The sequence below is a fragment of the Phascolarctos cinereus genome, unplaced genomic scaffold, assembly GCF_003287225.1.
Source record: "Phascolarctos cinereus isolate Bilbo 61053 unplaced genomic scaffold, phaCin_HiC Scaffold_7;HRSCAF=346, whole genome shotgun sequence".
In the NCBI taxonomy this organism is placed as follows: Eukaryota; Metazoa; Chordata; class Mammalia; order Diprotodontia; family Phascolarctidae; genus Phascolarctos; species Phascolarctos cinereus.
In genome coordinates, this window is record NW_027556180.1 from 131,254,571 (window position 1) to 131,326,659 (window position 72,089).

Genomic DNA, 72,089 nt, shown 5'->3' on the forward strand with positions numbered 1-72,089 from the left:
TCTGGAAACCAGGAAACAACAGACATGATTAGACTGGGCCACCCCAGCACAGCAAGCAAGCTGCCAGCACTTGAGGCCCAGCACACAAAGCCAGTGACCAGGCCCTTGGCCTCCAGCAGAAGAAGCTTGGTACTGTGCCCCCTATGTCCCAGCAGGGGAGTTTAACTTTAAAAGCCACAAAATAGGCAAAAAAAAAAAAAATGAACAAGAAGCAAAAATGAACCTTGACCATAGAAAATTACTGTGGTGACAGGGAAGATCAAAACACAAACTTAGAAGAAGGCAACATTGTAAACATAACTTCATCCAAAATCTCAAAGGGGAATAAGAATTGGTCTCAAGCCCACAATGCCTCTTGGAAGAGCTCAAAAAGGATTTTAAAAGTTAAATAAGAGAGTTAGAAGAAAAATTGGGAAAATAAATGAGAGGTATGCAAGACAGAGTCAACAGCTTGGAAAAGGAAGGACAAAAATTGAATGAAGTAAACAATTCTTAAAAAATACAATTGGCCAAATGGAAAAAAAATCCATGGGGGGTGGGGAAACTCCTTAAGAAGAAGAATTAGCCAAATGGAAGAGAAGGTACAAAAGCTAACTGAAGAAAATAATCCCTTAACAATTAGAAGTAGACAAGTGGAAGCTAATGACTCTATGAGACAACAAAAACCAGTTAAATAAAATGAAAAGAATGAAAAAGAAGAAAATATAAAATACCCCACTGGAAAAAGAAGTGATCTAAACAAAGGGTTATAATAGTAGGAGAGATAATTTAAGAATAATTGCAATACCTGAAAGCCATGATCAAAAAAAGAGCCTAGACAGCATCTTTCAAGAAATTACCAAGGAAAACTACCAAAATATCATAGAACCAGAAGGTAAAATAGCCATTAAAAGAATCCACTTCCGAAAGAGATCCAAAAATGAAAACTCCAAGGAATACTGTAGCCAAATTCCAGAATTATCAAGTCAAGGAGAAAGTACTACAAGCTGCTGGAAAGAAACAATTTAAAAATCATGGAGGCACAGTCAAGATTACACAGGACTTAGCAGCTTCTGTATTAAAGGATCAAGACTTGGAATATGATTTTCTGGAAGGCAAAGGAGTTTGGATTACAACTGAAACTCAACTACCCAGCAAAACTGAGCATAATATTTAAGGGGAAATGATGGACATTCAATGAAATTGTTAACTTTCAGTCATTCCTCATGAAAAGAACAGAGCTGAAGAGAAAATTCCATCTTCAAATGCATGACTCCAGAGAAGTATAAAAAAAGTAAACATGACAGAAAACCAAAACAAATCATAATATTCAATAAAGTTAAACTGTTTACATCCCTACATGGGAAGATGATTCTTGTAACTTTTGACCACTGTATCTTTACTAGGGCAATTAGAAGGGAAATAACATAGACAACGGGTGTGGGTATAAGTTGAAATTGATGTAATGATATAAAAAATATGTAAGGGTCTAAAAAAGAAAAGGATCGTACTGGGAGAAGAGAAAAGGGAGAATCAGAATAGGGTAAACTGCATTAAATGAAATGGTGTGAAAGATCTGTTACAGTAGAGGGAAAGAAGGGGGAAGGGGCGAAAATTGTTTGAACCTCTCATCAGATTTGGCTCAAAGAGGGAACTAACATATACATTGAGTTGGGTATAGAAATCTATCTTACCCCATAGGGAAGTAGGAGGAGAAAGGAGAAAGGAAAGGGAAAAGGGTGGATAGAAGGGAGGGCAGACTGAAGGAGGTGGTGGTCAGAAGCAAAACATTGGTGAGGAGGAAAAGGGTGAAAAGAGACAGAAAAGTATAAATGGGGGGGGAAATAGGATAGAGAGAAAGACAAAGTTAGTAATTATAACTGTGAAAGGGAATAGGATGAACTCTCCCATAAAACTGAAGTAGATAGTAGAGTGGATGAAAAACCATAATCCTACAACACATTTTTTACAACTAACACATTTGAAACAGAGAGATACACATAGAGTAAAGGTAAAAGGCAGGAGCATATATTATGCTTCAGCTGAATTAAGCAAAAACAAAAATAAAAATAAAAAACAGAGATAGAAATTCTGTCTCAGACAAAGCAAAAACAAAAAGAGATCTAATTAAACAAGCAAATAAATAAATAAAACTACATCTTGCTAAAAGGTACTATTGACAAGGAAGTGATATCAACACTAAACATATATTCACCAAGTGGTATAGCATCCAAATTCTTAGAGAAGTTAAATGAATTACAGGAAAAAAGAACAAAATTATACTAGTGGGAGATCTCAATCTCCCCCTCTCAAAACTAGATAAATCTAAACAAAAAAAGTTTTAAAAAAAGAAGTTAAGGAGGTGAATAGAATTTTAGAAAGTTAGATATGATAGACCTCTGGAGAAAACTAAATGGAGACAGAAAGGAATATACCTTTTTCTCAGTGGTACATGTCACCTACACAAAAACTAACCTTGTATAAGGGCATAAAAACTCACAATCCAATGCAGAAAGGCAGAAATATTAAAATTCATCATTTTCAGATCATGATGCAATATTATGTGTAATAAAGGTCATGGAAATATACACTAAAAATTGATTGGAAACTAAATAATTTAATCCCCCAAAATGAGTGAGTCAAACAACAAATCATAGAAACAATCAATACTTTCATCAAAGAGAAGGACAAGAAAGAGACAGAATACCAAAACTTATGTAAAAGCTGCCAAAGCAGTTCTTGGAGGAAATTTTATATTTCTAAATGCTGACATGAATAAAATGGAAAAAGAGGACATCATTGAATTGGACATGCAACTAAAAAAGCTAGGAAAAGAACAAATTAAAACTCCCCAATTAAATACCAAATTAGAAATTCTGAAAATTAAAGGAGAGATTAATAAAATTGAAATTAAGAACACTATCAAACAGATAAATAAATTTAAGGGCTGTTTTATGAAAAAAAAACAATAAAATAGATGTACCTATGGTTAATTTGATTAAACAAAAGAAAGAAGAAAACCCAATTACCAGTATCAAAAATGAAAAGAGTGAATTCACCACTAACGAAGAGAAAATTAAAACAATATTTAGGAGTTATTTTGCCCAACTCTATGGCAATAAACTTGACAATCTAAGTGAAATGGATGAATATTTACAAAAATATGAATTGTTCAGATTAACAGAAGAGGAAATAAAATACTTGACCCCACATCAGAAAAAGAAATTGAACTAGCCACAAATGAACTCCTTAAGGAAAAAAAAAGTCTCCAGGGCCAGATGGATTTAAAAGAATTTTACCAAATATTTCAAGAATAATTAATTTCAAGAATAATTAGAAACTATTTAGAAAAAACAAGCAAAGGAAGAGTCCTTCCAAATTCTTTTTACGATGTGATTATGGTGCTGATACCTAAACCAGGAAGAGTCAAAACAGCAAAAGAAAATTATAGATCAATTTCCCTAATGAATATTGATACAAAATTTTTAAATAAAATATTAGCAAAGAAAATACAGCAACTTATCATGAGAATAATACACTATGACCAGATGGGATTGATACCAGGAATTCAGGGCTGGTTCAATATTAGGAAAACTATCAGCATAATTGCCTTTTCAATAACAAAATTAACAGAAATCATATGAATTATCTCAATAGATGCAGAAAAAGTTTTTGACTAAAAATAGCATCCATTCCTACTAAAAACACTAGATAGAGAATCAAGTTAAAAAACTACTTGAAACAATAAATGCCTTTAGCAAAACTGCAGGATATAAAATAAACCCACATAAATCATTGGCATTTCTGTATATTACTAACAAAGCCCAACAGCAAGAGATAGAAAGAGAAATCCCATTTAAACGTACTGTAGACATTATAAAATATTTAGGAGTCTACCTGCCAAAACAAACCCAGGAACTATATGCACACAATTACAAAACACTTTTCACACAAATAAAGTCAGATCTAAATAACTGGGAAAAAAAGTTGCTCTTGAGTAGGCCAAGATAAGATAATAAAAATGACAATTCTAACTAAATGAATTTACTTATTCAGTGCCATGCCAATCAAACTACCAAAAATTATTTTATAAAGCTAGAAAAATAATAACAAAATATCATCTAGAAGAACAAAAGGTCCAGAATGTCAAGGGAAGTAATGAAAAGAAATGCTAGGGAAGGTGGCCTAGCCATGCCAGTTCTTAAATTGTATTATAAAGCAGCAATCATCAAAACTACTTGGTACTGGCTAAGAAATAGAATGGTAGATCAATGGAATAGGTTAGGTACACAAGACACAGTAGGCAACAACTACAGTAAACTATTATTTGATAAACCCAAAAATCCCAGCTTCTGGGATGAGAACTCACTATTTGACAAAAACTGGTGGGAAAAAATGGAAAATAGTATGGCAGAAACTAGGCATACACCAACACCTTACACTGTCTACCAAAATAAAATCAAAATGAGTACACAATTTAGATATAAAGGCTGATACTATAAGCAAACTGGGAGAGCAAGGATTAGTTTACCTGTCAGATATATGCAGAACAGAAGAATTTATGACCAAACAAGATGTAAAGAACATTACAAAATGCAAAATGGATCATTTTGATGACATTGAATTGAAAAGTTTTCGTGCAAATCCAATGCAACCAAGATTAGGAGGGAAGCAGAAAACTGGGAAAAAATTTGTATAGCCAGTATCCCTGATAAAGAACTCATTTCTAAAATATATGGAGAACTGAATCAAATTTATAAGAATACAAGTCAATCCCCAAGTGATAAATGATCAAAGGATATGAGCAGGCACTTTTCAGATGATGAAATTAAGGCTATTTATAGTCATATGAAAAAATACTCTAAGTCACTACTGATCAGAGAAATAAAAATTAAAACAAGTCTGAGGTGCCACATCATGCCTGTCTGATTAGTGATTCTACAGAAAAGGAAAATGTTAAATGTTGGAGAAGATGCAGGAAAATTGGAACACCAGTGCATTGTTGGTGGAGTTGTGAACTGATCCAACCATTCTGGAGAACAATTTGGTACTATGGCCAAAGGACCATAAAACTGTGCATACCCTTTGTTCCAGCAATACCACTACTAGATTTGTATATCAAAGAGGTCACAAAAAAGGTGAAAGAGGTCACATGTACAAAAATATTTATAGCAGCTCTTTTTGTGGTGGCAAATAATTGGAAATTGAGAGGATGCCCATCAACTGGGGAATGGCTAAGCAAATAGTTTTGGTACATGAATGTGATGGAATACTATTGTGCTATAAGAAAGAATGAGCAATCAGATTTCAGAAAAAAAAAATTTGAAGACTTAAATGAACTGATGCTGAGTGAAGTGAGCACAATCAGAACATTGTACACAGTAGCAGCACCATTGTGCAATGATCAATTTTGATAGACTTAGCCCTTCTCAGCAATACAGAGATCTAAGACACTTCCAAAAGACGCATGATAGAAAATGCTATCCACATCCAGAGAAAGAACTATAGAGTCTGAGTGCAGATTGAAGCATACTGCTTTCTTTTTCTTTCTCACAGTTTTCCCCTTTTTTCTGATTCTTTTTTTACAACATGTGGAAATAATGTGGAACTATGTTGAGTATGATTGTACATGTATAGCTTATATCAGATTGCTTGCCCTCTTGGTGAGAATAGGAGGGAGAAAAAATTTGGAACTCAAAATCTTATAAAAGCAAATGTTGACAATGATCATTATATACAACTAGAAAAAATAAAATACTATAAGTGGGGAAAAACAAAAAAAATTAAAACTTAAAAATCTATTTATCTAAAAAAAGAAACAGACATCATATATTCAGAATGTGTGGTGGAGGTGGTGGTGGTCATGCTGGCAGTGGGGTTTTTGTGTGTGTTATTGAGTTTGTTTGTTTATTTGTTTGTTTTAAATAGTGTATTACATGGCTATGGTTGTCCTCAGACCCAGAAGGAAATCAGAAAGTTCTTCTAATCACTGGAATTTTTCATCAGGTAGGAACTCAAGTTGAACAACAGAGATTTTATTAATATATGCTACTATAGATTCCTTCAAAGAAACATTAATTGTATGTAGATTAAAAAAAACACATTTAGACACAACCTGAGCTAGCAGTGTTCAAGTGAGAAGGGCAAGTAGAAAGTTGCAGTGGCTTCTTTTGAAGGCATTGGCCTCATGAAAAAGTTCTTGTCATTCTTCTCTCCAAGTAGGTAGGTTCAAAGAAAGAGTTTTGATCTCAAACTAAGGGGTAGAATAGAGGTAGTGACTCAGGGAAAGTCAAACTAAGCGGGACACCTCAGTGAACCATCTGGGAAAGAGTGGGTATACCTATAGAACGGTGGGAGTCAAGAGAAAGAGAAAGTGACTGGTTTTCCTCTTCAGCCAAACACCTCCATATCACCACCGTGAAAGCTGGATACAGGCAAGGAAAACAAGGCAAAGAGAAATTGAATTGCTTCCTCAAATGGTCTGTCTCTCTTAAGACAGAGACTTTATATCTAAGACATAAATATAGCAATAAGGAAGCATTGAAAAACATTTGTGTTATTGTAAATCGCATAATTTCATGAAGTTAACATGTAATTGATATTTGCTCTCATTTACTAAAAGACATTACTAAAGCACTTAAATATGTGCTATGCAAAAAGCATCACTTAAACAGGTAATGTTTGATGAAGATGAGCATGGCCGTGATTTTGGGGAAGGAAAGTACAATAACAATATAAACTTGGTAGCTTTTTTCTTGAGGGAGGGCTGGCAGGTACCAATTTCTCCACCCCATCTTCTCCCAGGTTCAAATTCAGAAGCAAAGGGGCCTGCTCATTTAAAAACAAAAACAAAAATAACAAACAACTCCAGAAATGAATAGAATCACGCCTTTTGATGCTAGAGACTGTATATGAGAATATGAGAAATATTCCACTATTATATTTCTTATAATATTTATTGACTCTGCTCCTCCCTTGAAATCAGATAATCTTTGAGGTGGAAATTATCTGGTTCAATCGTTTTAATTTGTAGATAAGGAGAAACTGAAGGCCAGAGAAATTAAATGATTCACATGAGTCGCACAGCTAGGTAATACCCAAACCTGTACTCTATTACTCTAGGGATTTTTCCACTACTATGTTCATCATTTCTATGTAAAGAGGATAAATGTGTTCAAAGAAAGTGTCAATTCACTGAATAAGCACACATTCATTAAATACCTACTAAGAGTAAGGCAAGAGGCAGCATAGTTTAGATATTAAAATGCTGATTTGGAATCATGAAGGTCAGGTTTCAAGACCTGACTCAGAATTGAACAACTAAGTTAATGAGGGAGTTTCTATGCTTAGGTGTTATATTACTGGGTCAGCCAACCAAGAACGTCCATGTATCATGACTGGCCTGGGACTATCCCCTAAATGGAGGTCCAACAAGGAATGACCTAATGAAAGAAAGAAAGGTATGGGGAATGCAGAATCTGGTTCATCTGCTATCAGATCTGGTAAGTTCATCATTAACTTTTCCTTAACTATACATCTTTGTTACAAGGGAGTTTTCAATGAAATGTTCTTGGGGGAGGTATTAAGAAAAGACTCAAGTATAAAAAAGTGATGTAAGATGGCATATAGATAAATGATTGTGGGAGACACAAATAAAATACAGAAGGGAGAAGTGATTGCTTCCAGATGGGGAGGAAGAAAATCTTTACAGAGATAGTGTTATTACAGTTGAAAATAGGAACATTAAAATAGATGACAATGAAGGAAGGAATTCTAGGCATATGATCTTGTGTGAACAAAGGCAATAAAAAAGGAAAGTACTGGACATATTCATGGGAACAATGACAAATCAGTTAATCTTGATTGGAGCAAAGAATATTTGACATAGGATAGGGGTATGGTAGAAAGTTTTTGGGTAAGATTGAAGAGGATTATATTATAATATTAGCTGTAGGTGCATACCATAGGCCAGCAGGTGAGCTAGACAGAGTGGATGAGGAATTTCTGACCCAAATAATATAACTGGCCCAGAGGTAGGACATGGTTATGGTAGGCAACTTTAACCACCTGGCCCTTTACTTGGGATCTCTCGCTCTGATATAAATAAAGCAGAGAAGAAATTCTTGACTTGTATACCTGATAATTTAATCTTTTAGAAGGTGAAGGAAGTAACCAAGAGTCAGTTATCCTGCACCAATTTTTTTTTTACAAGGAAGAAATGGTTAATGAAATAAGAGTGACTGACATCTCAGGAGGAAACAATTATGCCTTCTTAGAAATTGTGAATGAATAAAGAGATGATTACCTGAAACACTTTGACATATATCACAGACTTTGGAAGGACAAATTTCAAACAATTTAGAGAAAGATCCTAGATAAGGAAAAGATCCTAGAACCTTTGACTTAAAAAAACAAAAGTTGGTTCATGGGGGAAGGAAAGTTTTCACTAATAAGTATCTGATTATGTAGTTGATTATAGTGAGGAAGAAAATGGGCAGTGGTGAGCATGTAGGAGACCAATGTAACTAAACATTTACTAATAGTATTAGAATACATATGGATGGGGAAAACAAGTGCAGGCACTGGAGGAAAATGCAGAAACACAGCAAATTACTGTATAGCAAATATCTTTGCCTCATTTTCTCTGAGTGAGGTTGGTTACATGACTCTCTCAGTGTTCTAGGGGTATAATTGAGGGATTGGGCATATCTTTCTTTAATGCTATTGGCTCAAACTCTCATTCCAGTGTGTTTCCCTCCAATTTAACCAATTAACGTTGGGTAACTTTTAAAGACATAATTATTTCAAACATATAGCAAAAGCAAAAATACAGATTATTTCCTCTAAATTTGTGGGGAGGTATAATTGCCTCATATCACTTTCATTTTAGGAAAGAGTAGGCTCTAATTTAATATATTTTCCACACAGCATTGGTTCCGCCAAGTTCAAATTCAAATGCAGCTTAGTTTCCTTCTCAGCTATTGATGATTTGAACATCAAAGATCATTCATGGCCTTGATTTTGAATCAAATGTCCACAAAACCCAGCACAGATTCCACTGCATGACTTCCTGGTTGCTCATTTTCGTGTCCTTTTGAAGTTCACAATATCATAACCTTCTCTAATATCAGATATGTAGAAGCAGGAACAAATACAAATGCAAACAAATAAAAGCCAGAGGCCTATAATTCTTAGCTGCATTTTGGTCTTGGATGGGAAGAGCCCAAGAAGAGCTCTGTCCTTGTTGCTTTCACTCTTTTCTGTCATCAAAGTGTAGATAGACAGGAAAAAGTGAGACTAAAACAAAAAAGACTGCTTCTGAATGATTAGTGTGTTTTCATGTTTGAACCAATTTCAGAACACCTGTACTTGGAAAATCTCACCGAGCCTCTTCTATTACATATCATCATGCTCCTCAGGAAGCAGGCTCTTCAGGATCTTTCATATGACGGATTACATCTACCAAGCATACTGATCTATGTTCACCAGTACCCCATTACACTTGTAAGAATATTATCAGAATGACTTCCAAAGTTCAGTAATGGCTGAAAATTTTAATGTGTGTTCAAGACAGTTAAAACCTACTTAAAAGCTACTTTAAAAGGAAAAGGAAAACAAGGATAATAATCCTAAGTATAAGAGACTAACAGAGAACTATGTGACTTCAAGGGTCTTTCAAAGAGATAAAACTAGGAAGGAGAAAATAGAAATTATTAACAGAAATGGGAAACCCAAGACAATTCAGTACCTGAGAAGAGAAACCATTTTACATGTTAGAAGTCATATTCTCCTGATTGGGACAAAATACATCCCATGATAGTGACTGAACTTCCATGTATAACTATAGAACTTGATATCTGAGGACATGTGAGAGGTAGTGCTGGATTAGATATGGACAAATACTTCCACAATATTTTAAAAAGGGGATGAAGATGAATACCTTCAAATAAAGAATAGTTAAATAGAACATATTAATCAATCAGTTTCTTTGCAAGGACTCAAAAATTGAAGAAGTGATGAGAAGGATCTAATGTTGATTGATTAAAAAAAACTGTCTTGCCAGATTCATTTCTTTTTTTTTTTTTAACTAATTGGCCAAGAGAAGGACACAGACATGTTATAACTGCATTTCAGATTGGCATTTGACAAAGTATTTGGTTGTACCCTTGTAGAATAATTATAATACCATTCAGTGAATTGATATTTGGTTGACTATGCCCCCAAAAAGGATAATTAATACATGTCAAATTGGAGGGAAGTCTTACTTATCTCTCCTTGGCTATGTGCTGCTCAAGACTTCTACCAACAAATTAAATGAAGGCATAGTTGTCATGGTTATCAATTTTGCAAATTACACGAAGCTCAGAGGAATAACTAACAAATTGGATGACAAAATCAGTATGCAAAGGAATCTTCACAGCCTGAAATGCTGGGCTGAAGATCTGATAATATTTAAGAATAAGCATAGTGATTAGATTTCTCATGCCACTGGTACCGGGAATTCAAAAAGTGAAGAAACATCATACATCCCCTAGATATACTCTAGGGCTAGTATAATCTCGTCAATTAACAGCATTAGAGAGATGCTTAAAAACCTTACATTTTAAGTGACTTGCCCAGGGTCACATAATCTCTAAGAATGAGAGGCCAAACTTGAGCCCAGGTTTTGCTGATTTCATGGCTAGCTTTCTAACCACTATGCCACATTCCCTCTCAAGATGCTATTTAAAAGATGTTCATTCAATGTCCTGGAATTTTATTAAAAAAAGAAATATCCAAGTACAGAATGAGAGGGTTGTGGTAGTTTTAAATTAGTTCATGAAAAATCATTATTCTTGTGGGAGGAACATTGATTTACTGAGATTTATTGTCTCTGATTGTCATTATCCACCCAGTTCCACTTACATAATTTTCAATTTTTTAGTCAGTACCAAATAGACTTGATAATTATAATCATATATATTTTGAAATCTGACATGTCAATCCTTACTTCATTCCTAATTTTTTCCTTGCCTTTATGATTTTCAACCTTTTGTTTCTTTAAATTAATATTATTTTCTAGTGCAATACAGTAATTCCTCTACAGATTCATTAGCATAGAACTAAATTTGTCAATTAATTTAAGTAGTGTAATGATTTTTATTATAGCGGTAAAACAACATGATGAGCAATGAATATTCCTCCTGTTATCTGTCTCCCTTTATTTCTATGAAAAATGTTTTGTAACTGAATTTATGTGTCTTTATCATTTCTTGGTAGATATTCCCAGATATTTTATTTACTTTTCAATTACTAAAATGTAATTTGTCTTATATCCTCTTGTGTTTTTTCATCAAAATGTTGATGACTTTTGTAGATATATTTTGTCATTGTACACTCATTTTACTGAAGTGTTATCTCAGCTGATTTTTTGTGGAGTCAGTTGTTTTATTCATTAAACTCTCATATTCCCTTTAAATAGAGATAATGTGTTCTCCTTTTTGATAATGTCAATATTTTATTCATCCATTGTCTAGAACTATGTCAAATACTATTTGAGCAAAGGGATATTCTTGTTTTTCTTCTGTATTTGTTGGGAAAGAGTCTAATGTTCCCTGTTTCAATTGAAGATAGTTTTTGGTTTTAGACAAGTACTTTTATCATATTAAAGTTCTTTTTTTCCCCTGTGCCTGCACTTTTGGGGGTTTTAGCATAAATTAATGGACTATGTTATCAAGATGTATATTGATATAATCATGCAGTTTAGATTTTTTATTAACATATAATTATATTAATTATTTTCTTAATATTAACTGTCCATTATAATATCAATTTGAGCACAGCGAAAAAATTTTGAATTCAATGCCATATTCTTTCTGGTAGAATTTTATTTTTTTTTAATCAATATGCATTACTGATATGCATCTATATTATTTTCTCTGCTTCTTTCATTATCTGATAAGGTGGGAAGACGGTATTTCTCTTACCAGTGAAGTTAGCAAAGTGCTTTCTTTATAAATTATTTTGAATATTTTTTGAATCATAGGTTTTAATTGCTTTCCAATAATTTGATAGAATTTATTTATCAATCTGTTTGGACCTGCCCCCACTTCCCTTTCTCCCACTGGAATTTCCTTTAATTTTTCCTCAATTTCACTTTTTGAGATGAATTTTTTAAAAAAATCTTTCTGTTTTGTGAATTTTGATATTTTGCAGGCAATCATAATTTCTTTTAAGATTTTTAATGAGTATATAACATTGAAAATTAGTTTCTGACATGTACATAGACATATATGGTAATTTCATTTTCTTTTCTGTTTATCTAGTTAACAAAAAATGTCTTGAAATTATCAATATTGCAATAGTGTACTTATAGCTGGAATGCACACCAGGAACCATCCCCTCCAAACCCCTCATTTCACAAATGATGAAACCAAGGTGCACAGAGATTAAAGGACTTGCCCAAAGTTGACTAAGGACTAAAAGTCAGAATCAATTGTTACTTTTATCATGTCTATAGCTCTTTATCATTCATTTTATTTCTTTGTCCTCCAATTTTCAAAGTTAATTTTGTGTTTATTTCAGGTTTGCTATTTTTCCCTATTCTTTTTATTTTAATTTCAGGTACAAAAAATTAATCTCTTTTTCAATTTCCTAATGTATAGGTTCATGGAGATAGCCATGCTTCTGACTACTGCTTTAGCTGTATCTCCCAAATTCTGGCATGTTGCCTCATTGTTGTCAATCTCATTCACGGATTTATTAATTGTTTCTACAATTTATACTTTGACTCATCTCATTGGTGATACCAATCTCTCTCTCTCTCTCTCTCTCTCTCTCTCTCTCTCTCTCACTCCCTTCCTTTCTTCTTCCCTCTTCACTCTGACCTTCTCTGTCTCTCTATCTTTCTCCTCTATACTAGTTATTATTATTTCCATTTTTATCCTTCCCTCTTTCTAATCCCCCTATATATTCACAGGCCAAATGTGCGCACACACACACACACACACACACACACACTCACTCACATTTACCTGTGACCCTCTTTTTTGCTGCCCAGATAACTATGTGGTTCAACACCTTACTTCAATTACCATTCTTTTGCACATCCCTTTTCTAACAAATGTTTATTTATTTTGTCCTCCCTATTTCTGTCTACTACTACTTTATTTTGAATCGAGATTCATTCTTTTCTTCTAGTGTTACACCTATTGATTTTCTTTCTCTCTGTGCTTTATGAAAAGGAGAGTTTCTAGAACACTAAAGTTAAGTTCTCTTTGTTATATATTTTGTGTGTGTATGTTCATATGTATATGGGTAGGGCCTTCACTTGCAATTCTAATTATCAGTTTATGAAAAATGCAGTGAAGTGTCATGTCTATATAATTACTTATAAGACCTGGTGCTCGCTCCTGCCACTATCATAACCACTCATATCTTTTAAGGTTATAATGACCTCCTTTAGGATCTATGCCCCCTTCATCACTATCATTTAGTTATGTATTTTCCCCAAAGACTGATTGATCCCACCTATTGGGAAGTACAACATTTGCTTGGAGAAGGTGTTCTAATGAAGCCCCTGACCTTTCCAAGAAACCATTATAAATGCTTTTGTTGCTTCCACTAGACCTTTGACAATATCATTTAATGGAAACTTGTTTTTTTGTTTTTTCTTTTACCCTTTCTAAGGTAAGACCAGCTTCCAATCATATCCAAATATCTAATTTTCTCACTTCGTATTGCTTCTCTCTACTTTGATTGTTGAGAAATTAAGGAACTTTTTTTTTTCTAGGTGGTAGTAGATCTCACTTGAGGGATAGAAGAGGACTAGAAATGTATCACTACTTTGGCTAACCGTGAGCAGAGAAGAAATGTGCACAAAATGTGTGATACCTACAAAAATATCTATTGATCATTTATAGTTATTGTGAGATTTAATCCATGGAATAGCAATTCAATTATTTCCTTCTCTTAAATCATACAATATCCTTAATTAACTCTGTAGCTTTTTAGATCCTTTTTTGTCTATTGATGATCCCTATTTGTTTCTTTTTTTAATGCAATTCAATCTATTGGAAAATAAAATAAAAATAAAAAGCCTGGAAACATAGCTTCACCGCACAAATTCTACAGAGTTAGTTATTATTCCAGGGAGACTGTCACATGTAGCTTGTTTATTCCATTGTCCTTTGCCTTTTCTCCATTCTTGTCTCTATGAATAAAAGTGTTATAATCCTCTCTGATACTGATAACAGTTGACAGCCATAATTGTCTTTAAAGTATTCATTTACGTGTGAATGAAAAAAATATGTATTAATGTTTCTGACAGTATTTAAGGTTGCCAAATTTAACACATATGATAAATCTCTATGTTTCTTTTAATTGCTTTCATTGTAATTATACAATTCTTTTGATTATAGAAATACAGAAACTGAATATAGAAGGCTTCTAACCTACTCTCCCATTATTACAATTTTGTGTGCATACTTGCATTGTGTTTGCATATATAGAGAGATGTTTATGTGCATATCTATGTGAATATACATATGTAATGCACTGTGCATATTGTCTGTTGCCTGTGTATATTTGCATATGCACATATACACACATACATGAGCATATATATGTGTGTATGTATGTATGTATGTATGTATGTATGTATGTATGTATAGCCATATTTGTGGTAAAAACATTCAGATGCTTAGCTAGACCTGAGGTCACATAGGTGTTGGTACTCATTCCCCTAACATATATTATATCTAGCTTTTGATCTTCTTAGCTTATGTAATTTTTTTTACTTTTTGTATATCTTACATAGAGAATCAACCCAACTCATTAAAAGGCTTCTTTTCTATTTGTGTGTCTTGTTTTATTTAACTGGAAAGACAATATGTATTTTTTTTAATCCAGAAAAGATACCATCACAACCAGGTAGTAAGAGAAGAGTATGTGTAGTACTGTCTATTTTTGGTGGCTACCTTTAGGCATTTTTTTTCCAATAATAGAATGAATAATTCATGGACATTTTTACCTGAACCAAAGCTTTGCTGGAATGGGAAAAGCCGCAAATAGTACATTTGCTCCACTGAATTAACCTGGTGTTGTGGAACGAGTATTGGAAATGGAATCCTGCCTCTGCTGCATTCTAACCCTGTGACCATAAGGGAGTCACTAAACTTTTCTCCAGTTAAGTTTTTTCATTTATAAAATAAGGATACTAATGTCTGAAATATCTACCTTCCAGGGTTGGTGTGAGGAATAAGTATGATGATATGTATGAAGCACTTTTCAAATTTAAAAACACTAGGAAAATTTCCACTAGTTTTATTACAAGGTATTAGACATAGTTGTTAATCATAAATGCAAAAGTAGATATTGGACAATGATTAAATGTAAAAAGCTTAAATAATTGGAGGAATCCATTACTTATATTGTAAGATAGGGTTCAGATTCCAGATAAGAATTCTTCTTTGCTCACATCTTCCCTTCCAGTTGGCAGGAGTGGTGGAAATCATATGGATGGTAGAGGTGGAAAGGACAGGAATGTCTGTTTTACAAATGGGGAAACTGGTATCCAGAAAGCTGAAACAAGTAGCCACAGGAGACACTAGAGGTAATATAAGATGGAACTAGGATTCAAACCATTTTCTTTTTATAGTATCATATTGATGAGGGCTTTAACCTTAGTAGTCTGTTGCCTTGGACCTTCAATAATAAAGGAATTGATCTGTCAAAAATTAGTCAACAGATTCTTTTAAGCCTAGGGACCCACCATCAGTGCTTTTACTTAGCTACTTTAGAGCCATATGCTGAAGATGCTACAACTGCTTTATTTCTATTTTATAGAATATTTACCTGATGCCATTTTAGACCTCAGTTACATATCTTAGCTTACCTTGTTTCTATAGGAACCTACATCTCTGAGGAATGAATTCTGCTAAGTTCTATTGAAGTTCATAATATATGAACAAATTGAAGGTATTCCCTATGTGAAATAGAGTTCTGCAGGAATGAAGACTGACACAAGTAGCATTTCTGATCCATTGATCAAATTACCCATAATGCTCAGATCCACCAAAACTTCTACTGATGTTGTGTTCAACACAGTTTTCAGACAAACTCCTAAATTCACTGTCAAGTGGCAAAATCCCCTATAACTTGCACCAATGTCAAAATGGCCTAACTTGTATAACAGAAGTTGAAGTCATTTTCATTATAATGTTAATCCTCTTGAATCTGCCCCAAACTTGAATCTGAGTTCAATTACTTTGTGACCTATTTCATAGTATGAAAATATACTAGTACCATATAATATATGTGTATCTTATATATGAAACTTTGTGACCTAATTGTTGTTGTATACATATACATATAATTTTTGTGTGTATATTTATGTACGAACATATACATATATAATTATATTATAGGTACATATATACTGAAATAATAAATCACAAAATAATATGTGTTTCTATATATGTTGACCACTAAGTATATGTGTGTGTGTGTGTGTGTGTGTGTGTGTGTAAATGATGCTGTGAAAATTACTATCATTGAAATGAAATCTGTCCTACTCCATAAAATTTGTCCTTTCATTCCATTTTTTAAATGTGACTTCATAGCTTCAGGAAGAAGTGGATTAGAAAATATGTAGAAAGCCTTAGACTGTTTTCCCCCTAGCAGTGGAGCTGGGTTTACATAACGCATACTAGCAGCAGGTGTTTGCAAGATATGAGTTTATACAAGTAAAACAAATTTATATAGGTGTTAAATAATTAAGCAGCTACATTTCCTATGCAGCACAGAGAGTACAGCAGAACCCATAAATGCAGCTAAGCTGTATAGGCTGTGGAGACATATTCTGGTCAGGTTGGCTGCAGGGAAATACTGACCACACAGATCACACTGGGACTGTACATTCCTGATAGTTTTTCTTTAGTCAAGTGAAAGTCAAAAAATGCCATTGAAGTATTTTAGTCCATTCAAATTCCCCTCTCCCTTAAGTTCTATTCTCTTCCCTCTGTAGGCTACAGCATAAGATTTATCTATTCATCCGTACTGGAAAAACAAGCTAAATATCAGAGGATTCCATTTGTTTTAGAGATAGGTAGGAGACTTGCCTTCCAGTTTTTCATCAAGAGCTTTAAAATTGCAGAAATTTTATAATACAAGATTGATAACTTATTTTGGCATATATGAGGCAGCTTCTAGACATATTTTCTCTAGAAACTCATGTAATAATATTTATAACTTTCAATGAAAACAAATTTTATGTATTGGTCTATTTTTTTAAAGAGCCTTTAGATTTTCCTTCTCCATTTACCAAATTAATTTATATTTTGTCATCAGTTCATAGTAGAATAGGGTTACTTAGCATAGTGCCTGGCATATAGCGTATGCCTAAGAAATGTTTATTGACTGATTATTTTATTAAGCTAATTATAACATTTTTTTAAAAAATCAACACGACATTTTATATTATTTTCCTGTCACCATCCAATTCATATGAAAAGTCTATGATGCATATATATTACTTTTAATTTATTGGAATCAATGTTATTGTTACTTTTACTAGATTTAAAAATTAATGACTAATAACAAATATATAATGAAATTAATTATAGTCACATATCTTTTGGTGGACTTACAAGTAATCTTTTGGGGGACCCTAAATGAATGGGCTAAATTATTCATGAAGTCTATCACTCCCTATCAATGCAAAATGAAAAATTTCATTATCATGCATTGCCTGGTCTTTACATAATACCTACCCTATGACAATTTACAAAAATAAAACTGCAATATAATAGTATGAATATATCCCAAAGGAAACTACCTTAGTTATTACTTTTGACGTGATTTAGATAGCAACAGAGGAGCTTTTGTTATTGACTCCTAATGTCAGCATGAGACCACATTTATTAACCATTTCAATAGAGTGAGATCTTGCCTCATGTTCTCTGCCTAGGATGGCTAAAGTGGATTCATTTTAGAAAGACTGTTGGCTTTCAAATAGTGTTGACCCTGGGAATACTGAATTCTTCTAGGAGCTTTGGCTTAATGGGTTTTTATGCTTCAATGCTGTACAGCTTTACGAAATTCTTCCATTTCATTTCAACTGGGCAATTACTCTTTTGGTGGGCTGACCCTTCACTCTTACTGATACTGCAATTTCAGGTGAAGCATGATAGAACCAACTTTATTTGCATATTTCTTCAGGGCAATTTTCTCAAGTCAGGGTTAGCTCATGTCAAATAATAGTTCACTTAAGTTCCCCTATACACCACAGCACCTTCTTTTCATAACTCCCCTAGGGACAAGGATTCTTTCTGCTTCTGATCTACAGCTAAAGCCAGGATCATGTGACAGATGAAACCAGGACCATCCTCATAGCACGAGCTTTTCTCCACCTTTCCCAATTAACCTGAAGTGATGTGTGAAGTCACATAGCTTGTTATTTGTGCTTTTTCTATATACTTATCACACTGTTCTTTGTATCTTATTTACCTCTGTGTGTGTATGTATATATGTATGTATGCATGTGTACATATACATATATGTATTGTGTCTATGTATATGTACATAGCACAATACATGCCCAGATAAATAAGGTACAAAGCAAAGTGTGGTGAGCATATAAGGCACAAATAAAAGGGTATATATGCACACACACATATGTATATTGCATATTGTGTACTATATAAGTACAAATGCACAAAATAAATAGATCATATCTACTGCAGATGTGAATGTACAAGCATATTTATGCATATGTAAACATGTGTGCATATTATATATCTACATTTGTGTGCACATATATGTGCAAAGCAGATGCATATCTATGTAATCTTCCTACTGCATTTATTTGAGAACAATTTATTCTATATCTATTCTTGAATGAAAATTATAGAGCCCAGCTTAGTGCCTTTTAGATAATGTGTTCAATGTATTGGTGAAGTAATTACTTCATGATTAACATAACAATATTGCTTTATTATGAACTATGTAAATGGAAAAGATTGCAATACTGACTATATCAGAAATAGGATGATAAATTTTTTAATTAGAAAGAATATTAATCTAGCCTCCTCATTTTATAAATTTGTAGGATTAAAAAAATTTAGAGATAAAGAGGATTACAGAAGTTCATTCTTTTAATTTTGCAAAGGACGAAACTGAAGCTCATCACATTTAAGTGCCTTCCTCAGGGTCACACAAGCAACATTAATTAGAGGTGGAATTTGGATATATGTCTTATTTCTCCAAATCCAGTGATCTTTCTCTTCCACAGCGGTGGAATATATATACCTCTACATACCAAACCGTATAGCTGTGTTGTAATACTTGGAGGATACTGAGGGGAAGTGTTCATATTACAGAGAATTTCCCTGGGGCTGAGGACATTTTCACTAGTCCTAAACTATCTATCCTGGACCAATATCTAGATGATTTTGGTTAGTGCCGGCCTCTGTTTAAACAAACAAACAAACAAACAAAGAAATAAGACTGGATAATTTTCCACCATTAAATCCAGCTGATGTTTTCAGTATTGAGCAAAGTCTCTGGTTTAGCAGTTAAGATAAAATCAAATGCCTAGAAAATTGCTGTCAGGTAAATATCTGCCTTGGCAAATTTATTTAGTGATACCAGTCCTTTGATCAGAGGAAGAGTTTTTGGTCCCTCTGCTCTTTTCAGTTTGATATGACTTGAACTTGCTGTAATATGCTGTATGAAAGTTCTATATACAGACACAGTGCTGACCTTCCTTGAAAAAAATTATGTATATATGTATGTATGTGTATATACAAATACATACACACATATATGTTTGTGCAATAAAAGCCAACTGTCTTTTCTGACAGTAAAACAGATAACAGCACAATTTTATTGATGAATATGAAATCTTTTTTTCACATGTTTTGACTCATGTTAAAAAAGAGACTCTTTGATTCTCAGCCTTATCTACATGCAGAGTGTTTACTCAGTCCACTGGACTTGGAGAAGGCAAATTTTCCTAACCTCTGTCTGACCAGTAATTTTGCTACAAGATTCCACATTTCTGTGTGAATTTTTCATTATAAGACCAGTAGTGACAAATTTCTCTCCCATGTAAATGAATACTCCAAAGACTTCTAAAAAGGAGGAAAAACATATTCTACTTTCCCCCTTCTCTTTAAATATGCTACATGATCCTTCAAGGATTTAGTTTCTATGTGGTCATTGCAATCTTAATACTACTTAAGTCAGCCCAGTCACATTCATGGTTGACCTTAGCAAAATTTAACAATTTTCAATGATGCTTTTCTTTAAGATGAAGTTTTGCATTCTTCAATGAGTGATGCAGAAGATTTCTCCCCAGGAACATTCACTTCCTGTTTGCATTCCTGTGCCCTGTTTTCCTCTGTCCTAAATACTATGGAAACTGTGTGCGCGCGCGCGCACAACACACACACACACACACTCACACACACACACACACACACACACACACAATCTGTGTGTTTACATGGATGAGTTTTATCATCTGTCTACATATTGATTGTCTGCCTTTTACTGAGAAGCTAAAGCAAAAAAATGTTGTGAACTATCTATGACAGCTGGTCATCTTGGCACTTTTAGTCCCTTCCCATCCTGTACTACCAATTTGCCCAGGCTAAAGAGGAAGAAACATAAAATGGTATTTGAGGGATTGAAAAACAAGATCTCACTGTAATTGAAGCATTTTTCTCTCCCTTCTATGTCCTCCCTTTATCTGTATAAGTGGATCTGGAAGGGAAAATCATCTGCTATTCTATTCCCCCTCGGGTAATGTCACTTTTTAAGCCCACTTCTGCTTCTTCTTCTTTCTTTCTTTCTTTCTTTTTTTTCATTAAAATATTTGTTCTACATGTCTGTTGGGGATGGGAGGTGAATGACTGATATTTTGTTTGTTGATTTTGGTTTTAAATTTCATAGACTATTTATGATATGTCCCTACAGTTCTGGCATGAGACATTACAAAACCTCCCTGGGAAGCATCTGGTCATAGTTTAGTTTTGTGAATGATCTGAACTCTGCCAAATATTTCCTTAAAACCTTTGGCTCAGAGATCACTTAAATTTCCCTCAGAAGAAAGAGTTAGTTGGAGATATGATGCCTCTGAATGAAAACTGTGGCTAGGAGAGACTAGAGAAGAAATTCCAACATTCTTGCCAGCCCAGTTGGTGTGGTCTATGAATATTTGTCTTCCAACACTTCTATGTTTGGGAGAGGCAAAGAAAGAAAACAGATTCCTGTGCTCCACAGCTCTAACTAGGGTTGTATACATTTTTTTTTTTATTAAGCCTGTGATTTTAATGGTTTGGGAACAACTGGTGAAGAAACTTCTATAAAAAATATTCAGCACATGATCTGCAACTTAAATTCATGGTCAATTGATGAACAAATGTTTTTGTAACATAGCAGACAGTGTGCTGGATTTGGGGTAAGGAAAACGAATTCAATTTCTCTCTCAGCCTCAGTTTCCTCAAGTATAAAATGGGAAGAAGAAAAGCACCTACTTTGTAAGATAATTATTATAAGGATCAAATGAGTTGATATACATAAAGCACTTTGAAACTGTTTGAGTGCTATAGGTATAGTAGGCATTATTTATTTAAGTTTCTACTGTGTTCCAGGCACTCAGTAGGGGATGGGGGATATTCACACTTATGAAGCCACAAATACTTGAAATATCAAAGTGTCAGTCTAAATATAGTCATTATTCCCACAGATACATGAAATACATGTCCACCAAAACTGAAGAAATGTTATCTTTATTTTTAAAAATGCAGTATTTTTATGAGAGGCCAAATGGTCTAATGGATAGAGAGTAAGACTCAAAACCAAGATGACCTTAGTTGAATTCTGGTCTCTGATATACACTGATTGTGTCACCCTGGGCAAGTCACTTTAACTTCTCCATACTTTAGATAACTGTCTAAGATTATAAGTGGACTTAAACTGGTAGAGGGAATTTCCTCACCCAGAAGTTCACTATACAAATGAAATCAAAGGTTGTCTCTATTTTCATCAGTCGTTGATGGATATTGTGATCAAGATGCTAGACCCCACCAAAAACTCAGAAGAAAAACAAATTAAAAAAAGTAGAAATAAAGAGAAATCTGTCAAGTACAAATTTGCAGGTCAAATAGTCTAAAAAATATCCTATTAATGACCGCTGTACCCTTATGAAAAATGTTTTGAGATGATGTCCTTGAAGTTAAATTTCTCCAACTCTTCGAAGAAACTGTTCGATTTGTCTGAAAATTCTTTTCCAATAGCAAATGCAATAGCTTCTGATAAGGTTCCATACATCTTCAATTTGTTATAAATGCTTGTTTAATTAAAATTTACATAAAATTAATACTTTCAAAGGGACATGCCTTCAGCTACCTGACATTCCTTTTTTACTGTTATCCTGTAATTAATCCTTATTAAGCATATAACTGCTCTGTAAATTGAACTAAAATCATTTCCTGCTTTGTATAGAGACCAAGTAATTTACAGAGCTACAAATAATGATTCTGCATCTAAAGGTGGTGATTAATTTTATAAATCACCTTCAGTATTCTTCATTACATTTGGGCATTTTCAATAATACTGTGGTGCTTTAACTTTGTGTATTTGTGTTTTTCTGGAATTAATTTCATTATAATCTTAATCACTCTAATGGAAAATTAGACTAGATATTATCCCATAAACACATAATGTTTTTGTTTATGAAAATGTAGTTTGTACTTGGGTAAAGTAGCATCAAGGCAGGTTAACATATAGCATCTATCAAAAAGAGTGATGAGTCCCATTATGCATTACTACATGAGAGCTTCAAGAAGGGGGGGGGGGAGAAAGAGACTATCTTTTCTTCTCTCCCAGTCAGGATTTTTTCCTTATTCAAACTTCTCACCTGGTTTCTTTTTTCTTTTGCTGTTTCAGGCACGTGCGTACACACACACACACACACACACACACACACACACACACACACTCCATTTCATTTTAATCTAACCAGTACACTTGTCCTATGTACAGTCAATTAATTTCATTTTTGGTGTATTCATCAATGCATCTATCAATCAATAATTATGTATTAAATATTCAGCAACATGTTCTTTGTAAACATTGTGGACAGATACATCAGAGGGTAATTTCTGTCTTCGCCACTTCTTTTCTGTCCCTAACACAGAAGAAAAAAAAAATCTCCTGCTGTGAAAAAAAAAAAAAGAAGTTAGCTTTAAGTTTGGGAATTGAGGAATAGGAAACTGTTATGCTTTCTCTATGTAACTTCTACACTCACTCCTTCTCCTTTCCTTTAAGAATGATGGGGGAAATGGAGGAAAAGTGAAAGTTGTGCTAACTTCCCTTTAATTCTATAAGGGTTTTTTTTGGGGGGGGGTTTGCTAGGTTTATGGAGAACAGAGCAGAAAAATTTAAATGATACTAATCCTGGGTTGTGTGTAGTAGGTAGGCATAGCAAAATCAACTTCACTTTAGGTTTATGATTAGAATAAAAGATATATCAAATTCATTTTAGGTTCTATAAGTTGTTTCACCTACTGCAAAGTCCAACAACATTGTAGCTATATTTAGCCCTGCAGGTTTAGAACACATGGACACTGGGTAACAATGGTTGATTCTAGTAGCAGCAAAACAGTTGGCCAAATTGGAGCCATATTTCTAAGTGCCCCAAAAATACGAATAAGGTGAAGAGAGGAACATGTTTAGGCCACTTTGAAATATGAATTAAAATTACATGTCCTAGTTGTAGACTAATGGCAAACTATAGGCCAGAACCATTGTCCAAAATGCCAAGCTGTTTTTTGAAGCAAAGATTAAGGCCAAAGTCATTGTTAAAGTTGCCTTCTTTTCAGTAACAGGAAATGATATCATAGTTAATGTTGTACAAAAATATCTATATCATTTAAAGATAGGGCCTCATAGTAGAGAGAGGATAAGTCCTTGTGTTGGGAAGAAATAAATTTGAATACAACCTCAAACATACACTGGCTGTGTGACTCTGAGCAAGTCACTTAAACTCACAGTGCTTTGGTCAATACCATGACTCTGTCATTTGAAGAACTGTTGCTGATCTGGATTGGTGGACTGTTAGAGGAAGTTTCCTTTTCAGGAGTTTCCTAGATCCTACTAAATTGTGCATACACAAACACACACACACACATACATATATGTATGTATATGTATATTTGTAAGTGCATATATACACACATAACTATGTGCATTTATATATATATTAAATTTATTATTAGGTATTGTTGTATACTATTAGGTATTCTGGAGCTGTGTTGTATGTGTGTGTATGCACGCTCATGTGTGTGAGAGTATATATATATATATATATATATATATATATATATATATATATGTATATAACAGCTAAGATTGATAGTCACTGTTGTTTCTGGTCACTCTTATTTCCTAATACTTTGTATACTTTAGAAAGTATTGCTTTTCTAGTTTGAGGAAAGTCAAATATTTGGGAAATTAAGGTTAAAGTTGAGTTAGCTGTTAAGTTTAGAGCAAGCTGAAAGTTAAGAAAATGGTTGCTTCCACACCACTCCTAATCTCTATATCATTTACTTGTGTTTTTATTCTTTCCAGCCCATTCCACAGGCTTTCAGGTTTAACACCAGAAATATTTCTTAAAAGCAAGTATCATGGTTTATTATAAAATTTTGCACCCTCAGTTCCTGGCATAGTGTGTATTATTTAGTATAGATGCTTACCAAATGTTGGATTAAATTGAATCAATTTTTAAGACTCTGCAGAATCTAGATTCAAAATATATTTCCAGGCTTGTTTTACAGTCTTTACTTTCGCTTATTCTTGTTATTCCTCAAACTCAGAATTTTGTCTTCCCTATCCATGATTTGATGTGGTCTGATGTTCCCTTGCTTGAAAGGTACTCCCTTTTTACCTCTGCCCTTGAAAATTCCTAGCTTCCCTCAAGACTCATGTGTCCTATTGGGAATCCTTTGTAGACTTTATTGGTTGCAGATTTTCTCTCCTATCTCAAATAATCATGAATATATTTATCTGTTTACATGTTATATTCTGTCTTCAGAGTAGAATGCAAGTTACTTGAGAAAAGGATGTATATATAATTTTGTCTTTGTATCTTCAATGTCTAGCATGTCTTCTTACTTCACTAAAAAAAAAAAGTAAGGACCCATGAATTAAGAGGTGTAGGGAAATGAAAGAGAGAGAGAAAAAGAAAGAAAAAGAGAAAGCAAGAAAGGAAGAGAGAAAGAGAAGAGAGAAAGAAGAAAGAAAGAAAGAAAGAAAGAAAGAAGAAAGAAAGAAGAAAGAAAGAAAGAAAGAAAGAAAGAAAGAAAGAAAGAAAGAAAGAAAGAAAGAAAGAAAGAAAGGAGAAAACAAAATTCCTTTTATCAATGCAGATCAGCAGCTCTTGCAACTGCGTAGTATTAGAAACTTGCCAGGACACTGAAAAGTTATGTGACTTGCCCTGTGTCACAGATATTGTCTTAGCTGAGACTTGAACCTGAATAGTAAATCCTGAGGCCAGCCCTGTATTTACAATCCTTGTGTTTTACTTTTACAATTAGCAATTTGCATCTTGGATTCTGCCTCTGAAGTCTACTACTTGTGTTACCTTATTGGGCCCAAATTCCCTCCCTTATGAAAAGAAGATGTTGTCCAAAATGATCTCTGAGATCTTGTCCAGCTTTAGTTTTATGATCTTTTCATCCTATAATCTAGTTATTCAAATTATTCTTTTGCATTACCTCTCCCCAAGTTCTTAGCTAAGTTCTATAGTAGGAGATCAATACAAACATGGATGATTTATTATCAATGGTCACAGCTTCTTCTCCTCTAGCCTCCAATACTGGAGAGTTGTTTGTAGAGTTTTCTGTGACAAGATCAATTTCAGAGGGTTTTTTTGTTTGTTTTTCATAAATACATAAACCAAGTACAGTATCTTATTTTCCAAGGTGACAAAGAAATGATGTCAGTCAGCTGGCATTTATTGAGCACTGACTCTGCCAGGCACAATTCTGAGGACTGGTGAGGAAAAGAACTGGGAAAACAAAATAGAAACAAATGAACAAAAAGTTCTGATGGCTCAGGGCCATATACTGTTCTTGTAGTACATACAGAAACTTCACGATCAAGTTGTCCCTGAAAGTCAATTCATGTTGAGGAGGCAATATGACTATGGTAAAGGTATTCTAGTGGAACAAAAGATGACATTAAAGAAAAAAGTGCCAAAGGCAAAAAGTTAAAATTCTGTGGTAAAACAAGCCTTCAGAATGTGAAACTACCAAACAGTCACAATCTTTATGTTCTCCTCCTCCTTTCCTCTCTTATCATAGTTGACACCACCATTATTGCTGTTTTTGTCCATACAGTCAGTGTAGTCCTTGTCCTTGTCTTCACCTTCACTGGTCCTATTATCATCAGTATCATTCTGCTGAAGAAGGAAAAAAAAACTTATTTCCCAGACCCGTGAACAAATTACAATTATTTAATAAGCATTCCTCCTTTGATCTAGCTTTCTGTAGTCTACTCATTCCAAAGCCTGGTTGGCACTTAATCCTTCCCCTCTGTTTAATCCTTTTCCTCTCATCTCTGTCCTTCAGTTCTGTCAAGATGAGAAATCAGTAGACTTAAAAGGAGAAAAATTAAACATAGTAAATGAAAAGCATCCAAGATTAAAAAATCAGGAGACCGGAGTTCACATTCCATCCCTTACACTTTTTGGTTATGTGGCCATGGGCCTCATGACCAGAAAAACTGATTCCCAGTTTCTTTATTTGTAAACTGGGCATAATAAAACTTGCACTAAGAGGTCTCCATGCGAAGGTATGACTACACTCTGGATAATTATGGCCTGAGCTCAAAGACCACCTGTTAAAAAAAACCCTAACTCATGTTCATCATAATAAATCTCTAACAATATATCAGATTATAATGCAGTAATATACTCAGTAACCATTTTTAAGGATGGGCTGAAGTGAAATAGAAGAGCTGTGCAGGCAAAACATATCATTAACAAATGTGTACGAAATTTTATATTATCTCTCTATCCTTTTCCTGATGCGTTTGAGGTGAGGTGATGCTAGAGAGTTCTATCCCTTGGGTGTGTTTGTGATCTTACAAAATGATTATTGCATGAAATAGAATCTGCTGCCTTTGGAGAGGAGAATGATGTTCTAGTAGAATTGTAAAGTGACATGTTCCTGAGCTTTTGAAGAAACTGAATAGTCTTATTCCTACCACTGACATGAATAATGGGATCTGGGAGTAGGAAGAGACCATAGGGGACATCCAGCCCAACTAGTCCATATGTAAATAGGAAAAAAATATCATGATTATTTTAATATCTCCATTAATATTGTTTCATCTGTGTGTGTATGGGGGTGAAAATACCAAATATGTCTTCTCACTATATATCATTTCTGACAAGATACTAGTGACTGATAAGGTTTGAGTTTAAGGCTTAAAACCTTTCCTTAGAGGAACTGTGTATTAAATTTCATTCTTAAAATGAGAATTCCAGATTAAGGAAACAGAAATAACATAATTCCTGGAAATGCAGCTTAGTGGCACAACATTGTCCTGTTGTGGGGTAATTTGAAAAGCACCTAAGAAATAATAGCTATTACTGTTGCTGTTGTTGTTGTTATTTAGACATGCAATTTTATGTAGAAGTTTTCAGTGTCCAAGACTATCATATATATCATTTGAAAAGAAAAATGATTCAAAGTCAGTGATCATGTTATTTTTTTTCTTTATTGTTGTACCTTCTATATATATCAAAGCTCTGACATTTTTACTCTAGAAGAACACTGCTAGCTGGTTCGTAAGGATTCTAACTAATATTGATTACTTCATTAAATGTAAAAGGAACCTGTAACTTTACAATTCTATTAGTTCATCTCTCTGATCTCCAAGGTCAGCAGAGTCAAATAACCAAATCTAATAGCCTTTTATTAGTCTCATTCACTGTAATTGTCTGAAAGATACACCACTATTGAGCATTCACTTCTTATCATATAAATATATACAACATATGTGTGGTATATTGAAGACACTGAGTAAGTTACTCTGGATAAAATATGAAACACACACAGACACACAGAGAAATATCCCTGTCTTCAAATACTTTATAATTCAGGGGTGGGGGGGAACCCACAGCCATGCTTTGAGGTAAAGTGAAATAATTGCAAAGAAGATGTTCATAAAGAATGAAAAAAGAAAATTTGTGAAGAGAAAGGTCACTTTCATTGAAACAGATCAAGAAAGGCCGTACAGAAGATAACACCTCTTGATCTACATTGTGAGGAAGGAGAAAATGAAATACGTTGACAGGGAGAGAGATTGAGAAATTATATGATAGGCTTGGGGGAAAGTAGCTACATGTGAATGAATACAGAAGAAGGTAGGACAAGATTAGGAAAAAGCAAGGAATTCCATTTTTTCCATGACATAGAACATGTAAAGGAGGATAGTGTGACATGAGTTTGATTAAGTAGGTTAGAATCATATTCTGGAGCACCTTAAATAGGAAGGGAAAGAGAATGGTTTATTCTATAAACAAAGGAAGATATGAAAGTCTTTGGTTTGTTTTTTTACAATGGGGAGGAGTGATGCAATAAGTGGATTAGGCAAATTAATCTGGCCACTGTGTTTTTCAAAAAAAATGATTTTTGAGGAGAGACCATAAACAAGGAGACCAGTTGTGAGTTTGCAATAATATGGAAAAGAGACATCTGAGAAGAAGCAATTTCATTAGTTACAGAAACTAAATTGCTTGCGCTTGAGAAGTGATTAATGAAGTGGAGGTAATATATAAGTGATACTCTTTCTTGAAGTTAAGTAGGAAAGCAGAAAGGAGGTAAAGGATGATAGTTTCTTTAGGATAGAGGGTAGTGTGTGTGTGTGTGTGTGCGTTGTATTTTGTTTTACAATATGTGAGAAATCTGAACTTCTATGTAAGGAATGGAAAAAAATGAGTAATTGGGAGGGGGAAAGAAAAAGGGAAGGAAGGTTGGAAATATGAAGAAAAGGAGGAAGCATGGATAAAAGAGACAGAAACAGAGAGACAAAGAGAGACTGGGCAGAAGACAGGAGATACAAGAGGATAAGATCAAGGGCATGAGGGAGAGGTATTAGCTTAGATAGGATGGGGGGGCAACTTGTATATTATCATGCTTGTCTTATCACTTTGGTTGTTCCTTTTTCTCTTTTGTACTGCTTTATCTTCCTTCTCTAGCCTTTTAAATGAAGAAGGGCCAGAAAATTCATTTCATGTCCCTATGTTTTTCTCTGTATATATTCAGACTTCAACTATCATCTTTTTGTAGGTAATTCCAAATAGTATTTCTAGACTTGATCTCTCTCAAGTCAATTCAAGTCAAACATTTAAATGCCTTTTTTGACCAGGTTAAGCACTGGAAATACAAGAAAGGGTGGAGCAGGCCCTGCTCTCAAACAGGTAACTGTCAAACATGGGAGACAACATGTAAATAACTGTACAAACATGTTATGTATAAGATAAATTAGAAATAATTACAGAAGGAAGGCACTAGAATTAAGGAGTACTGGAAAAAAAAAAGTTTAACCGGGAAGTGGGACATGAAGGAAACTAGGGAAGCCAGGAAACCAAGGTGAGAAGGAAGAGATTTGCAGGGAAAACCAGTGAAAAAGAACAGAGTTTGTAGATGAATTGTCCCATTGGAGGACGAGCAAGGCCAGTTTCACTGTATTGCAGAGTAATTGGAGGAGTATAAGGCACAAGAAGACTAAAAAGATGGGAAGGGTACACTTTATGAAAGATTATAAAAGTCAAGCTGTATTCCCACATAAGCAATTATTGATATATACAACTACTAGTGTGTCTTACCAAAATTTTAAACTTGGTATATTTAATACCAGACATCCTTCCAATTCTTTCTACTTTTATTAACTGCAATATCATTCTACCTGTAATCCTAGCTCAACACCTTAGATTCATCATTAAGTCCTACCCTTCCTTTGTGAAGACCCCAATCTCATCGATCTAGTGGGATTCTTCCTTTGTAATTTTTTGTAAGATGCATCTTTTCCCAACTACCCATGTCACTACCCATGCCTAAACCCTTATTATACCTGCGTTATTGAAAGTCCCTTAACTGGTCATGCTTTCTCTATAATCTTCTACTGCTCAGCCATCCTGTAGTCTATTTTTAGATTTTCCCTAAATGCTTTTTTCATCATGTCATTCCTACTCAAAAAGTTTCAATAGCCCTTTACTGCTTGTAAGATAAAAATCTAAATTTCCTAGCCTTGTCAAAAATCTGTCTCAAAGGTAACTTTCCTGCTTTACAGCTTCCTAGACCAAGATGAATTTTTTGTTTCAGCCAAATGTGCCTACTCATTGTCTTCTGAAGACTTACTATACACTAATGGTATCAAACTCAAATAGAAACAGGGGTCATTAAACTATACTGAACTATACATAAGGATCTCATTGGGCCACATATTGACTCAATTTTAAAATATAGCATCTATATTTTATTGTATTTTCATTTGCTTTATTAAATATTTCTGAATTACACTTTAATCTCCTTCAGACCACACAGGAGTATTATGGTTTGCACATAGCCCATGGATCTCATGTTTGATAATACTACCAACATACTTCAATAATAAAGATGGATTACACTGTGATATAGTTGAGAGAGTGCTGAATTTGGAGTTATATGATCTGGGTTCTAATCTTGTCTCTGTTATTTACTCCCTATATGGAAAATCATTTAATTTTGCTGTGCCCTAGTTTTCTCACCTATAAAATGTGAGATTTTGGCTAGATGACCTTGAGAAGTTACCTTCCATCTCTAAATGCCCTTGTGGATCTTTTCACATGACATTACCTTACCCTGAAGTGTTCTTCTGCTCCTCTAAAACCTATTTATCTTTCAAGATGCACCTAACATTCTACTTCCTTTTTAAAGTCACGCCAAGTTACTAAAGCTAGAAGGGAGATTTAAAGGTAGCATTCTTTCTCTAACTTCCTTTAGCATTTGACATTGGCACAATTCACTTGGCATGTATTATCAGCTTCTTTGTGGAGTAGAAAACCTAAGATACTTTTATAGAGGTAACAATATATAATATTTATATAGTACTTTAAGCTTTGCAAAGCACTTTACATATATTATCTCATTTGATTCTCATAACAACTTTGTGAGTCAGGTACCATTATAATCATTTTATCAATAATAGTTAGCATTTATATAGTATTTTATGGTTTAAAAGTACTTCACACATGTTACTTGATCTTTACAATACCCTGTGAGATAGGAGTTAACACCATTTTACAGAAGAGGAAATTGAGTCTGAAAGAGGTTACATGATTTGTCCAATGTCACAAGACTAGTAAGTCTCAGAGACAAAATTGAAACTTGAGTCTTTCTAGCATGTTGATGGCAAGTCTGATACTTTATCAAATGAGCCACCTAGCTGCCTCTCATTATAGCTAATTGTCTTTTTATATTATTGCTGTCTCCTCAATTATATTATTTTTTAGTCTGAAGAACATAATATATCCAGTTACATTTTCCATTAAATCTGAAATAGAAAAAGTGTGATAGTTTCTGCTCACAAAGAGTCTACTCTGTTCCAAAAGAGGAGCTCAAAATAATGCAAAGCAATGTCAACAAAATCTACCAAAGTGGGCATTTCTGGGGGGGAGGGGGAGAGAAGAACAATACTGAAAATTGCAGCTATAAGAAAATCAATATTAAGAAGACCCTATGTGATTTAGCAGCTAATTGATTTTGTAACCTGTCAGCCTCAGTTAAGTGATGGATTTGAAAGCTGGGTTGCTTAGTGAATAAGTGGTGAGGAAGCATTGGCCCAAGAGCAAACTATGCCCAGTAGCTATTTCACAGTGAAAGACAATACAAATAGTATGCAATAGCATAAGAGTATAACAAGTGAAGGATTTTTATTTGTTTTTGGAAAAAGAGAAGTATTTTAAGGCTGCTGGGAAGGACCTAGTAGGTAAAGGGAGAAACAAGATGAGAGAGGAAGAAAGAGGGATGAAAGGACTGGATTGCATTTCTCTACAATTTAGCTTTTTAGAATCCTTATCAATCCCCAAAATTCAGCTCAGATGTTACCTCTTCCAGAAAGCCCAGTCTTCTAAGTGTTTGTCTCACTTCCTCCCCTAATTACCATCTATGTACTTATCTTTAAGTAGAATGATAGATCCTTGAAGGGTGTTTAGAGCTTCATATTTTATTATAAGTACATGGCATACTGCCTATACTCAGAGTAGGCATTAAATATTTGCTGAATTGGGGCAGGAAGGTGACCCTGTGGATAGAGCACTGGCACTGGATTCAGGAGGGCTCGAGTTCAACTCTGACCTCAGACACATAACACTTACTAGCTGTGTGACCCTGGACAAGTCACTTAACCCCATTGCCTAACCAAAAAAAAAATTTTCCTGAATTGAATTGAATGGTCAGAAGTTCTGTCTCTAAGTCACTTCCTCCTTGTAGTCTTCCCTGATTCCTCCTCCCCACTTTTTGCTACCAAAGCTAAAAGTCCATTTTTCCTACTTATATTTTTTTTAGAACTTTTGTCTGGATCTCTCCTTTCCTCCATCTTATTCTGTTCTACTTAGCAGGGTACAGATTGTTTCCCTGCTATTAGAATGTAAGCATCTTGAGAATTCTTTACAATCTTTGTATTCTGCTTACAAGCCGTAGTATATGGGCCCAATATAATGTTTGTCTAATTTTGTTGAGATTAACTACATTGTTTGGAACCTATTGAAAATTATAATTTCTTAAAAGAGTGACCCAACATTTGTGATACACACACACATAAACACATACATACATACATACATACACCCCCACACATATATGTATGTAAATAAAACATAAATGCTATATACATATATAAATATATGTGTATATATCTATGTATAATGGATATACACATATATGTATATAGGTGTATATGCATATATATGCATATATATGCATATATATGTATATACTGACTTATTACAGCTAATATGTCTTATAATTTGTTGTCACACAGATTTGCTACAGTGAGGAACATATAGTTGTTCATATGTCTGAGTAGCAGTCGTTTTGAAGAAGGAATCAATTCATTCTGGGTACTGATTTGGAGGACATAGCTACAGCCAATGGAAAGAAAATATTGCAGACAGATTTTCCAAGGAGTCCTGAAAAACAAACTGTTACATAAACAGCTATGAAAAGCATTAACATGCAACACATAGACACACAACACAGGGAGACACCTACTCATGATTAAATCTAAGACCCATGCATTATACATATGTGTTTGTATGTCTATTTCTGGGCTATTATGAATTAAATTTGATTATGGTGAAGCAAGGCCTGAGATTGAACAAACCAAGTGACTTTAGTGTTTTTGAGGTAAAAGTGAGCAAGAAATTACATTTTAACTGCATAAAACATTTAGATTTTCCTGGCTATATATAATAAAAAGTAACAGCAGTTTTAAAATTTCAACTTGGCATCATTATCACTCTGAATTCGAGTTTGACAGACACTTGTGTTAGAAAGCCTATGGAAAATGTGTTCATTTGCAATCTATTTTCTGCACAGACAGAACAGGAGTTTTCTTCTAAATGCCTTATTCAACTGGAAAGCATTGGAGATGTTCTGAAATGATATAATGATGTGTCAGCTGGAGATTCCCAAGTAGAATCTTCCTTGGCAGCTAAATGTTGTCTCTTTTTTTAAAATTTTTATTTCTTTTTTTCAATTCTTAAACATTCCCTTTTCTCCCTTTCACATTCTCCCACCCACTGAAAAGAAAGAGAAAGAAAAAAGGAAAAAGAAAGTCTCTTTAGTAGACTATGAAATCTTGATTTTATTATCTATTACTTATTGCCTTTGGGATTTGTAAAAATATTATTATTAACTCCTCCAGGAAGGAGGTGCTTATTAATGTGGTCTAAGTCAGAATGTAGGAGGTAATAATGATCTATTACTGTGTTTATAACCTACACTCTGACTTTTGGGTATTATTTCATAAGAAACAAGGTCATTGATTCTTACATTTGGCAAGAGAGTTTGAAAAGATGATAAAACAATTAACAAAGATTTTTAAAATACATATAAACTTTTTATCTCAGTGAAGCTTAAGGAATCAGGTTAAAGTCATCATTTATTTAATTGATTTTTTTTTCAGATGTTGGCAGCTTAAGTGATACTAAAAATCCATTGCAAGTCAAATTCCACCATAATAATTCCTCAGGACTTTATTCAAAGTCTTTGACCACATCATCTTTTCAAACTACTATATAAAGAATTTTGAGTTTGTTAAATCTGACTTTTATGTAATAAACAATGAACATTTGTCTCTCCCTCTGCTGAGGACATATGAAAGAAAATGGATGTAACTTCTGGCAAAAAAGATTAAGTAGTTGTAAAACTCAAATTTCTGAAGGAGAAGGCTTATACACACAATAAAATTGCAAGTAGATTTGATGAAAATCTTTTTATTAAAAAAAAAGTGATACTCACCTCTTTAGAATGACTTTATTATTCCTACCATCAGAGGCACGGATTAGATGACCTGTGAAATTACCTCAAAGTCTGTATTTTGATGAAAATACTTCCTGCAAAGCAATGTTTAATAGTTTTCAAGATAAGAGAAAAACATGACTGAAAATAACTTTATGTATAAATGGTGTTCCAGAGTAACCTTTTAATCACAAACTCTTTCATAATTATCAGATAATATAAATTCACACAATTCCAAGTTAGTTATTACCAATAATTATTTTAACATATTCAGGTATATCTTCTTCTCATTATATAATGTGTTGATAATTTATTATCATCAATAAATGTTTATTACAGGTTCATCAAATGTGTGACACCATGGCAGGTATTCATCACAATCAAAACACAGCAAAGAAATGAGTAACCAGAGCATTTGTGCAGAAAGCCCTGGACTAGAATTCAAGAAACCCAGGTTCTAGTCCCAATTTTGTGGGATTCTGCTTTGGAACTTTAGACAAAATACTTCCCTTCTTGAGGTCTCCATTTGCATATCTGTAAAACAAAGATGTTAGTTGAGATGGCCTCTTGGGTTTTTTAATCTTTTAGTTTTCCCTACTTGTAAGAAATGGAAAATGAGGGACTTACAGTTTATTCTTTCCATCTCTATCAGAGATTTGACATGTCATGTTGGGCTGTCATGTTTCAGTTACCCCTTTTGCTTTTGCTGAATAGCACAGCATTGTTCATCAAAAGCTGGATATCAGTAAGGTACATAGAAACCAAAATGGAGAGCATCCCTATGCTTCAGCAACTTAGTCAAATCTCCATGTTCTCATTTTAAATTGACCTGAGTACTGAGAAAATGAAAGCATGACTACATAGGCTTTCCAGTTTCATTTCAGTTTAATACCCAAATTGCTGACATCCATGACAGAACTGACAGTTTGGAAGTTGAGGTTTTTGTGAACAAGGATGACACTTTGCAACTTGGCGGCTAAAACACTGGCAGTACACTAATTAGCCTCTTGTCCTGGCTATTCATAGAAATAATACAAAATGCTTGCCAGCATTCATCACAGTTTCATCGTGAAGCTGATGAAGTCAGTGCAAATGACCTGGATAGGATTTTGAAGGGAGAGAAGGGGGGAGGGGATAGTGACATACTGTTCTTCCATGAAAGAGATGTTTTGTCCAGCCTGCTAAAATGAGCTACTTGTTGATGAGCCTGGTTGGCACACAGCCATAGTTTTCAGACCTCACATTTTCTTAGCTTGCCTTTGTTGAACATACTGTACAGTATCTTTAGCTGGTATGAAGATTTCTAACATCCCTCTAGTGTCCAAAAGCACAGTGATGTTGTTCTTTCTGTTATTAGGCAAGAATGGCAGTTTGTGATACATTTGCAAGGGACATAGAACACTCTATGCACTTAAGGGCCTGTGGTTATATGTAGATGTTGGAGTAAAATTAAAAAAAACAACAACATTTTCTTTCTTTCTTCCTCTCCGTCTCTCTCTCTCTCTCTCTCTCTCTCTCTCTCTCTCTCTCTCTCTCTCTCTCTCTCTCTCTTTCTCTCTCTCTCTCTTTCTCTCTCACTCTCTTTTTCAAGATTGATCTATTTCCCTAGTAGGCATGTGTTTGTATATGCATTATTGAAATACATGTATTACTATTCTCTACTTTCTATAGCATCTTTTAAAAAAATGCATGCTCTTTCTCCTCCAGGACTATACTATACAATTTTGTAATTCAAGATGTAAAGAGGATTGGTGAGAGAAAGGAAGGCAATATAAAATTTTCCAGGAATACTCTGTCTTAAAAAGGCATGTGAGGACACTAAGCCCTGCTCATCTTTGCTAATTTTTTTTGTTATTATTCAGTAACTTTTCAGTACTGTCCAGCTTTTCGTGACCCCAATTGGTTTGTTTGGGGTTTTTTTTGTTGTTTTTGTTTGTTTGTTTTTCTTGTTGTTTTGTCAAAGAAACTGGAGTTGCCATTTCCTTCTCCAGTTCATTTTATGGATGAGGAACTGAGGGAAACAGGGTTAAGTGACTTGCCCAGGGTCACACAGCTAGTAGGGGTTTAAGGTTTCATTTGAACTCAGGTCTTCCAGGCCCAGAACTTTATCCAATGCACAACCTAGCTTCCCCCTATTGCTAGTATATAAGGAGTAAAATTAATACATTGATGATAAATCCTCATAGGCCAATCATAAACAAAATCACTATGACATGAAGTCAGGAAAGGACATATACATGTATGCATAACTGTATGTATTTGCTTATTTGTTTTTGCTATTAGTTGATAGCAGGAATTTCTAACAGCGTAGTGATACCTTCCTTTCTCCCTTAAAGGAAAAATTTCATGTCACAGCAAAACATTCAGGCAAAAAGCATCAGATGGTATCTGAAATCTGATGAATATATTATAGATCAAACCAAATAAAAAAAAAGTGTCTGCTCCATGTTTGATATTGTCTGTTACATTACTCGTGTTTCTGATTAACAGTGTTTTTTTCAGTTTAAAAAAAATCACTTTTAAGCATCCAGGTGAACAGGACAAAATTCACTATAATCTCTCTTCTGAAAAATAAAATCCCAAAGCACAAAACAATCTTAAAATACACACACACACCCCCACACCCACCCACACACAGTCACACACACACACACACAGAATCTCATACACACCACAACAAACAAAAAACAAAACAAAACAAAGCTAAGGTGGCATGCTCCTATATTATGATGAGGACAGCAATTGGCCAAATATAAAATCAGGCCCAAACATAGCTCTAAGTGCTGAGTAGAGATATTTGATTGAAGAGGAAAGTGTGAGAGGGGGAATAAATAAGAGATTAAGCCCTGGCCCAAAACAGCAGGACTCCCAAGCCCTCTCCTTGATCAAGGCAGGACAGGAACTGGACCTGGCCGCTCCTTAATTCAGAGGTATAAGAAAGGAAATCTCTTTGCTGCTGCTTCCAGAGTCATCATCCAATGTGCCTTGAAAGCCTCGGTAATCCATCTTCATAGCTGGTTTCCCACCCTTTTGGCCAGAGTACTGAACTGAATGTAATTAAGTATTTGATATGACTGATTTTCAATGACAGGCAGAAGAAAAGTTAGGAAAACATAAGCATAAAGATATCAATTGACCATTTTACACAATTATAAACAAGGAAGAATACATTCATAAAAACCACAGGTTTTTAAAGATGATGGGAAAGAAAATGGGTTACTCATAAAATAACAAAAATGACTATGATCTATCATTTCAATCATAATAAACTAGTAATAGTTTAAAAACATGTATAAATATCTATTCAATAAATTGTAGCCAATACTTTTTTCTTTCAAAAAGTAAATCATGAAAGATAAATATATTTTTTTTAAATCAACAAATTAATGATAGTGTAATGCATCCATCGGATACCATAATTTTGTATTTAATTATCTATTAATATAACTTTAAAAATTGTAGCCTTGTACTAGAAATGTAAAGAAATGAAAAGGATGCAAATATATGACAATCATTACCAAAGCATTCTTAAGTCCACTTACTTTAATCTTTCAGTATTGGTACTCCTTTGACTCATGTTGATCAAAGACACTTTATTATTAGATGATTTTTGAATGTCCACTGCCAAGCTTGTTCCATCTTTCAGCAAATCTGGGGATGAGCCCTCTCAACTTTGTAAGGCTGGTTTTCAGATAACAGACATACAAGCCCACACTGTAAGCCTTTCCAGTTTTGTTAGATTTGTCATACCTTCAACAGTGTTATCACCACCTTCCAGGAACCAAATGTCACACTACTTAGAGGCCCTGTGCTTGGATATCAGTGGAGGATTTAAGTCTAAACCTGTGTAAAACACTTCTACACACTTAAAAACTCTGACCATCATAATGGCCACAACCATGATTCCAGAGGATCAATGATGAAAAATGTTATCCACTTCCAGATGAGATGATGGACTCAAGATTCAGAATAAGATACATATTTAAGGATATGGCTGATGCAAGGATTTGTTTTGCTTGTCTATGAACATTTAATTTAAAGATTTTATTTTTTCTTCAATAGGTGGAGAAAGTTGGAAGGAGAGAAAATAGGTTTTAGTCAGTTGAAAAAAATAAATTAAGGAAACACTTCTGAGCAAAACACAAGGTCAAAACTAAACTTGCCCTTCAGGGAGGGTAGAGTCTAAGAATAAATGGTTATTAGGCATAGCAAAAGTACACAGAGAGATAAAGAGCTTAAAAAACATTAAACTAATCCATTAAAAAATAGTACATATATATAAAGAAATCAGTTGCCATAGCAACCTTAAGGGGTGGCTAATCTAGTAAATTCTTCACTAGGCTAGTCCGTAGATAAGAGATGCAGTTTACCCCGGGAATGTACTCAAAGACATTCCAGTTTTGTTGCAACTGCCAGAGATGATACTTCAGTAGTATAGCTTTTGATTAGAGGATGCTGAAGTAGACAAAAAAAGTAAATATGTTGTGAACACTAATAAATTCAACTAGAGTTAAGATCTTTTTATAATTGAATAGAGTTCAGAAATCATCACTTTTGCATGTAGTTTGTCAGCAAAGGCTTTGTGGAGGAGGTGGAATATTTCAACAACTCTTTGGAATGTCGAGAAAGAGTTTTAGTGATGGAGAACATTACAAATATGGAAAAAGTGATATTTTTACTCATGTTTCAGGGAAATAGAAGGAATAGAATGGCTTATACAATATGATGCCACAGGTCCAGAACTGGAGGCCAGGAACAAAGATCCTCTGAAGTACCAACCCACTCCCACTGCCATTGGTACATATAATTTACTCATAATTGAAAGAAATCCTGGGACAAACCTGCCTGAGTGAAGATTAGAGGGAGAAAATTTCAAACATGCCTCATCCCTCACCACAACCGGGCCCAAAGATTCCACCAAATCTTTGCCTTAATTACCTGGGAGACACAATGGGATTTGTTCAATTCTATCTTGATATTCATAGTATAGCCTCTTTTCCCAAACAGCTGGCCAATTCTTTCTCAGATATTGATATTTACATCATAGTCAACACATTCCAACAAATCTCAGTGACACATATGACATTAAATGAATTCTGCACTAAGATCTTTAGTCAACAAACATTACCTATTCTATAGATGCCTCTATAGCATGGCTAGATGGCACAGTTAATAATGTCGGACTTGGAGTCAGGAAGAATATAGTTCAAGTCCTGCCTCAGATACTTATCTTTGCAGCCCTAGCAAATCACATTATCTCACTCTCTCTCTCAGTCTCAGTTTCTTCATCTGTAAAATGGGAATAATAGTCATTGTACCTGCCTCTGGAAACAGGATTGTGAAAATCAAATGAATTAACTTTTGTAAAGCCCTTTGGAAACCTTAAAGAGGTTTTAAATACTAGCTATTATGCACATTTATCTATAAATATCTAAGGTCATGAATATCAGTGTCATTTTTCTTAGATATATTCTCCTTTAAATTAATGAATGCTGGTCTTTTTTTATTGTATCTGATACTATCTATGGACTTCAATGTTTTAGGTTTTTATGGAAAATTTTCTTCCATGTTTACTTTAAAACCTTCTGTTTTATAATGTGTTCTAGAGTTTTGTCAAGGATTGGCCTGTCTATAGATTGAAGATGCCACCTTGTTTTCTTTTTTGAAAATCTGTTCCTTATGTCAACCTTATAGAGTCCTTTAATTACTTCAAGATGTAATTTAAGGAACACTTATACAAAGCATACCATCCTGATCCCCCTGACTCTTAGGACCTTCCCTCCCTAATTGCTTTGTGTTTATTCTGAATATACTTATTCTATTTATACTTACATGGTCACATTTTGTGTCCTAATAGAATTCAAAGTCCATAATTATAGGTATTGTTCAGGGGTTTTTAAAATTTATATTATGACTTGAAAATAGTGGATATTCAGTAAATGTTTAGTGGTTGACTGATTGGCTCAATTCGAGTTCTTTGACACCCTTCCTATTTGCCACAATTCATGAAAGATCAGTGGAAATCATTGATGAAGCTCATAATTGAATTATTTTAATATTATTGGAAATACTTTCTCTCTTCCATTTATCACAATACCTCCTTTTTCATTTTATCTTTGTTACAATGAGCAGTTTTGAGCCAGCAGGTGAAGAAAGGAACAATACTGTCAGTCCTTCTGCTGGCACAGGAGTGGGGCAGACAGAGACATAATACCTTGGAAGAGGGACATGTGGAGGTACAAAAGAGAAGAAAGAAACTTACTCATGTCTCTATGTTGGAAATGTGCAAGTCAAGATTTTCTGACTATCTGAAAAAATTCCATATAACAAAGAGGTTTCTTAATCACCTTACCTCAAAACTTTCAATACCATAAATTTCATTACAAACAATACTAATAATCTGGATAACCCTTTGATATTCACTGTAACAAGATCTACCTTGTGACATTCTCTGAAAAAAAAATGGACTTAAATCCATTCTTACTGTGTGAAATGACAGATAACTTTCATCATTGCTTAATATTTTGAATCTGCTGCTTCCCCATTTCTATTGCCTAATGTCAAAACATTATGGGCAAGTATGTGAACTCAGAAAAAAATTCATTCACGTCAAGAAAGTGCTTCCTTAGTTTCTTTCCATTTATAGCTATATGGTGGAAAGAGAACCAGATATGGAGTTAAGAAAACTGAATTCTGAAGCAAACTCTCCTATTCACTATCTATGCAACTATGGACTTGACTTTTCTAGCCTTCATTTCCTCATCTGTAAAATGAGAGTTTGGAACAGATAATCTATATCATCCCTTCCACTCCCTAATTAACTTACTCTAAAACTATACAATTTGCAGAATCCAAAATTTCAGAGTTCCAAGTAATTTCAGTGTTAACTTAGTCCACTCTAAACCCCAAAAGGAAGGTTCACTATCACAAAGGGTAATACAGCCTTATATTACTTCCAACTAATAGGAACTCTTCAGAGGCTACCCATTGTGATGGCTCTATATATTTGCTTTCTTAGAGTTGTATTCGGACAGTTCTAAACATTAGGAAGTTTTTCTTGACACCAAACCTAATTTTGCTTTTATGAAATTGATGTTCATTGCCCCTTATTTTGTCATTTCCAAGTTGTCAAGTCTAATGGACTTTTTTTTTTCCAATTTTCATCCTTCTTGACTTCTTTGCAGCCTTTTACACAGTCATTCAACCACTCCTGTTAGACATATTTTTTTTAGGTTTTTCTGGCATTAATTTTTCTTGGTTTTTCTCCTATCAATCTAACCACTCCTTCACAACATCCTATATGAGATCTTCACCCGGGTCACATACAGTAACCACAGTTGTTCCCAAAGGCTCTATCATTGATCCTCTTTTCTTTTTTTCCCCCTACACTATTGCATTGGGTGATCATCAGTTTCAATGGATTGACTTATCTTTATGAAGCTGATTTCTAGATATATAAAACTAGCCTAAACTCTCCTCTGAGCTTGTCTTGCATTGCCTGCTTCTTGGACATCTCAAATTGGATATCCCATACCCATTTTAAATTCTACATGCCTAAATCACAAACTCTCTCTTCTTACCAAATTTTATATTATTTCTAGTGGCACCACTGTCCTTCTGGTTATCCAGGCTCAGAAACTTGGTGTTATCCTTGACTCCTTCCTCGAACTAAGCACACACATATAAAATGTTCTAATTTTGTCATTTGTATTCTTATGATATTTATATACTTCCCCTTCTCTCCACTCATATGATCATAACTCTTTTATAGTCGCTCATTATCTCTCCTCTGGACCATTGAAATAGCATTTGATTGTCTTCCCTGAGGTAAATCTCTTTTTCTTTTAGCTGACAAAGTCAGCTACCTAAAGCATGGGTCTAAACAAGTCCCATCCCTACTCAATAAACATTAGTGTTCTCTATATTATCCCCAGGATCAAATAAAGCAAGCTTATTTCCTCATACGTTTCCAATCATTTTATTCTACTCCCCTCCACACACTCAGCAATCCAACTATACCTGCTTACTTCCTGCTCCTTGTACACACCTCTCTATCTTCTGACTCCATTCATTTGCAATGGCTATTCCCTATCCTTGGAATGCTTTCCTTCCATACTTCTGACTCCTAGCTTTCTAAGCCTACTTTTTTTTTTTTAGGCAATTGGGATTAAGTGACTTGCCCAGGGTCACACAGCTAGTAAGTGTCAAGTATTTGGTCTGAGGCCATATTTGAACTCAGGTCCTCCTGATTTAGGGCCGGTGCTCTATCCACTGCGCCACCTAGCTGCCCCCTAGGCCTACTTTTAGAGTAAGTTCAAATTCTATCTTTGGTAGAAGGACTTTCCTGGCCATCTTATTAGTCCCTTCAGCCTAAGACTGACTTCCATTTACATTGTATATATCTTGTATGTATATAAGTATTTGCCTGTTCCCCCTCCCCCATCAGAATGTGAACTTCTTGAGAGCAAGGCCTATGTTTTCACTTTTCTTTGTATCCTTGGTATATAGTACAATGCTTTGCATATAGTACATGTGTAATAAAGGCTTGCTGACTGACTAGGAGCCAAAAGTATAATTCTAATACAATTTCTTCATGATGGAACTTAAGTCCATTAAGCTAAAGATCCACAGTACCTTCAAACAGTTCCCGCATAACATGGACTGAGTGACCTTGACAATCTTAGATGCCCTCCTTTGAATGCTATCCAGTTTACCATCTCACTGCCTAACGTCTAGTACTCAGTTATTGTTGTTGTTCAGTCATTTCAGTCACGTCCAACTCTTTATGACCCCATTTGGAGTTTTCTTGGCAAAGATACTGGACTGGTTTGCTACTCAGTACTGAACATAATATTTCTGATATAATCTGATCAGAGTACAAAGGGAATATCACCTCTTTATTTCTTAAAAGATCACAACATTGATAAGAAAAACTCCTTATCACCCTGCTCCCTTCTTCAAGTGGCTATAGTCAGGCACTTTTGCCACTTTACCACCGACCAAGGCTGTTTTAAGTCTCATGGGAACATGTGGTTCCCCATTCCAAGAACTGCCCAACCATTCTGCTATTGCCCTTACATGGCTTCCATCTCTGGGGCTGAGAGGTTACTATTTCTGGGCCTAAAAAATTCCCTAGGTTAGGGATGGAAGAATGCATGATGAAGATGAGAATGTTATACTCTCTAAGGCCCTCATCTAACTAAGTCTGTGTGTGGGTGTGGTTGCATTTTGAACTGGCTCTTGGAACTCTTTTTCAAACTTCTTTTACAGGCCCACATCTAAGAGTACAATACCAATCTATATTGTTCCTAACTTCCTAAATTCATGGTTCAATCATGAATTATCAATAGATATCAGTGAGATAACCATAATGTTTTTATGATGATATCTTCAAAGGCAAAACCAAGAAAGGCCTTTTCTTTATCTTTAATTACTTCAATGGAGATACCCATATTTTAAAGTGAATCTCTTTTTAGGCTACTCCTAATCATAGTCTCTCTCTCTCTCTCTCTCTCTCTCTCTCTCTCTCTCTCTCTCTCTCTCTCTCTCTCTCTCTCTCTTTCTCTCTTTTTCTCTCTCTCTCTCCATATATATGTATATAAAATATATATATTTAATTTGTGAGATAGATGAACAGTGAAAGCAAAGAGAACCAAAGAGAACAGAATCAATTCAGATAATTTAACTTAGTTTTAGGTAGATCAATTCAGAGAACAAAGGCCTAAATTGACCTCTTTGCATTTTTCTCTATTTCTCTATTTCAAATGCTTGAACTTTTACATTTTTTGGAGTCCTTTATTTTCTAAAACCTCAGAAGCTGCAGTATTTATGTGTAAAATATAGTCATAAAATATAGTCATGAAATAAACCTGGCAGAAATTTTAAAATAGTGTAAAAATGCCTACAGACAGGAGAAGGTCAAGTTCATTGGTTACATTAAGGTGTCAGTCAATTCACATTTTCTGGAGTTAGGACAAGGAAAATTGTGCTATGGTTTTAGACACTAACTACTGAAAATGTAGATTAAAAGTTGAAAAAAGCCAAACATAATGGTAATGCTTAAAAAAAAAACCAATTTTTTGTGTTTATGGTGATGAGGTCTTTTCATTACCTTTAAAATGACCTGTGTCTATATTCTTTGGTGCACATTACTACTTCTCAATTTTCTTTATTGATGTCTCTGTGAAATTGAAGAAAGGTTTTGTTTTGGAGACATTAAAGAAAAAGCAGTCTTTAAGATAACTTTTGTATGGTACAGAGTCGGATATAGGTGGCTAAAATGTCACCTGAGTTTTGGGGGGCTCTTTTCATTGTCGTTAAAGCCCTAAACTGAAAGTCCTAACCCTGATGTAATGTCTCATTTATATTTTTATTCAATAGCATTTTGTACTGAAGCAGCACAGCTTAAAACATAAACAGCCAGAAAAGGAATCACTAAATTTTTATTGTATATTGACTCCCCTCCCCCTCCTCTAACACCATCTGAAAGAGTATCAGTTAGAACGCTGATTTGTCTTGAGCTATTTTGACAAAGTAAGACTTTACCTCTGGGGGGGGTCTGAAAATTCTGAGAATAGATATGAGCAGCCAATGAAGAATAAATGAATTTCCCCCCTAATCAGCTTGATGGGCTATTTAATGACAGCATTAAATTTTCATTTTTATTACCATCATTAATTAAATTAAAATGAAACAATTTTGGGGTCACTTTGAAGTCAGTTTACTGAAATTCACAGCATTATGAAATGTCAGGATTGGGAAGGACTTTAGAAATTGCTTCCATTTTTGTCATTTGACAAATGAGGGAACTGAGTGCTTGGTTTCAGGATCTGTCCTTGGATGTGCCCTTAACCTAGCATTCAGCCTCTCCACAGTTTGGCTCCAATATAAAATTCTAGCCTTAATTCATTCTTCCAAAATTAATTCACTTTCCCTTCCAGTCAGACTTGATGACTTGCTGCTCCCTGGTCAACAAATCAAATCAAGTCAGGAAGCATTCTTGAAGCCTGGCACATGCTCTGTGCCAGGATCTGTACTAAGTGCTGGGAATACAAATGTAGACAATAAGAAAGAAAACCTTTTCCTTCAAGGAGCTTACATTCTCATGAGGAAAAGCAACATATAAAAGAAAGCTGGAAGGGGGAGGAGGAATAGATGAAGATAACTTCTTCAAGGAGCATGATGGAGAAAGTCCAGAGAGTCAGGAGCGAGTGCAGTCTGGAGAGGAATGATGACCTAGGTCACCTGTGCATCTTGCTTAAATTTAGTAATACTGGGATGAACCAGTTAATAACAAGGAGAGGATGTGAGGGTGGAAAGTATTTTTAATATGTTAAATACACAGGTGGAATAAGTTTTCAGGGTGAAGATGTCTCTATGGTATGGTAAAGAAATTCTTTAGAATCAGGCACACATCCTGAGGCTGGCACAGTCAATAGAGTGCTAGGCTTGGAGTCAGAAAGACTTGAGTTCAAATCCAATCTCAGACACTTACTAGATATGTGACTATGCACAAGTCATTTAACCTCTTGTTTGGCTCAGTTTCTTCAATTGTAAAATGGGAATAATAATGTCACCTACCTCCCAGGATGTTGCAAGGGTCAAATGAGATATTAGTAAGGTTCTTAGCATGTAGTAGGAAATTAATAAATGCTTGTTCTTCCTCCTTCCCTTCCATTCTTCCTTTCCCCCTTCCTCCCTCTCCTATATTTTACTCCCTTCTTCCTTCCTTCCTTCCTTCCTTCCTTCCTTCCTTCCTTCCTTCCTTCCTTCCTTCCTTCCTTCTTTCTTTCTTTCCTTTTTCTTTCCCCCCTTCCTTCCTTTCTTCTTTCTTCCCTCTCTTCTTTAGTACCTTCCTTTTTCCCAGAGAGGACTGAAGACCTATTGGCCTGAGCATCCTTCTTAAAATCAAGATTCCTCCATTAGCCTGGGAGGAACTAGTCAATTAGGAGAGGCCATAGGGACAGAAGATGTATCCAATGTGTGAAGTTCAAAGGTGAAATGAGTTTCCTGATCTCAGTCTGGGTTGCCCTAATTCCAGTCATTTATGCAAGCCATGCACCTTAGCAAGAATATGCTCCTTCCACATCTCAACTTATGGAAATTCTTCTTTCCTTTCAAGGCAAACCTCACATATGAAGGCTCTCTGGATGTCCTCAGGTGAAAGATGTCTCTTCCACTTCACATTTCTCAGTACACTTAGACTATATCTCTCGCTCATTCTTATATTCAATCCCCCTTCATAGTTTTTGGTTTACTTGTACTATCCCACCATTAGGCTATATTATTTTTCTTCCACTTTTGTGTATTCAATACATATGATATTACCCTACACTTGATAAAAACTTTTAAATGATGTAGGTTTTACAAAAAGACTCCTTAGATGATCACAGTATTTGAGAATTGGAAGGGACCTCAGTAGTCCTTTAGTTTAGCCTATACACAAGAGGAATATCCATTATAATATACCAGGCAAGTGGTTTTGCAGCCCTTTTCTATACACCTCCAGAGCAGAAAAATCTCGAGACAGTCCATTTCAATCTTGAAAAGATTTAATTATTAGGAAAGTTTTTGTGAAGGAAGGTAGCCTACCCATACCAGAACTCAAACTGTATTACAAAATGGCAGTCATCAAAACAATTTGATACTAGCTCTGAAATAGAGTGGTGGATTAGTGAAATACATTAGGTAAACAATACTTAATATATTAGTAGTAAATAATCAGAGTAATCTAGTGCTTGATAAATACAAAGATCTCAGCTTTGGGGACAAAAACTCACTTTTAACAAAAAATGTTGGGAAAAACAGAAAGTGGTTTGGCAGATACTAGGTATAGACCCATATCTCACACCATATACCAAAATAAGGTAAATGGTTACATGATTTAGACATAAAGGGTGACATCATAAGCAAATTAGGCAAGCATGTAATAGTTTGCCTGTCAGCTCTATGGATAAGGCAAGAATTTATGATTACACAAGAGATAAATAGTATTATAGGATGTAAAATGGACAATTTTGATTGCATTAAATTTTAAAAAGTAGTTTTTACACAAATGAAATAAATGTAGCCAACACTAGAAGGGAAGAAGAAAACTAGGAAAATATTTTACATGAAGTTTCTCTTATAAAGATCTTATTTCTCAAATATATAGAAAACTGAGTCAAAGTTATAACACAAGTCATTCCCAATTGGTAAATTGTCAAAGAATATGAACAGGAAGTTTTGAGATGAGTAAATCAAAGCTATCTATAGTCATAAAAAAAAAGTTCTAAATCACTATTGATTAGAATAATGCAAATTAAAACAACTCTGACTTACCACCACACACCTATCAGATTGGCTAATATGACAGAAAAGGAAAGTGACAAATGTTGGAGGGGACATGGGAAAATTGAGACGCTAATTCACTGTTGGTGGAATTGTGAATTGATTCAACCATTCTGGACAGCAATTTGAGACTATGCCCAAAGAGTTACAAAACTATGTATATCCTTTGGCCCAGCAAATAGGTGTATAACCCAAAAACACAAACACAAAAAGAAAAGGACCTATAGGTACAAAGTATTTATAGTAGCTCTTTTTGTTGTGGCAAAGAATTGGAAATTGAGGAGAGGCCCATTAATTAAGTAATGACTGAACAAGTTGTGGTATATGATTGTGATGCAATTCTATTGTACTAAGAAATGATGAGCAGGATGCTTTTAGAAAAACCTGGAAAGACTTACGTGAACTGATCCAAAGTGAAATGAGGAAAACCAGAACATCATACACAGTAACAGCAATATTATAAGATAAACAACTGTGATGACTTAGCTATTCTCAGCAATGCAAAGATTCAAGAAAATTCCAAAGGACTTAAGATGAAAAATTCTATCCATTTCCAGAGAAAGAACTGATGAAGTCTAAATATTAAAATTGCTTTTACATGTAATTGAAAAAAAAATGTTATTAAAAAAAAAAAAGAAAATTTATAGCCCACTTTCCACCTCCTATAAAAATCTGGCCCTTTTCAACTTTTATTCATTGTTGCTGGTCCTGCCTTCTGTGATCAAAGAGAAGTTTATCCCTTTCTCCACAAGACAGTTCTTCAAATACTTATAGACAACTATTATGATCCTTCCCTTTTCCAGGCTAAACATGCCCAGTACATTAAACTCATCTTCATATGAAATGGATGCCAAGTTCTTTACCGCCCTAGTTGCTCTCCTTTAAACTGTTTGCTCCTTATCAATATCCTTTTTAGAGTACAGTGACTAAAACTAAACACAATGATCCAGATGAAGTTTGACAAGGAAAGAGTACAGTGGAATTTTCACCTCCTTACTCTTGGAAGATATATATACATTTTTTTTTTCTAAACAAAGCCAAAAATCACATTAGCTTTTTGTGGCTGTTATATCATACTGCTAAGGCAGAGTGAGCTTGCAGTCTACTAAAACTTCTACATATCTTTTCAGAAACAAAATATAATGAATGCTGTATAATTATGTCTTCCCCCATATTATACTTGTGAAATTTATTTTTTGTACACAATTGCAACATTGAATATTTAGCTCTGCTGAACCTCCTATTTCTAGATTCAGCCCAATGTTCTAGCCTGTGAAGATCATTTCAGAAACTATCTCATTCCATGTATTAGCTATCCCTACCTGTGTTCTGTCATCTGAAAATATGAGGAACATACTGTATGTGTCTTTATCCAAATCATTAATAAAAAGCACAGATCTCTTGTGTACTCCAAAGGAGATGTCTTGCAACATTGACACTGAACTACTAAAAACTGGTATTTTTAAGTCCAGCAATCCAACCAGAGCTAAATACCTGTGGTCTTATTGTTGTCTTATTTCTCGACCTTCTCTGAAAGGACAGTATAAAGCTTTGCTACCATCTAGTTTTCCCCCATCGACTAGTTTAAATCCTGTCAAAATGTGGAATGAGGTGAGTTAATATGACCTGTTCTTGATGGAGCCATGCTGTCTGTATGTAATCATTCTTTCTAGATTTTGCACATGATTCAGCTAACAGTCCATGCTAGAATTTTCCCATAAATCAATGCCAAGATCACTAGCATTATTTTGTAGACTCTGTTCCCTTCTATTTTTTTTTTTAAATTTGTACATTTGCCCTTCTCCAATCTTGTGGAAACTCTCCCATTTTCTATGATCTTTCAAATATCACTGACAGACTCAGTAACAACATGTACCAGTTCTTATAGGACCTGAAGATATAGTTCATCAGGTGTAAATGTCTTCAATTCATCAAGAGCAGTTAGGTGTTTTCTTACTCTCCTCTTCCCTGTTAGTCATTTTTATTCTTTCATTTTTAGTATAACGGTCATTCTCTCTTGCAGAGAAGAAAAAAGAATTAAGCAGCTCTGCTTCCTCTCTTTTCAGTTATTCTATCCACCCCAAGCACAGGTCCTATCACTTCTTTGTTTCTCATTTTCTCACAATGTGTTTTCCTTTTTTTTTTTTAATAATTATTATCTGTATTGTTTAGATTATCTCTCCAATATAGTTCATTTCTGAGCTTTTGCATTCCTCATACTATTTTTATTTAACTATTGTCATAGATTCCTGGGTTTTCTTTTATCTTCTCTACATATTCTGTTTGCATCTTCCCAAAATGAAAGTATCATACATATACATATACATATGCATATGCATATGCATATACATATACATATACATATACATATACATATACATATACATATACATATACATATACATATACATATACATATACATATACATATACATATACATATACATATACAAGCCTTCCCTTCCTGGGAAAGGACACCCCACCTGATTTGTGATTATAGATTTCATCAGGTCAAATTTCTCTTTCTGAACTTACTTCTCAGTAACCATCTTCTTAGCCCTTCTGGGCTTATCTAAGTCTGAATCATGCTTTAAGTGATTAAATGTTTAAAGTTGGAAAATAAACTATAAAAGCTATCTAATTCAACTTTCTCATTTTAGAAATATGGAAACTGAGAGCCATAGTACTTTAGTAATTTGCCTATTGTCACATATCAAGTTCAAATACAAACAGAATGTGAAAGAGAAAAGACAAGATTTATAGGATCATAGAATAATAGATTGAGAACTAGAAGAAAGCTTAGAGATCAGAGTCTAAACTTCTCATTTTAAAGATGTGGAAAATAAAACCCAGAGAGTTTAAGTGACTTGCTCAAGGTCTCATGGATACTAAGAAGAAGAGCTAAAATTTGAACCCAGTTTCATGAGAAGCTATCTCCAGCTATGATACTTTATAAGGTGCTCCCCACCTCAAAGATTCTTTGAAATCCAGACATATTCAAAGAAGAAGAATGCCCATATTTTCCCAATCGTATTTCTTGAGTACTGACTTCTAGGAGAGTAGATTCCTGGATATTCAGAGGAAAGTAAGACTTGAGAGAGAAAGGGAATCACAAAATTCTAAGAGAAAGTAACACATTTTCTCATTAAACATAGACTTAGAAAAACGAAAATTAAAAACAAAAAATTTTCTTCCCTCTGAATAAGACAAAAAAAAAATAAAAGAGTTCAGAGAAAGTGGGGAAGGATCAGATTTCCCAAAAATAGTCATTTTATACAACATATGCTTAAGGCAGGGAGGCAGTATGGCATATTGGATAGAGAGCTAGCTAGACTTATGGTCAGAAAGATTTGAGCTCAAGTCCTGCCTTTGACATATATTGGCTGCCTCATTGGACAATTAACTCAACTTCTTGGTGCCCAAGACAACTTTCTAATACTTTAATTTGAAAAGAAAGTTTTGATCTGAATTAATAGTTACTTCCCCAGGAGTTTCTACATCAGTGACATTGCAGGTCATGACCAAAAATATTAGAGGTTAAATAATGGACCTCTGTTCATTGGTTTGGGAAGTTACCTCTTATCTTTCCCTACCTATAATTAATTTAAGCCATCTTTCTAAGAGCAAATTAATCAAATAAGCAAAGAATCCATCTATCTAGTGATAAAAATAACTTCCCATTAGTGTAAGTGGTCAAATAATAGATAGATACCAATCTGTTTGGTGGAATCAAAGTCTAGTTCTGGGTAATTTCTAAGGTTTACTTAGCTGATTTAATGGCTTCTAAAGATCTCTACTAGCCCTAAGCCTGCTTATTTTAGATTTGTGTTCTCTAAATGTTACTGAGAAAATAGGTCCTCAAATGGAGGAAAATGTATTTTTTGAAAACTCAAAATAAATTAATTAAAAAAAATTTTTTTAAATGACTCAAATGAAATTTTCACATGACAGAGACAACTAAAGGTCAGAGGAAAACATTTTTTTTTCCAGCCTAAGACAGCTTAGGAGGTCTGCAGGAGAAGTCTGTAACAGTGGGGTGAACACAGGCTTGGAGCATGGCAGGAGCACCACTATTGGACATTGAAGGTGGCTGCGACAGTAACAGCAGCAGCTTTCAGCCCAGAGACAGTTAACTGGTTCTGGGTCACAGTCCCAGGCCAGAGAGAAGCACTTGTGATTGATTGGGAGCAGAGGCCCAGATCATAGTTCTAGGGCAAAGTTCCAGGAGCACTAACACTTGTGGCTGCAGGGAAGCAGGGTAAAGACCAGAATGTAGACCAGGAGAACAGTGACCACACCTCTTCCAGGATAATCTCACCTTGGAAGCACCAAAAACTTGCAGCTCTGTAAACAGCAGCATGAAAATGTCTGAAGTTTGGCACAGTGCCTCCAAACTACCACATGAATAGAGTCCAACTTTAACACAAAATTCAAAGTGAAAAATTGTCTGGGAAAAATAAGCAGCCAACAACAACAAAAGAACTTGACCATAAAAAGCTACAATGATGGCAGAGAAGACCAAGACATAAACTTAAAAGAAGACAACAGTGTGAAAACAGATATAAGCAAAGCTCAAAAAAAGCTAATTGGACCAGAGACCAACAATAATTCCAAGAAGAATTAAGGAAAGTGATGGATTTTAGAGGAAAAATTAGGAAAATAAATGAGATTGATGCAACAAAATTATGAAAAAAATAATTAAGCTCTTGGAAAAAGAAGCAAAAGAAAAATAATGAAAAAAATAATACCTTTAAAAAACAGAATTGGTCTAATGGTAATAGAGGCACAAAAATTCACCAAAGAAAAGAACTCCTTTATAAGCAGATTAGGCCAAATGCAAAAGAAGTTACAAAAATTCACCAAAGAAAATAATTTTGTTTTTCTTTTTTTGCTTTTTGGTTAGGCAATGGGATTAAGTGACTTGCCCAAGATCACACAGCTAGTAAGTGTTATAGGTCCTCCTGAATCCAGGGCTGGTGCTCTATCCACTGTGCCACCTAGCTACCCCAAAAATAATTTCTTAAAAATTAGAATCAAACAAATAGAAGCTAATGACTCCATGAGACTTCAAGAAACAATAAAACAAAATCATAAGAATGAAAAAAATAGGAAAAAAATGTGAACTATTGAACTGTACATTGAAGTGAAAAAAAGAAAAGTTAAAAAAAAGAACTCACCTAGAAAATAGACCAATAAGAGAATTTTTTTTAAAAGTATACTCCCTGAAAGCCATGATCAATGAAAGAGCCTAGACATCATATTTCAAGAAATTAGAAAGAAAAATTACACTGATATCTTAGATTGAGAGGGTAAAAAAGAAATTGAAAGAATCCACCAATCACTTCTGGAAAGACTTCCAACAAGGAAAACTCAAAAGAACTGTTATAGCCAAATTCTAGAGCTCCCAGATCAAAGAGAAAATATTGCAAGCAGCAAGAAAAAAAAAATTCAAGGATCATGGCACTACAGTCAGGATTACTCACAATTCAGCAACTTCCACATTATAGGAGCAAAGGACTTAGAATACAATATTACAGTGGACAAAGGAGCTAGGATCACAACAATAATAACCTACCCAACAAAACTGAGTATAAGCCTTCAGGGGAAAGTGGATATTTAATGAAAAAGAGGACTTTTAAGCATTCTACCAGCACTGAATAGAAAACTTGACTTCAAAACACAAGACTCAAGAGATGCATAAATAGGTAAATATGAAAGAGCAAACATAATAGATTCAATAGAGTTAAATTGTTTACATTCTTATATGGAACATGATCTGTATAACTCCTTAGAACTTTATCTCTTTTATGACAGTTCTAAGGAATGTGAACAGACAAAGGGCACAGACATGAGTGAACTGTATTGGGATCTTCTCCAAACAAACAAACAAACAAACAAAAAACCAGAAACTGCAAGGAATAGAAAGAGGGATGGACTGGGAGAAGGCAGAAGAAAGAGGTAGAATGGGACAAATTTTCTTACATGAAAGAGGAATCCAAAGAGCTTTTATATTAGAGGGGAAATGGGGGGTGGGGGTTTGGGCAATGCTTGAACCTTACTCTCACCAAAATTATTTCAGAGATGGAAGAATATATATATATATATATATATATATATATATATATATATATATGTGTGTGTGTGTGTGTGTGTGTGTGTGTGTGTGTGTGTGTGTGTACACAGATACACATTCAGTTGAGTATGGAAATCTGTATTGCCCAGTATGAAAATAGGAGCGAAAGGTGATAAGAGATATGGAAGAGAGGGAATGATAAGGGGATGAGAGAAGTGAGGGAGGCAGCGATTGTAAGCAAGATGGACTTTTGGGAAGGAATAGGATAAAAAGAAAGAGAGAAGGATAAACAAAGGAAAACAGAGTGGAGGGAAATTCCCAGTTAATGATCATAACTGTGAACATGAATGGAATGAGCCAACCTATGGAATGAAAGTGGATAGCATAATGGACTGGAAACCAGAATCCAACAATATCTTGGGTAAAAGATATGTGTTTGGGACAGAAGGCCATGCAAAAAGTTGAAATGAAAATATGGAGCAGAGTCTATTAGACTGCAGCTGAAGTGAAGAGGGCAAAATGGTGATCATGATCTCAGACAAAGGAAAAGCAAAAATAGATCTAATTGAAAGAGATAAATAAGTGGCACAGTAAAAGCAGTGACTTGCTCGAGCTCTCCCCCAAACTCCTTCAAATACCTGTAAAAATGGCTCTAAACAAATTCTAGACAGCAGAACCCACAAAAAGACAGAGTGAAACACATTTCCAGCCCAAGACAACCTGGAAGGACAGCAGGAAAAGTCTGTTGCACCAGGCTGGGAGAGGAGCACAGTTCAGTGTGGGCCACACAGGCTTCACAAGTAAACACCAGGACTCAGCAACCTGGAGAAGTCCTCCAGGGATTGAATCAAGGGGAGCTGTGGAGGTTTCTAGACTTCTCAATCCACAAACACCAAAACAACTTAGAAGGTCAGTCGGAAAGGTACCTCTCATCGCCTTGAGAGATGAGCTCAGCCCAGCCCCAGTCCTGGCACAGCCCTGGGGCAGGGGCTGCTTCCAGAGCTCTTGGCCCACAGAAGGAGGGAGGATCGAGCAGCTGTTCATAGGGGGACTGCAGAGATCTCTTTGTTGGTTCTGAGTCAGGATTCTCTTGCTTTGCCAGTGCTTGGATCTGGGTCACAGTTCTGAGTGGAGCTCCTGGGGAAAGGAGGCGTGCTGGCATGGTGGAGCTTGGGGTGGTGGTGAAAAGGGAATCCTCCTCACAGTTCCAATGCAGAAAAGATTGCTTGTGGTCATTCATAGACCAGAACATAGGCCAGGAAAGGAGCAAACACCTCGCCTACCAAGCAAAACTGAGTATAATCCTTCAGAGGAAGAAGTAGATATTCCGTGAAATAGAGGACTTTCAAGCATTCTTGATGAAAAGACCAGAGCTGAATAGAAAACTTGACTTTCAAATACAAGAGTCAAAAGAAGCATAAAAAGGTAAACAGGAAAGAGAAATCTTAAGGGACTAATTAAAGTTGAACTTTTTACATTCCTACACAGAAAGATGATATTTATCATTTTGTCAGTATTAGGGTAGTTAGAAGGAAAAAAATATGTATACATGGATAGATAGATAGATAGATAGATAGATAGATAGATAGATAGATAGATGGATAGAGAGATGGCACAGGGAGAGTTGAAGATGAAGGAGTGATATAAAAAATAAAATTAAGGGGCGAGGGAGGATTATACTCGGAGAAGAAGAAAGGAAGAGGTAGAATGGAATAAATTATCTTATATAAAACAGACGAGAAAAAGCTTTTGCAGTGAGAAGTGGGGGAATGTGAGAGGGAGTGAATGAATCTTATTCTCATAAGATTTGGCTTAAGGAAAGAATAATATACACACTCAATTGGACATGGAAATCTTATTACTCTACAGGAAATTAGGGGAGTGGGGGGATGATAGAAGGGAGGGTAGATTTGGGGAGGGGGGTAATCAGAAGAGTTGAGAGCTTGCACTGATGGGTTTGAGGATTTAGGTCAGGCCAGGTTGTTCCTGTTCATGTCCATTATCTAAGAGCCACCTAGGTCAGAATGTAGGCTCTCCGACCTCTCCCAGGTGCTGTCTTTCCCTTGAGAAGATGAAGGATTTTCAACAAACCTTGAAAGATAACTGGGAAGTGAGGAGACAACTACAGGGGTACTCCCTCCAGTTACTGTTACCATGAGAAAAATTGTTGTTGATACTTGGCTTTTTCTACTCTGGATTCTGTTCCCACGAATGGGGTATAAAAACCCTATCCCTCAAATCGATAAATGGAACTGGTTCTGAACCTGTTACCCTCCTGGCCAGCGTATCTCTTTATCTCTCTCATACTGGCCGGAAAATAAACACTGTCAGGGACACAGGTGCCCGCAACACAGAAGCAAACACTTCTAAGGAGGGACAGGGTCAAAAGAGAGAATAGAATAAACAGGGGGTGGGATAGGATGAAGGGAAATAGTTTTTTACAACACGACTACTATGGAAGTGTTTTACAAGAGTACATATGTATAACCTATATCGAGTTGCTTGCCTTCTCAATGAAGGTGGGTGTGGAGGGAGGAAGGGAGAGACTTTGGAAGCCAAAACTTTGAAAACAAATATTAAAAATTGTTTTTACATGCAACTGGGAAATAAAATATACAAGCAATGCGGTGTAGAAATATTTCTTGCCGTAAAGAAAAATAAAAGGGAAAGGAATGGGGTGGGGTAGATAGATCACTAACTATGTAGTGGGGGGATGATAGAAGGGAGGGCAGATTAGGGGAAGGGGTATTCAGAATGCTGTCCTGGGGTAAGAGGATGGGCGAGATGGGGAGAAAATTTGGAACCCAAAATTTTGTGGAAATGAATGCTGAAAGCTAAAAGTTAATTAATTGATTAATTAATTGATTAAAAGGAAGGACGAAAAGCAATTGTTGGCTCTTCTCTCCCCACCTTCTTCCAGGGCACATGATCGGCCAGAAAGGATAATCTAGTGCAGTGCTTCTCCACCTTTTCTGTCTCATGACCCTACCGTGTGCAGTCTTGGATATATTTTTAAATGAATAAAATAAAATATATAGGATGCCAAAAGTTATCAATTATATTGAAATAAAATTTCCAAAATATTAAAAAAAACAAACCAAAACAAAACACCAAATCGAGGGACGTCAGGTTAAGTAACTGTTCTAAGCACATAATTTTCAGTGAGGGTGCCTATCTGCCCTGGTGGAGGGAGTTTTCTCATCTAGGAGCGCTCTAGCCCAATGGCCCAAGTCCTATAGCTATCAGACTGAGTTTTTGGAGATTGGGATTTTTGCATTCAGAAGACAGGCTGGGGCTGGATTCCGTGGTGATCTTCCCAGTTCCTGACTCCCTCAAATAGAGACACAGCTTAGAGGGACTCAGGCCGGAACCTTTCTCTTCACTGAGCTACGGGAGGAACTCAAAGGCTCTGGTCTCTGGGGACATCTTTCTCTATGGACCGGAAGGAGGAAATTCCCATATATCCTGAACTTCTTACATCATTCTGTCTCGAGGAAGTTTCAATGTGCAGTTCAGGGAAGTGGAGGCTCAGAGGAGGGGCTCCTGAAGACTCTGGAGCACCCAAAGTTCCAGGAGGACCTCAGAGGTCATGCAGACTATCTCCTTCGTGATATAGATGAGGCAACTGAGACACAAAGGTAAAAAGGGAGGTAAAAAGAGAGGAAATGAACAAGCATTTCTTAACGTGCCTACTGTGTGGCCAGCACTGCGAGGAAGGGATTAATGAGAGAGACAGAGAGAGAGAGAGAGAGAGAGAGAGAGAGAGAGAGAGAGAGAGAGAGAGATGGAGAGAACAGAGAGATAAATAAACTACATTATGCTAAAAGGTGCATGTATAATGAATATCAAACATTTTATAGCAGGTTTCTCTGATAAAGGCCTCATTTCTCAAATAGTAGGGAACTGAGTCAAATTTATAAAAAAAAAAGCCTTTCCTCAGTTGATAAATGATTACATGATATGAGCAGGCTTTTTTCAGAGGAAGAAATCAAAGACAGCTATAATCACATGAAAAAAAAATTTGCTAAATGACTGTTGATTAGAGAAAGGCAAAATAAAACAACTCTGAGGTGCTACCTTATACCTATCAGAAATGACAAATGTCAGATGGGATAAAGGAAAATAGGCACATTAACAAATTATTGGTGGAGTAGTGAACTGCTCCAACCATTCTGTAAAACAATCTGGAGCTATGCTCAAAGGGCTATGAAACAGTGCATATACCCTTTGATCCAGCAATACCACTACTAGATCTATACCTCCAAAGAAATCAGAGAAAAAGGAAAAGGACATATATGTACCAAAAAAAAATGTTTTTATGACAGGTCTTTTTTTGTGGTGGCAAGAAATGGAATTTGAAGAGATAGTCATCAATTTGAGAATGGCTGAACAAGTTGCAGTATATGATTGAAATGGAGTACTCATGCTGTAAGAAATGATGAGAGCAGTTTCAGAAAAAGAAAATGTGGTAAGACATATATGAACTGATGCAACATGAAGTTAGAAGAACCATGAGATTACTGTGCATAGTAATAGCAGTGTCATAATGATGATCAACCGTAAAAAACTTGATTATTCCAATCAATAGAGTGATTCAAGACAATTCCAAAAGGCTCAACATAAAAAATGCTATCTACCACCAGACAGAAAACTGATGAATTCTGAATGCAAATTGAGGTACAATTTTCTTACTTTCTTTCTTTTTTTGTGGTATGGCTAATGTGGAAATATGTTTTGTATGATTTCACATGCGTCATTGATTTCATATTGTTTGCCTTCTCAGTGGCTGAGGGAAGTTTGGGAAGGAGGGAGAGAAGCTGGAACTCAAATTACAAAGACAAGAATTTTTAAAACAAGTAAATAATAAATAATTTTAAAAGAAAGAAACTAGCAATGCTGAGTTCACTCTGCCATATATACTGTGAATCAAAGGGGCTTCCTTTCAACTCTTAAATACCATTACAGAGATAATTAAATGTAAAATGTTTGAAGCCTTCACATAAATTGTACTTCAACTATATTTGTCGACTTTATGTTTGTAGGTAGAAGATAAAGTAGCTTTGGAGAATTTAGCATTCCTTTATATTACACACTCAATTTCCTGTGGCAAACAAAGGACTATATGACATTGTTAGGAAATCTTCCAAATTATGCAGTTTATTACATGTAATCTGAAACTAATACCTCATATTTAGTAAGAAAGTAAAATAATAAAATGGTTATATGAATATAAATAATCATTTGTACAAACAAAATGGTTAGATCTTGCTAGTCAGTTTCACCTTGGATTTTTTTCTTACTGTATTTGAGACTATTTCTGACTAAAATATATAGAGAGATGACTAATATTTCTGCAGCTGTCAAATATGTAACCCTTAGTATGGATTGCGGCCAGATAACATTACTGAATGAGTGTACATCAGTCTTCCTTCTTTTCACTACAGCAGCAGTTATTCTCTGATTTAGTTAAAAACTAAGATAAAAGTAAACAAATAGTGTCTGGTATCTGACTAGCAAACATATTGAGGAATAATGATGTACAAAGATAGACTTCTAAGTACCAAAAGGAAATGTTTAAGAAGGAAATGTACTACTATAAGAAACAGAATGAAAAAGAAAGAAAACAGTGTGCTAACAGAAAAAAGAATGCTTATTATTGTTAAAATAAATACACAAATTAAACCTACTTCATTTCTAACAAAATAATATTTTGTTTACCTTTTAATAATTCCATATTTATGTGAGAGAAAATTTCTGTGGTTGGACTATTAAACAGCTTGTCCATGGTCAGATGGTAAATGTAATGCTTTCAACAGAGAATGACAACTCTTAGGATATTAGTCCATTAGAATCATGCTTCTATTTGTATTACTAAATAAAGTAATTTATTTAGACTATTATTTTCTTTATTTTTATAATTATTGATATCTACCATTAAGATATAACGAAAGTGAGAATTGATGAACGCTGAGTGCAAATTGAAGTATAATTTTGTCACTTTATTTTTCTTGTTTTTTTTGAAATATGGTTAATATGAAAATACGTTTTACATGATTTCACAAATACAATTGATATAATAATGCTTGTTTTCTCTATGGGTCAGGGAGGGATGAGGAGGAAGGAGAGAATTTGGAACTCAAACTCATATTGTTTTTTTTAATTTATTCATTTATTTTTAGTTTTCAACATTCGCTTCCACAAGATTTTGAGTTCCAAATTTTCTCCCCATCTCATCCCTCTCCCCCAGCCCAAGACAGCATGCATTCTGAATACCCCTTCCCCTAATCTGCCCTCACTTCTATCTCCCCCCCATCCCCTTCCCCTTCTGTTTTCCTGTAGGGCAGGACAGATTTCTGTACCCCATTGCCTATATATCTTATTTCCCAGTTGCATGTGAAAAAATTTTTTAACATTTGTTTTTAAAACTTTGGGTTCTAAGTTTTCTCCCTTCCTCCCTCCCCACCCACCCTCATTGAGAAGGCAAGCAACTTGATACAGATTATACACGTGTAGTTATGCAAAACATTTCCATTGTTGTCATGTTGTGAAAAACTGTATTTCCCTTCATCCAATCCTGCCCCACGTTTATTCTATTCTCTCATTTAACCCTGTCCCTCCTCAGAAATATTTGCTTCTGATTGTCCCCTCCCCCAATCTGCCCTCCCTTTTATTATCCTCCTGCTCTTATCCCCATCCCTCCTATTTTCTTTTGGGGTAAGATAGTTTCCCATGCCCAACTGAGTGTGTATGTTATTCCCTCCTTAAGCCAAATCCATTGAGAATAAGATTCCCTCTAACCTTCTCCCATAGAGCAACATCTTCCACCTGAGAATTAAACATAAAAGTCAGATAGCAGCACAAAAGTGAAATGAAAGAATTTCCTTCAATCCTTCCCCAAATTCTCTACCAAGCAAAATGAAAGTTAGCATCAACCAGCAGTGCTAAAAACCTGACATATGAAAGCTGCAGTGTTCTGTACCTGACACAGTAAGAGCAGAAGTCCCTATTAAGAAAAATACAGTGTTGTCAGAAAGACCCAAAGTAAAGACATTGGGAGCCCAGGATCAAGAGGTAGGAAAACCCAGGCCCAGGGCTCTGAGACCACTAATGCTGTCCTGAGATTCCAGAAAAAACAGCAACAAATAAAACAAAACAAAAATAAACCCTGAAACATTCAGCAGTCTGAACCTCACCGATCACTAAGGACAAAAACATAGAAGTGACAATCAGCCCAGGAACACAAAAAGAGTGAGGAAAAGACCAAGTGAAAATGTTCACTTTAGGAAGGGCAGAACCCAGATGGCTGAGTAAAGGCAGGGACTTGCCTGAGCTCTCCCCTAATACCCTCCCAATACCTTTAAATAATGACCCTAAACAAATTCTAGAGCAGCAAAACACACAAAAAATGGAGTGAAACAATTAAGTCCCTCAAGAAAGGTCTGTTGCACCAGGGTAAGAGAGGAGCACCTTCCAATACAGACTGTGTCAGCACAGAGCAGCCCCAGCACAGCCCTGGCCCCAGCAAACCAGGAGAAGGGCTTGGGAGCCACTGAATCAGCAGTGGCAGCAGCTGTTTCCTGAGCTCTTAGCCCACAGACAGTAAGAGGGTCAAACAGTTGGTCAGAAGGAGATTACAGGGGTCTCTTTGCTAGCACTTTTGAGGGTGAAAGGGGAGAGAGAATAGAAGGTGGGGAGAGATGGAGGGAAATACATTTAGCAGTCATAACTATGGGGGAAAAATGAAGCAAGTTTCTTTGATAAAGGCCTCATTTCCCAGCCATGTGGAGAATTGAGTCAAATTTATATAAAAAAAAAGCCATTCCCCAATTGATAAATGATCAAAAGATGTGACCCAGTTTTCAGATGAAGTCATCAAAGGTATCTATAGCTATATGAAAAAAAAAAGTTCTAATTAACTATTGATTGGGAAAATGCAAATTAAAACAATTCTGAGGTACTATCTCATACCTATTAGCTGACTAATGGGACAGAAAAGGAAAAACAACCAATAGTGGGGGGTGTGGGAAAAATAAGACATTAATACACAGCTGGTGGAGTTGTGAATTGATTCAGCTGTTCTGTAGAGCAATTTGGAACTATGCCAAAAGGCTATAAAACCATGCATACCCTTTGACCTAGCAATACCACTACTAGGTCTATATCCCAAAATAGATAAAAAACAAAAAAGAAGAGGACCTGTATGTACAAAAGTATTTATAGCAGCTTTTTTCTGGTGACAAAGAATTGGAAATTGAGGGAATGCCTGTCAATCAGGGAATTACTAAACAAGAGTTTGGTATGTGATTATGATGGGATACTACTGTGCTATAAGAAATGATGAGAAGGATGCTCTCAGAAAAACCTGGAAAAACTTACTTAAGCTGATGCAAAGTGAAATGTACTGTGTACAAAGTAAGAACAGTATTGTTAGATGATCAGCTATGAATGATTTAGCTATTCTCAGCAATACAGTGATCCAAGACAATTCTGGAAGACTTAAGATGAAAAATGCTACCCATCCCCAGAGAAAGAACTGGTAGTATCTGAATACAGATTGAAGCATACTTTTTTTTTTCTTACTTTCATTATGTTTTGAGGTGTCTTGCTTTGTTTTTGGTCTATTTTCTTTCACAGCATGACTATCATGGAAATGTTTTGCGTGACTACACATGTATAACCTATATCGGATTGCTTACTTTCTCAGTGGGGGGGGCAGAGAGGGGAATAGAGTAAGGAGGAAGGAATGGACTGAATTTGGAACTCAGTGTTCTAAAACTGAATGTTAAAATTGTTTGTATATGTAACTGGGGAAAAATAAAATACTAAATTAAAAAAAAATGTTCACTCCATCCAAAATGCAGCAAGGGATGGGCACTTGACCTGACAAAAGTCTCAATTCAGGAACAAAAGCTGGAGATAAGGAAAAGAAAAACACAAATTTCAAAAAATATTGCAAATCTAACTACATACCAACTGCAAGCAGATATTCATAGGAAAAATACTTTTTCCACAAGAGCTACATAAATACATAAATGAAGCAAGAAATTTTAAAAAATAATGGCATAACAAACCAGGTGGAAAGAATTGAGAAGAAAAAAAGTAACTTAGAAAAAAAAAGTTGTAAACCTTACTAAAGAAATGGAATTTCGGCAACTAAGGATGGACAAACAGAAATCAATGAATCTACTGAATAAATATAAAGTATTGAACAAAATAAAAATTTTTCAAATAGAAACAAATACAAGATAGGGAATTTTTAAAATGACTTGGAAAACAATTCAAGGAGAGAGAATTTAAGAATCACTGAACTTCCTCAAAACAAAACAAACAAGCAATAACAACAATAAAAACCTAACATTTCTAAAGTCTCAAGAATGCAATAGCAAAAATTTAGTGATTCTATGTCAGAGTAAAAATATTGCAAACATCCAGGGAAAAAGAAAGACAACACTACACTTAGAATCATGTAAAACCTGGTACCTTCTATGAGAAATCAGAGGATAACTAGGAATACAATGTTCCAAAAGGAAACCAGTTATAACTTACCCTGAAAAGCTGAAAATTGTCTTAAAAGGGGGGAAATGGATTTTTAATGGAATAGAGATCTTTCAAACATTTCTTATGAAAAGATCACAGGTAAGTAAGAACTTTGAGATACAAATACAAGAGTCCAGAGAAACTAAGCAAGATAAATTTATTCTAAAAATTGGAAGAGGTTATAGGATAATATAATACAAATATAGAAATAAGGCAGAAATGGATGGAGCTTGCCATTGCTCATATGGAGGGTTCAACAAAAATTTAAGGAGTAGGGAAAATGGGAATCAATTGAACCCACTTTATAATCTAAAATGTCTTAAGGAGGGCTAGAAATATGCACACAGAGTTTATTGCAGAAATATATCAAACTCAACAGGAAGAAAAACGAGGGGGACAGAATTACCAGAAAGAGTGATCACAAGCAAAATGAACTTCTTGACCCTGAAGTGGATATAAAAAAGGTCAAAAAAAAAGAAAGGAATAAGAATCAATGGATGTCTTGGATTGCCTCTTAAGACAATTGGGGAATGGATAGACAAATTATAACATAAAGCTATCATGGAAATTATTGTACCATTTACGCTGACAAAAGAGATATTTCAGAAAATCCTTGGTGGAGTGAAGTGACTAGAATCAAGAGAGCAATTTACACAAGGAAAACAACTCTGTAAAAAAAATAACTTGGAAATATTTGAGAACACTCATCAATAAAATGACCATTCATGTCTCCAGAGGATCAATGATGAAGCATGTTATCTACTTCCTAACAGAGATTGGACACAAGATGCATGCAAATATATGGTCATACATATATGTATATATGAACATGGCTTGAGTGTGGCTTAATTTTGCTTGACTGTATATCTTGTTTATTACAGCTTGTCCTCCTTTCAGTGAATTGGATTAGTGGAGGCAGTTAAGAGGAAAAGTGTCATTAACCATTTAGCAATAGCGGATAGCAAAAGGAGGGCATTGTAATTTTTTTTTTAAATGCACAAAAAACTCACTGGGACAAGCTCATAAGGAATCATAGAAAAGCAACTTTAAAAGTTTCATAAAATTCTGTTATATACATATGTATTATGTTATATTGTGTTATCTTTTTTTATAGTATAGCATAGTTTAGGAGATTATGGTGTGGTATGGTATATTGTGGGATTTGCTTTGATTTTTCAAGCTAGCAATGGGAAATGGATATCCATAGTTTCAAGTAGAATTCTCTTTTATGTTCTGCTGGATATAAGTAAATTTGGGGGAAGGGGTATCTAATATTGGCAATTTAAAAAAGAAAGAATGCCCTACATTCTCAAAAGGTAGGGTGCATTGTGTAACCAACTTCCTATATATCTTTTCAATATTTATTGAATTCTTAGTAAGTGCAGGCAAGGGCACTGTGATATGTAACAACGTATACAATGAGGAATATAAAGTGCTTTTGTACTCAAGGATCTTCTGTTAGAGTAGATAAGACCTTCCTATAATTAAAATATGACAAGTTCTGTTAAAGGAACGAAAAGGGAACGTGTAATATGGGAGTTCAGAAGATGCAGGAAGATATGTTCAGGGATGTCTAAGGTCATTTATTGCTTTCCTTTTCTTTTCCCATTCCTACTGCATCCAACCTATTGCAGGCTGAAAATAAACTATTTTGGACCTTTAGAAATACCTGGTGATGGGGGCAGCTACGTGGCACAGTGGACAGAGCACTGGCCCTAAAGTCAGGAGGACCAGTGTTCAAATCTGGCCTCAGACCAAACACTTGGAACTTATTAGCTGTGTGACCATGGGCAAGTCACTTAACCCCAATTGCCTAAAACAAACAAACAAACAGAAATACCTGGCGAATAGCTTGAGGACTCTCTCCTATCTCCTTACCTCTTCCTCAGGAAGATTGCTTTTCCTTTGCTCTGTCTGGCACTTGCATTAATCCTTTGCCCCTTCCACTTTCTGCTAACTCTTGACCAGCTAACTCAGGAAAACCTCTCCCCATCTCTCTATTCTTTCTCTTTCCATCTTGCCTGGTCTTTCTCTTTCTTCTATATTCAGAAAAATTCAAAATAAAGTGGCCAGTGGGTGAGAAACTTGAGTATGCATATATATATGTGTGTGTGTGTTGTGTGTGTGTATATATAATATATATGTATGTATATACATACACACATACACATGTGTATATACGCACACATACAGGCACACATGTATATATACACGTATGTATTGTGTCTATACATAGATAAGCATTTTTATACATGCATATAAATGTAGATATAAATACATACAATAAATGTAATGTATATTAATCTTTAAGGTTCACAGATCGTTATAAATATTATCTCGTATCCTCATAACAATCCCAGAAGGCAGTTGCCTTTTTGCAAAGTGTTATCTTATTTATACTCACAAGAATGCTGGAAAGTTGTTACTATTATTCCCATTTTACAAATTACAAAACTAAATAATACCGAGGTTGTGACTTGCTCAGGGTCACACATCTAGTCAATTTCTGAGATAGGATTTGAAGAGTCTTTCTGACTTTAGGTCCAGTGTTCTATCCACTATACAGTTTAGCTACTTGTGAGTGTCTTTATGTATATGCATATGTGTGTGTGTGTATAGTATTATCCATAATTATCAAGTTATCTGTATATAATATATGCATATGTATATTATGTATATTCCTCAGTTTCTCACAAATGTGTTTTTATATATTCTATGTATATGTGTATATATACATACATTTGTATGTACATTTCATAAGATACATAGATACATGCATATGTATGTTTCTGTATATACACATATATACATATGCATATACATATACATACACAAATACACGTGTGTATATATATATAAACATTATGTGTATATAAGCATTATATATATATATATATATATATATATATTCTGTATATACTGATTAGATAACCTCTGAAAAATGTGGTAAATTATTTAGAGCTATTAAAAAAATGAAATAGCACATTCTGAAAAATTGCTTTTATCAATGTTGTTATTCTGATTTAATAAATAGAATCAAAAGACTCAAACTCTAAGTTTCAGAGAATTCACCAATCTTCAGGAGCAGTGATGAGTGAAAGAATTGCCTTACTTAGAGCTCATCACATCAATGAAACCACATGCCAAAAATAGTAGAATCAAGAAAATATTGTGTTAAAATGTAGGACTTAATGGTGTCAGGCTTTAAGAATCTTGCTTTGATATCTTGGAAAGATAAAAGAACAAATTCTACTTGGGAAGGAAATAATTCTGTGCTTTAAATACGGTTATTTATAGATATTTTCCCAGCCATAGTAGGATGGGTTTCTACAAAGAAGACATAATAAAAGCAAAGATTAGTAACAAGCCCAAAACAAACATAAGCAAACTTGTGAATTTAGAGTCTTGGTGACATTTTTTTAACCATCTACAAAAGAAATGCTTTGTTTTCAGGAAGGCTATTGGAACTGCTTAGTATATACTATATCATAAGTTTTCCTAAAAGGTTTGATGTCACAATAGCAACCAAGACAATATGAACATATTTTAGTTATACTCAGTATATGAGGATTTTAACTCAATACTGATTATATTTTATAAAAGAAGGAAAGGGTAAATAGATGATTTTTAATAAATGTTTAATTTTTTATATTATGCTGAATTTATATAAGCTTATGTTCATAAAGCACTTTTTACTTTACAAAGAACTTTCTGATAAATTATCCCATTTTCTTCCTGTAAGGCAGGAGTGAAAGGCATTATTGATCCCCATATTTCAGAAGAGGAATTTAAAGTTCAGAGAGGTTAAATACTTGATAGTAAATAAAACGCAACTGTCAAAGACCATGACTATTTTCATGTACTACATTTATAGTGAGAAAGGCAATGTGGTATAGTGGATAGATCCTGAAAGCAAGGATTCTCAATTCTCGATTTCAGCCTCATGACATTCTAGCAGAGTAACTCTGGGCAAGTCACTTGACTTCTTGGTACCCCAGGTAACTCTCCAAGAATAATATTTGCAGTAAAGTAGCGGATGTATATTGGTAGAAATTTTGTTGCTGGAAGTTCCCCATAGTAGCAAACTTTTAGGCTCAGTACAGAAAAAAAGGGGAAAAAAAATCTCTGTGCCTGAATACAACACATTACATAAAGTTGACAATTATTTAATGTTCGTGGAAAGAATGAATGAAGTCAGGACTCCCCAGTTACTTACTTTTCTTTAAGCCTGGCTGACAAATATGTTCCAGTGCCTGGACCTTCCCCAACCCACCTACAAATAAAAAAGGAACAGGAGCAATTGTAGCTAATAGGAGCATTATAGAATAGCTATAATTAAATGCATAAGATCAGGCGTAGGAAGATTTAAACCCAGAGGAAGATAGGTGGTATACTGGAAAGAATGCTAGACCTGGAATCAGGAAGAATTGAATTCAAATCTACTTTCACACACTTAACTAGCTATGTCACCCTGAGCAAGCCATTTAACCTCTGGCTATCTCAATCTCCTCAACTTTAAAATGAAGTTAATAATAGGACCTACCTCACAGGGTGGTTGTGAGGATCAAATGAGATAATAGTTGTAAAGTGGTTAGCACAGTGCCTTGCACATAGTAGGTGCTTAAGTGTTTATTCCCTTCCTTGGTGTAGGAGTCATGGACAGATTTAGATCTTATAAACATTACTGAGGACACAAGTTTTGTCTGTTTTTCCAAATTCTTAGAGATATCTTCTGCTCTGGACCTCTTAAATGGCTTCTTTATGCCTTATTCCCCCAATAATTCCCTGAAATTTGAAGGTTTTATTGGACTGGTTTTTTTGTTTGTTTGTTTTATTTTATTTTATTTTAGTAATGGCAGCTTCAGAACCTTCATTAGTATCAGGTAGCAAAGATGTGGGAGACCAAGTATTAAAGGAAAAACAAAAACTATATGGATAACACAGAGGGAAATAAAGGAGAAAAATGCAATATATCCCTTCATTTTAAAGCCCTGCCTCATTGATCTTCCACCTGAGATTTGCTGTGAAAAAGCAGCCTAATTCTGGGAACTAACCTTTGTCACTAGTAAACTATTTTGTTTTGTTTTGTTTTTTTGAACAGCGTCTTCCTCATAATGTAACAGGACTTGAAAAGTTCATTTGTAAAGAAGCCACTGATAGGTGATCCCTTGATGCTATAAAGATACAAGCAAAATTTAGCATTACAAATAAATGGCATCACTCCTTTAGACATGAGCCGTTGATGCTCCTGGATGGGGGAAAAGAGGTTGGGGAAAACTGTACAGATGATTACTAAGCATCAAACTCTTGTTTTGTCATGGTGAATGTACTTTTCTATACATTGTGAAAGTGGAGTATGATACCTTACAATTTTCCTGAGACTATAATTCAGGCAAAGACACAACAACAACAACAAATAATAATTTCACCTGAACTATCTCAATTATCTCAAAAACTTTTAAGTGATTTTTGTTGTAGTTTGTGTACATGTTTGTATTCGTATCTATATATCTATCTGTCTGTCTGTCTGTCTATGTGTATGTAAGATACTACCTCTTCCATTGTAGATAATTTATTTACTGATAGATAGAGATGTAACATAGTTCTGAGGGAACTGAGAGTAAAGCAACCCTTTATATAGAAGTATTTGAGGAGAAACACCTGAGAAGAATTGAGTGAAAGCAGCCTCCTCAGCAACTACTGTAATAACCAGCACTAATGGCAATAAAAAATAAATACATTTGTTTAAAAAAATTAAAATAGCTGTAGTATATTTTTCCAGTAGCTAATTTATAAGTAACTGCTTTTAGGAATTATATATTTATTGCTGTGAAGTTCTGTGTAATCATTAAAAACAAGGAACATTTTGGGGCAGCATGAGCTAATTCTACATTGACTATATCTAACATGAGTGACAAAATTGATGATTTTAGGCTTCTCAACCCAGGTGAGCAGTGGGTCATTTCAGATAAGGAGTCCATGATTTGAGGCAAGAGAGTCTTTGAACAGACAAAAGAGAACTGAGGAATCAGAAAGCAGAAGCTGACATAAGAAGCTGCATGCAGAAGACAGAGCCTGACAATGATTAGCATAGTGCTTGGCACATAATAGGTACTTAATAAATATTTATTGAATTGGATTGACAGAGATGAGAAGACAACAGAGCTGAAAAACAGAAACAGAGAAATAGAGACAGAAGATAACGGTTATTGCTTTGGGCTGAAACTAGCTGACTGCAGTCAAACAGGCTCTTTAGTTGATGCGAAGAGCTGATCTGAATGAAGGAAAACTTCTGTTTCTGAGAACTGATTGGAGAAAGCCATTTGAAGCACTTCCAAGTAAAGGCTGAGTTGTTCTTGGGTAGTATAGATAGCTTGAGAGAAGTGAAAACCTCTCAAAGGCTTACATATTTTGCTTTTTACTGCTCTTCATGGCTTAAGAGAATAGACCTGCATTGTAGATCCCAGGCTTTAGGAGATTATTTTTTGCTTAAAAAATATAATGCTCCCTCAGTGATCAGATGAGAGTAGAACTAGGAAATGACAGAATTCAGGCTTAAGATTTTTGTTAGTTAAAAGAGCTTAAATGCTTAGCATCTTGAGAGTAGCAGAGAAACAGCTTGTCCCAGGTAGCATGGACAGCCCAGAAGTTCTCACATAGTAAGTGGTATTTGATATAAACTATTCCCTGAGGAGACCAAGGGCAGCAAGGCATTCAGAGATGTGATTTCTCAGATAAATGTATTCCCCTACTCATATTCTTCACTGCTAGGTTTATACAAGTAAGTAATTAGCACCTAGTTTTGTTGTAGTAGCTTGTGCACATGTTTGTATCCATATCTATATACATCTATTTGTCTGTCTGTCTGTCTGTCTGTATGTATCTATCTATATAGATAGGTAGATTGATAGATAGATGGATAGGACCCTAACAGTGAGTAGTAGGAGAGTAGCCACCTCTAAGAACCATTTCGTCCTGCTGGACTGGGTGAGCAAGTCAGATCCGGTCCAGGAAGAGAAAACATAGAGATAGTTGGGAGAGTCACAACCTTGTATCCTTTTACATACACACACACACACACATACACACACACACACACACACACACACACACACACACGCACACATATTTAAATATTGTGTTATAAATATAGATATGCATGTATGTATGTGTCTAGGTATATGTATGTGTGTGTGTGTGTGTATATGTGTGTGTAGAGAGAGAGAGAAGTATAAATATCCCTGGTCTCTTCTTTAGCCTATAAATAAAAGAATAATAAAAAATAAACAAACATAAAAATAAATGAATAAATAAATGATACAAATAAAAAAAGAAAATAAAGTGAAAACACAATATTTAGCAACATTTTATATTCCAGGGCCTATGGATATTATTTGAGGTATCACCATAGTTTAAGGGAAATGATGTCATCTCATCTGTTTTCTACATAATATGCTTCTATATACTGTATCTTCAGAATTTAGTAGAATCAGTCCACACCTAGAGAAAGAAATATGGAATCTGAATGCAGATGGAAGAATACTATTTGCTCTCCTTTTCCTTTATTGTTTTGTTTTATTGCTTCATTCTCATGGTTCCTCCCATTAGTTCTAACTCTTCTTTACATCAAGACTAATGGGAAAATATGCTTAACATAAATGTATATGTAGAGCCTATGTCAGATTGTACGCTATCTTGGGGGGGGGGAGAAGAAGTTGGGGGAAGAAAATTTAAAACTCAAAATCTTATGGAAGTGAATGTTGAAAACTAAAAAAAAGAAATTTTAAAAAATTTAGTAAAATCAAAACGCAGAAAAGAAATAGTGAGGAGCTTGCCCCAGTAGGTGTTAGAATTAAGAAGCCCGGAGTTTAAGGTCTACTTCAGATACTTAAAAGTTGGATAACTCTTTTTTCATCAATAAAATGGGGATGATAATAAAAATATCATCTCTCTTCCAGAGTTATTGTGAAAATAAAAGAAGATAATGTAGGTAAAGTTTTTTGCTAATTGCAACATAAATGTTAATTATTATTATTGTCGTAGGCTAGGGAAAGAAAATGTAAATAAAAATTACCCATGCTTTTGGTAGACCATGTTATGAAGGCCCATGGAATAAAGAAACAAGAATATTATGAGGTCATTCATTTCAAGACTAGAGATAGCTTTATCACGTATCATTTAAAATATATATTTTCAGACTTTTATTACATGATTATAGTACTTAATAATATACATCTGGATAGTTCTAAAATAGCCTATATGACAGGGCTTCATAACTTTTCTTGAATCTCATCGACCCCTTGGCAGTCTAATAAAGCCTAAGGACCCTTTCTTAGAACATTGTTTTTAAAATACATAAAATAAGACATAATTACAAGGAAAAGCAACTATATTGAAATGGAGCTTTAAGAATATTTTAAAAAAATAAGTTCACAAACCAGAGTTTAAGAAGGCCTGGTATAATGGTGTCTGAGATGACTCAGCTATTGCAGTTATTCATTATTCCACATATTTTAATATCCAGTTAAAATATTATCTGATCTCATTTTTCCAAACTTTATGTTCTCAAGAATTTTATTAGACCTTTCAAAATTATCTTTCCGTAAAGGCAATTA